At 48.1% G+C, this 72,089-nt stretch overlaps 1 protein-coding gene and 1 pseudogene across 1 annotated transcript; both read left to right on the top strand.

Moving 5' to 3' along the window:
* The first annotated feature begins 16,573 nt into the window (after positions 1-16,573).
* Positions 16,574-23,810, top strand: LOC109736774 (disease resistance protein RGA5). Its single transcript, XM_020295979.4, has 5 exons — positions 16,574-16,740; positions 16,831-16,909; positions 17,145-17,235; positions 17,323-18,246; positions 21,676-23,810. The coding sequence occupies exons 4-5, from the start codon at positions 17,411-17,413 to the stop codon at positions 23,621-23,623; spliced, it is 2,784 nt and encodes a 927-aa protein (XP_020151568.1). The 5' UTR covers positions 16,574-16,740; positions 16,831-16,909; positions 17,145-17,235; positions 17,323-17,410; the 3' UTR covers positions 23,624-23,810.
* An 8,611-nt stretch (positions 23,811-32,421) lies between these two features.
* LOC109736778 (disease resistance protein RGA5-like) lies at positions 32,422-34,064 on the top strand (annotated as a pseudogene).
* Positions 34,065-72,089: the final 38,025 nt, after the last annotated feature.

Raw genomic sequence — 72,089 nt, 5'->3', positions numbered from 1 at the left:
TGTGACAACACTGGAGCTATTGCCCTTGCGAAGGAGCCCAGGTTTCACAGGAAGACCAGGCATATCAAGCGTCGCTTCAACTCCATTCGTGAAAGTGTTCAAAATGGAGACATAGATATTTGTAAAGTACACACGGACCTGAATGTAGCAGATCCGTTGACTAAACCTCTCCCTAGGGCAAAACATGATCAACACCAGGACGCAATGGGTGTTCGATTCATCACAATGTAACTAGATTATTGACTCTAGTGCAAGTGGGAGACTGTTGGAAATATGCCCTAGAGGCAATAATAAATGGTTATTATTATATTTCTTTGTTCATGGTAATTGTCTATTATTCATGCTATAATTGTATTGTCCGGAAATCGTAATACATGTGTGAATACATAGACCATAAAGTGTCCCTAGTAAGCCTCTAGTTGACTAGCTCGTTGATCAACAGATAGTCATGGTTTCCTAACTATGGACATTGGATGTCATTGATAACGGGATCACATCATTAGGAGAATGATGTGATGGACAAGACCCAATCCTAAGCATAGCATAAAAGATCGTGTAGTTTCGTTTGCTAGAGCTTTTCCAATGTCAAGTATCTTTTCCTTAGACCATGAGATCGTGCAACTCCCGGATACCGTAGGAGTGCTTTGGGTGTGCCAAACGTCACAACGTAACTGGGTGACTATAAAGGTGCATTACGGGTATCTCCGAAAGTGTCTGTTGGGTTGGCACGGATCGAGACTGGGATTTGTCACTCCGTGTGACGGAGAGGTATCTCTGGGCCCACTCGGTAATGCATCATCATAATGAGCTCAATGTGACTAAGGCGTTAGTCACGGGATCATGCATTGCGGTACGAGTAAAGAGACTTGCCGGTAACGAGATTGAACAAGGTATTGGGATACCGACGATCGAATCTCGGGCAAGTAACATACCGATTGACAAAGGGAATTGCATACGGATTGATTGAATCCTCGACACCGTGGTTCATCCGATGAGATCATCGTGGAGCATGTGGGAGCCAACATGGGTATCCAGATCCCGCTGTTGGTTATTGACCGGAGAGGCGTCTCGGTCATGTCTGCATGTCTCCCGAACCCGTAGGGTCTACACACTTAAGGTCCGGTGACGCTAGGGTTGTAGAGATATATGTATGCGGAAACCCGAAAGTTGTTCGGAGTCCCGGATGAGATCCCGGACGTCACGAGAGGTTCCGGAATGGTCCGGAGGTGAAGAATTATATATAGGAAGTCAAGTTTCGGCCACCGGGAAAGTTTCGGGGTTACCGGTATTGTACCGGGACCACCGGAAGGGTCCCGGGGGTCCACCGGGTGGGGCCACCTGTCCCGGAGGGCCCCGTGGGCTGAAAGTGGAAGGCAACCAGCCCTTAGTGGGCTGGGGCGCCCCCCTTGGGCCTCCCCCCATGCGCCTAGGGTTGGGAACCCTAGGGGGGGGGGGAGCTTCCCCCTTGCCTTGGGGGGCAAGGCACCCCTTTCCACCCCTTGGCCGCCGCCCCCAACCCTAGATGGGTTTTGGCCGGCCCCCTCTCCCAAGAGGGCCTATATAAAGGGGGGGAGGGAGGGCAGCAAGACACAGCCTTGGGCGCCTCCCTCCTCCCTTGCAACACCTCTCTCTCTCTCTCGCAGAAGCTTGGCGAAGCCCTGCCGGAGACCCGCTACATCCACCACCACGCCGTCGTGCTGCTGGATCTCCATCAACCTCTCCTTCCCCCTTGCTGGATCAAGAAGGAGGAGACGTCGCTGCACCGTACGTGTGTTGAACGCGGAGGTGCCGTCCGTTCGGCACTCGGTCATCGGTGATTTGGATCACGGCGAGTACGACTCCGTCATCCACGTTCATTGGAACGCTTCCGCTCGCGATCTACAAGGGTATGTAGATGCACTCCTTTCCCCTCGTTGCTAGTAGACTCCATAGATGCATCTTGGTGAGCGTAGGAAATTTTTTAAATTATGCTACGATTCCCAACACTTGGAGCCGTTTGCTTCTTGAAGTCGTCGCCTTGGATGCTTTTTGGACTGTGGGCACTGCGGTGCGGTGGTTGTCGGGTGGCGGCGACAGCGTGTCCCTAGTGGTGGCGGCGGTAGCTTTGCAGGTCCGTCAGTGTTCGAGTTTTCTTCTGGTGCTCTCTGTGCATCTCGTGTGAGTTTGGCCCGGCGACTTCTGAACAGGAGGGGATCGGGTTCCCCTCCTCCGGTGGCTACAGCAGTGCGAGTTGTGAGAGACGGAGTGTCATTCCTCGGCCTTTGTCCCGCCTCCTCGTTGCTCCTTCCTCCTGGACACTTTGTTGTTGTCTGACCGGCATCTTTCTCCTCTCTAGAGGAACTTCAGTGGGCAGTGGTGGTGTGGTGTTTCTGGCGAAGGTTCTTAGTCATGTAGGGTGTGCTCTGTTCCTACTCCTTCGTTGCCTTCTGGTTGCATCCTTCGTCCATGTTCTAGGGTGAGCAACCCATATGTCGACGGTTCGGCGCCTTTCGAGCCAGGCGAGGAAGCAAGGGCCTCCTTTGACAGTGGGAATGAATGGTGATGTTGTTCCAGGGCCTTGGTTTTTTTGTGCCGACATATCCTATCCTCGACGGCGGGCGCTTACCGGAGCCCCATTTCTTCTCCCCTGGTGATCCTTGTGTGGACGAGGGCCTCTGCGTGCTTCAGCTTGTGCTTATCATGTGCTATCTTTCTAGCTATAGTGTGTGAGGTTTTGAGAGCTGCCTACCAGCACCCTTGTATCTTGCCGTGTTTCTGTTTTTTTGTTCGAGTTTGTAATGATGTGGTTGTAATCCTGGCCGGTTGTTGGCTTTGTTAATTCAAAGTCGGGCTCTCCTTAAGCCTTCGTTCTAAAAAAAGACAATGATCATATATAGGCATCACGTCCTAGATTAGTAGACCGACTCTTGCCTGCATCTACTACTATTACTCCACACATGGACCGCTATCCAGCATGCATCTAGTGTATTAAGTTCATAGGAAAACAGAGTAATGCAATAAGAACGATGATATAATGTAGACAAAATCTATTCATGTAGGAATAGACCCCATCGTTTTATCCTTAATAGCAACAAGCAATACGTGCCTTGCTGCCCCTTCTGTCACTGGGAAAGGACACCGTAAGATCGAACCAATCACAAAGCACCTCTTCCCATTGCAAGATAATAGATCAAGTTGGCCAAACAAAATCCAAATATCGGAGAAGAAATGCGAGGCTATATTAATCAAGAATGGATATTAAATTAAAGCAAATCTGATCATAAACTCTCACTTCATCGGATCCTAACAAACACACCACAAAAAGTCATTACATCAAATAGATCTCCAAGAGACCACTGTATTGAGATACATAAAGAGAGAGAAAGCCATCTAGCTACTGCCTACCGACCCGTAGGCCTGATATGAACTACTCACGCATTATCGGAGAGGCACCAATGAGGATGATGAACCCCTCCGCGATCGTGTTCCCTCCGGCGGAGTGCCGAAAATGGCTCTAAATTGGATCTGGTGGTTCTGGAACTTGTGGCGCCTGGAACAAAATTTCGTTGACTCCCCTAGGGTTTCTGTAATATTGGGGTATTTATTGAGCGAAGAGGCGGTGCGGGGGACCTCCAAGGAGGGCACCACCCATCAAGGCGCGCTTGGGCCACCTCGGGCCACCTCTCGCGTACTTCTTTGGCCCAGGTTGGCCCTTCTGGTTCATAAAAAATCTCCAAAAAGTTCCGCTGCGTTTGGACTCCGTTTGGTACTGATATTCTGCGAAGTAAAAAACAAGCAAAAGACAGCAACTGGCATTGGGCACTATGTCAATAGGTTAGTCCCAAAAAACGATATAAAGTTGCTATAAAATGATTGCAAAACATCCAACAATGATAATATAATAGCATGGAACAATTAAAAATTATAGATACGTTGGAGACGTATCAGTGGCGCTGGCCATGTGAAGGCGGCGCGCAAAGGAAGCAACCCCGGCCGTTCGTGCCGGCTCACATGGCCGAAGCCCGCAAGCTGTTCGACGATATGCCACCGCCGACGTAGACAGCGACGGTCGAGGAACCTGACTACGCCTCGTTCATGCAGATCGAGGCCACCATTGCCGAGACAAAAGCCAAGGAGGTGGCACTAGCGTTGATGAGCGTCGACAAGAACAACATGTCATCGGAGAGGAAGGCTTGGTTCACGAACCGGCAGAAGGAGATGTTCGCCCGTGACGGCCTACTCTAGGTGAGACCTTGGCCGCGATGGCAGTCCTTTTTGAAGGCTGGCTGCTCCGCTGGCTTTGTTGCTGGCGACAAAACTTGTCCATTTTGAAGGCTGGCTCATGTACCGTCCGCTGGCTTTGTTGTCGGCCCCCAAAACTTGTCCATTTTGAAGGCTGGCGGCTGTGCCGGCCGCTGGCTTTGTTGCCGACGCCAAACTTGAGGTGACCAACCTGTAGGCCGCTGGCTTTGTTGCCGGCCGACATGATCTAGCGTGAACGAGGCAGCTGGCATGAACTTGACCTACGTCTTTTTGTTTGCATGCACAGCAGACGAGATGCGACCGCTTGTTGGGCGCACGACCACCGCATCCATAAATCCGGGCGGACACGGCCACATTGCGACCCCAAAGGATGAAAATCAGACGAAACGGGCGTCCGTTTTGGGTCGTGCGTTGGAGTTGGCCTCACGCCAGCCGTCCGATCCCGCCCACAGGACCGAACAGATGGCCAGATCTGCGTCTCCCCGTGGTCGGCGCCCCGCTAGATCTACCCGGCGCCGCACCACCCGTCTCTCCCTCTCCCCCCGCCCACCGGAAGCAGCGGCCACCAGATTCCCCACCCCCAACCCGGCGACCCACCCACGGTAAGGGAAGGGAAGGGAAGGGAAGAGAGAGTGGAGTGGACGGAGCGGGCTGCGATCTAGGGTTCAACGACCGGAGCCCTTCCCGAGCGCGAGACCTAGGGTTCAAGCCGCCGCCGGCGCGCCCAGCCGGTTGAACTCTCTGCCGCTACAACAATGCCTCCCTCCTGCAGCCGCCCCCGCCCGGAGCAACGCCGCCGCCGGCGACCAGTCCATAGGCAGGTAGCCACCACCCCTCCTTCGTCCTCCCTCCTTCCTATTGCATCATCCCCCTGATTTCTGCATTGGATTATCACGACCACTCTAGCTACGGGATCCAGGGATCGGGGTTGAACTCGAACTAGGGTTTCGATCTAAATCGGAGTATTGGGGAATGTGCTAAGTATATGCCATTTCCAGAGAAAGGCTTAAGTATACATTGTATCTGGATCTTGTTTAATTCGAGATGGCTACTCATTTAAATCCGAGAATAATGGTTGTTCTATTTATTTGAGAGATATGTTTTATGGTCATGCCCCGCTGGTCAATGGTTTATTTTTGATGAATCTCGAACGTGATGTTACACATGTGCATAGTGTGAATACCAAAAGATGTAAAGTTGATAACGATAGTCCCACATACTTGTGGCACTGCCGCCTTGGTCACATTGGTGTCAAGCGCATGAAGAAGCTCCATGCAGATGGACTTTTGGAGTATCTTGATTACGAATCATTTGACACGTGCGAACCATGCCTCATGGGTAAGATGACCAAGACTCCGTTCTCCGGAACAATGGAGCGAGCAACCAACTTATTGGAAATCATACATACCGATGTGTGTGGTCCAATGAGTGTTGAGGCTCGCGGAGGATATCGTTATGTTCTCACTCTCACTGATGATTTAAGTAGATATGGATATGTCTACCTAATGAAACACAAGTCTGAAACCTTTGAAAAGTTCAAGGAATTTCAGAGTGAAGTAGAGAATCAACGTGACAGAAAAATAAAATTCTTACGATCAGATCGTGGTGGAGAATATTTAAGTCACGAATTTGGTACACACTTAAGGAAATGTGGAATAGTTTCACAACTCACGCCGCCTGGAACACCTCAGAGAAATGGTGTGTCCGAACGTCGTAATCGCACTCTATTGGATATGGTGCGATCTATGATGTCTCTTACCGATTTACCGCTCTCATTTTGGGGCTATGCTTTAGAGACTACCGCATTCACTTTAAATAGGGCTCCGTCTAAATCCGTTGAGACGACACCGTATGAATTATGGTTTGGGAAGAAACCTAAGCTGTCGTTTCTAAAAGTTTGGGGATGCGATGCTTATGTCAAGAAACTTCAACCTGAAAAGCTCGAACCCAAATCGGAAAAATGCGTCTTCATAGGATACCCTAAGGAAACTATTGGGTATACCTTCTACCTCAGATCCGAAGGCAAGATCTTCGTTGCCAAGAACGGGTCCTTTCTGGAGAAGGGGTTTCTCTCGAAAGAATTGAGTGGGAGGAAAGTGGAACTTGATGAGGTGATAGTCACCCCTTCCGAACCGGAAAGTAGCGCAGCGCGGGAAAATGTTCCTGTGGTGCCTACACCGACTGGGGAGGAAGTTAATGATGATGATCATGAAGCTTCGGATCAAGTTACTGAACTTCGTAGGTCCACAAGGACACGTTCCGCACCAGAGTGGTACGGCAACCCTGTCCTGGAAATCATGTTGTTAGACAACGGTGAACCTTCGAACTATGAAGAAGCGATGGCATGCCCGGATTCCGACAAATGGCTAGAAGCCATGAAATCCGAGATAGAATCCATGTATGAAAACAAAGTATGGACTTTGACTGACTTGCCCGATGAGCGGCGCGCCATAGAAAACAAATGGATCTTTAAGAAGAAGACGGACGCGGATGGTAATGTGACCATCTACAAAGCTTGACTTGTCGCTAAGGGTTATCGACAAGTTCAAGGGGTTGACTACGATGAGACTTTCTCACCCGTAGCGAAGCTGAAGTCCGTCCGAATCATGTTAGCAATTGCCGCATACTATGATTATGAGATATGGCAGATGGACGTCAAAACGGCATTCCTTAATGGCTTCCTTAAGGAAGAGTTGTATATGATGCAGCCGGAAGGTTTTGTCGATCCTAAGAATGCTAACAAAGTGTGCAAGCTCCAGCGCTCAATCTATGGGCTGGTGCAAGCATCTCGGAGTTGGAACATTCGCTTTGATGAGATGATCAAAGCGTTTGGGTTTACACAGACTTATGGAGAAGCCTGTGTTTACAAGAAAGTGAGTGGGAGCTCTGTAGCATTTCTCATATTATATGTGGATGACATACTATTGATGGGAAATGATATATAATTCTTGGAAAGTATAAAGGCCTATTTGAATAAGTGTTTTTCAATGAAGGACCTTGGAGAAGCTGCTTATATATTAGGCATCAAGATCTATAGAGATAGATCAAGACGCCTCATTGGTCTTTCACAGAGTACATACCTTGACAAGATATTGAAGAAGTTCAGTATGGATCAGTCCAAGAAGGGGTTCTTGCCTGTATTGCAAGGTGTGCAATTGAGCACGGCTCAATGCCCGACCACGGCAGAAGATATAGAAGAGATGAGTGTCATCCCCTATGCCTCGGCCATAGGGTCTATTATGTATGCCATGCTGTGTACCAGACCTGATGTAAACCTTGCCGTAAGTTTGGTAGGAAGGTACCAAAGTAATCCCGGCAAGGAACACTGGACAGCGGTCAAGAATATCCTGAAGTACCTGAAGAGGACTAAGGATATGTTTCTCGTTTATGGAGGTGACGAAGAGCTCGTCGTAAAGGGTTACGTCGACGCTAGCTTCGACACAGATCTGGATGACTCGAAGTCACAGACTGGATACGTGTATATTTTGAATGGAGGAGCAGTAAGCTGGTGCAGTTGCAAGCAAAGCGTCGTGGCGGGATCTACATGTGAAGCGGAGTACATGGCAGCCTCGGAGGCAGCACAGGAAGCAGTCTGGATGAAGGAGTTCATTACCGACCTAGGGGTGATTCCCAATGCGTCGGGCCCAATGACTCTCTTCTGTGACAACACTGGAGCTATTGCCCTTGCGAAGGAGCCCAGGTTTCACAGGAAGACCAGGCATATCAAGCGTCGCTTCAACTCCATTCGTGAAAGTGTTCAAAATGGAGACATAGATATTTGTAAAGTACACACGGACCTGAATGTAGCAGATCCGTTGACTAAACCTCTCCCTAGGGCAAAACATGATCAACACCAGGACGCAATGGGTGTTCGATTCATCACAATGTAACTAGATTATTGACTCTAGTGCAAGTGGGAGACTGTTGGAAATATGCCCTAGAGGCAATAATAAATGGTTATTATTATATTTCTTTGTTCATGGTAATTGTCTATTATTCATGCTATAATTGTATTGTCCGGAAATCGTAATACATGTGTGAATACATAGACCATAAAGTGTCCCTAGTAAGCCTCTAGTTGACTAGCTCGTTGATCAACAGATAGTCATGGTTTCCTAACTATGGACATTGGATGTCATTGATAACGGGATCACATCATTAGGAGAATGATGTGATGGACAAGACCCAATCCTAAGCATAGCATAAAAGATCGTGTAGTTTCGTTTGCTAGAGCTTTTCCAATGTCAAGTATCTTTTCCTTAGACCATGAGATCGTGCAACTCCCGGATACCGTAGGAGTGCTTTGGGTGTGCCAAACGTCACAACGTAACTGGGTGACTATAAAGGTGCATTACGGGTATCTCCGAAAGTGTCTGTTGGGTTGGCACGGATCGAGACTGGGATTTGTCACTCCGTGTGACGGAGAGGTATCTCTGGGCCCACTCGGTAATGCATCATCATAATGAGCTCAATGTGACTAAGGCGTTAGTCACGGGATCATGCATTGCGGTACGAGTAAAGAGACTTGCCGGTAACGAGATTGAACAAGGTATTGGGATACCGACGATCGAATCTCGGGCAAGTAACATACCGATTGACAAAGGGAATTGCATACGGATTGATTGAATCCTCGACACCGTGGTTCATCCGATGAGATCATCGTGGAGCATGTGGGAGCCAACATGGGTATCCAGATCCCGCTGTTGGTTATTGACCGGAGAGGCGTCTCGGTCATGTCTGCATGTCTCCCGAACCCGTAGGGTCTACACACTTAAGGTCCGGTGACGCTAGGGTTGTAGAGATATATGTATGCGGAAACCCGAAAGTTGTTCGGAGTCCCGGATGAGATCCCGGACGTCACGAGAGGTTCCGGAATGGTCCGGAGGTGAAGAATTATATATAGGAAGTCAAGTTTCGGCCACCGGGAAAGTTTCGGGGTTACCGGTATTGTACCGGGACCACCGGAAGGGTCCCGGGGGTCCACCGGGTGGGGCCACCTGTCCCGGAGGGCCCCGTGGGCTGAAAGTGGAAGGCAACCAGCCCTTAGTGGGCTGGGGCGCCCCCCTTGGGCCTCCCCCCATGCGCCTAGGGTTGGGAACCCTAGGGGGGGGGGAGCTTCCCCCTTGCCTTGGGGGGCAAGGCACCCCTTTCCACCCCTTGGCCGCCGCCCCCAACCCTAGATGGGTTTTGGCCGGCCCCCTCTCCCAAGAGGGCCTATATAAAGGGGGGGAGGGAGGGCAGCAAGACACAGCCTTGGGCGCCTCCCTCCTCCCTTGCAACACCTCTCTCTCTCTCTCGCAGAAGCTTGGCGAAGCCCTGCCGGAGACCCGCTACATCCACCACCACGCCGTCGTGCTGCTGGATCTCCATCAACCTCTCCTTCCCCCTTGCTGGATCAAGAAGGAGGAGACGTCGCTGCACCGTACGTGTGTTGAACGCGGAGGTGCCGTCCGTTCGGCACTCGGTCATCGGTGATTTGGATCACGGCGAGTACGACTCCGTCATCCACGTTCATTGGAACGCTTCCGCTCGCGATCTACAAGGGTATGTAGATGCACTCCTTTCCCCTCGTTGCTAGTAGACTCCATAGATGCATCTTGGTGAGCGTAGGAAATTTTTTAAATTATGCTACGATTCCCAACACTTGGAGCCGTTTGCTTCTTGAAGTCGTCGCCTTGGATGCTTTTTGGACTGTGGGCACTGCGGTGCGGTGGTTGTCGGGTGGCGGCGACAGCGTGTCCCTAGTGGTGGCGGCGGTAGCTTTGCAGGTCCGTCAGTGTTCGAGTTTTCTTCTGGTGCTCTCTGTGCATCTCGTGTGAGTTTGGCCCGGCGACTTCTGAACAGGAGGGGATCGGGTTCCCCTCCTCCGGTGGCTACAGCAGTGCGAGTTGTGAGAGACGGAGTGTCATTCCTCGGCCTTTGTCCCGCCTCCTCGTTGCTCCTTCCTCCTGGACACTTTGTTGTTGTCTGACCGGCATCTTTCTCCTCTCTAGAGGAACTTCAGTGGGCAGTGGTGGTGTGGTGTTTCTGGCGAAGGTTCTTAGTCATGTAGGGTGTGCTCTGTTCCTACTCCTTCGTTGCCTTCTGGTTGCATCCTTCGTCCATGTTCTAGGGTGAGCAACCCATATGTCGACGGTTCGGCGCCTTTCGAGCCAGGCGAGGAAGCAAGGGCCTCCTTTGACAGTGGGAATGAATGGTGATGTTGTTCCAGGGCCTTGGTTTTTTTGTGCCGACATATCCTATCCTCGACGGCGGGCGCTTACCGGAGCCCCATTTCTTCTCCCCTGGTGATCCTTGTGTGGACGAGGGCCTCTGCGTGCTTCAGCTTGTGCTTATCATGTGCTATCTTTCTAGCTATAGTGTGTGAGGTTTTGAGAGCTGCCTACCAGCACCCTTGTATCTTGCCGTGTTTCTGTTTTTTTGTTCGAGTTTGTAATGATGTGGTTGTAATCCTGGCCGGTTGTTGGCTTTGTTAATTCAAAGTCGGGCTCTCCTTAAGCCTTCGTTCTAAAAAAAGACAATGATCATATATAGGCATCACGTCCTAGATTAGTAGACCGACTCTTGCCTGCATCTACTACTATTACTCCACACATGGACCGCTATCCAGCATGCATCTAGTGTATTAAGTTCATAGGAAAACAGAGTAATGCAATAAGAACGATGATATAATGTAGACAAAATCTATTCATGTAGGAATAGACCCCATCGTTTTATCCTTAATAGCAACAAGCAATACGTGCCTTGCTGCCCCTTCTGTCACTGGGAAAGGACACCGTAAGATCGAACCAATCACAAAGCACCTCTTCCCATTGCAAGATAATAGATCAAGTTGGCCAAACAAAATCCAAATATCGGAGAAGAAATGCGAGGCTATATTAATCAAGAATGGATATTAAATTAAAGCAAATCTGATCATAAACTCTCACTTCATCGGATCCTAACAAACACACCACAAAAAGTCATTACATCAAATAGATCTCCAAGAGACCACTGTATTGAGATACATAAAGAGAGAGAAAGCCATCTAGCTACTGCCTACCGACCCGTAGGCCTGATATGAACTACTCACGCATTATCGGAGAGGCACCAATGAGGATGATGAACCCCTCCGCGATCGTGTTCCCTCCGGCGGAGTGCCGAAAATGGCTCTAAATTGGATCTGGTGGTTCTGGAACTTGTGGCGCCTGGAACAAAATTTCGTTGACTCCCCTAGGGTTTCTGTAATATTGGGGTATTTATTGAGCGAAGAGGCGGTGCGGGGGACCTCCAAGGAGGGCACCACCCATCAAGGCGCGCTTGGGCCACCTCGGGCCACCTCTCGCGTACTTCTTTGGCCCAGGTTGGCCCTTCTGGTTCATAAAAAATCTCCAAAAAGTTCCGCTGCGTTTGGACTCCGTTTGGTACTGATATTCTGCGAAGTAAAAAACAAGCAAAAGACAGCAACTGGCATTGGGCACTATGTCAATAGGTTAGTCCCAAAAAACGATATAAAGTTGCTATAAAATGATTGCAAAACATCCAACAATGATAATATAATAGCATGGAACAATTAAAAATTATAGATACGTTGGAGACGTATCAGTGGCGCTGGCCATGTGAAGGCGGCGCGCAAAGGAAGCAACCCCGGCCGTTCGTGCCGGCTCACATGGCCGAAGCCCGCAAGCTGTTCGACGATATGCCACCGCCGACGTAGACAGCGACGGTCGAGGAACCTGACTACGCCTCGTTCATGCAGATCGAGGCCACCATTGCCGAGACAAAAGCCAAGGAGGTGGCACTAGCGTTGATGAGCGTCGACAAGAACAACATGTCATCGGAGAGGAAGGCTTGGTTCACGAACCGGCAGAAGGAGATGTTCGCCCGTGACGGCCTACTCTAGGTGAGACCTTGGCCGCGATGGCAGTCCTTTTTGAAGGCTGGCTGCTCCGCTGGCTTTGTTGCTGGCGACAAAACTTGTCCATTTTGAAGGCTGGCTCATGTACCGTCCGCTGGCTTTGTTGTCGGCCCCCAAAACTTGTCCATTTTGAAGGCTGGCGGCTGTGCCGGCCGCTGGCTTTGTTGCCGACGCCAAACTTGAGGTGACCAACCTGTAGGCCGCTGGCTTTGTTGCCGGCCGACATGATCTAGCGTGAACGAGGCAGCTGGCATGAACTTGACCTACGTCTTTTTGTTTGCATGCACAGCAGACGAGATGCGACCGCTTGTTGGGCGCACGACCACCGCATCCATAAATCCGGGCGGACACGGCCACATTGCGACCCCAAAGGATGAAAATCAGACGAAACGGGCGTCCGTTTTGGGTCGTGCGTTGGAGTTGGCCTCACGCCAGCCGTCCGATCCCGCCCACAGGACCGAACAGATGGCCAGATCTGCGTCTCCCCGTGGTCGGCGCCCCGCTAGATCTACCCGGCGCCGCACCACCCGTCTCTCCCTCTCCCCCCGCCCACCGGAAGCAGCGGCCACCAGATTCCCCACCCCCAACCCGGCGACCCACCCACGGTAAGGGAAGGGAAGGGAAGGGAAGAGAGAGTGGAGTGGACGGAGCGGGCTGCGATCTAGGGTTCAACGACCGGAGCCCTTCCCGAGCGCGAGACCTAGGGTTCAAGCCGCCGCCGGCGCGCCCAGCCGGCTGAACTCTCTGCCGCTACAACAATGCCTCCCTCCTGCAGCCGCCCCCGCCCGGAGCAACGCCGCCGCCGGCGACCAGTCCATAGGCAGGTAGCCACCACCCCTCCTTCGTCCTCCCTCCTTCCTATTGCATCATCCCCCTGATTTCTGCATTGGATTATCACGACCACTCTAGCTACGGGATCCAGGGATCGGGGTTGAACTCGAACTAGGGTTTCGATCTAAATCGGAGTATTGGGGAATGTGCTAAGTATATGCCATTTCCAGAGAAAGGCTTAAGTATACATTGTTTGGAGATTAAACTCAGCTGGAAACGAATGGCTTACAAGCGCACGCGCTGGCATATATATATATATAGCCACTACTCTGAAATGGAACAATAACAGAACGACAATCGGAACGGTACAGTGACGGTGAGCGAACGCGAGCCGTTAGATCTTCATAGGTTCAGATAGTTGTAGCCGTCTGATAACTGAACCCGCTCTGTTAACTGAATCATCATCTCTGTTCCTGACAATGCCCCCTCGAAAAAACGAACTTGTCCTCAAGGAGTGCTCAATTCCCTTGGCGCCAGCCTTCCACCGTTTGCTTGAACAAGTTAGGGAAGGTGTGCTTAATGAAGTCTGCATCCTCCCAAGTAGAGTCTTCAGTTGGAAAATTTTCCCACTGTACAAGCCATTGGACCACCGCCAGATTGTTCCTCGGAATTTGGCGCGTTTGTAATACCATCACCGGTTCTTGCTTGATGTGCCCATCAGCAGTGACCAAAGGAAGATCTTCACAAGGAACAACATTGGGGCCAATATGTCGTTTCAGCTCGCTGACATGAAAGACTGGATGTATTTTTGACCCCGATGGAAGTAGCAGATGGTAAGCTACATTTCCCGCTTTATGCATAACTCGAAAAGGACCGTAGAACTTGCTTTGGAGTTTAATATGCGACTTGGCACCAAAAGCATTTAAGCGGTATGGCTGCATTTTGAGATATACCATGTCTCCTTCCTGGAAGGAACGTTCCACACGTTTCTTATCTGCAAACTTCTTCACGCGCTGCTGTGCCACATGTAAATTTTGCTTCAAGGTAGCCAACAGCTGCTGTCTGTTGGTCAACATTTCTCTGGCTTCATTGTCATGGATAATATACTCACTGATTTGTGGAGGAGGATAACCATATAGAGCTTCAAATGGTGTCTTTTGTAGGGAAGAATGAAAACAGCTGTTATACCAGTATTCTGCCATTGGTAAATGGTGAACCCACTGTTTAGGATGTTCTGAAGTTAAACATCTTAAGTAATTTGACCCTTTCTGTCTGGCCATCAGATTGTTGGTGATAAGTAGAACTAAACCTCAACTCAATCTTCATAGCTGTGAAAATATCTTTCCACAATTGGCTAGTGAAAATCCTGTCTCTATCAGACACAATAGCAATAGGAGGACCATGCAGCTTGATTATATTGTCAATAAAGATTTGAGCAACTGTCTTGACAGTAAAAGGGTGTGCCAGGGGCAGGAAATGAGCAAATTTGGCCAATCTGTCCACCACTACCAAAATTACTTCTTTTGCCTCATATTTTGGCAGCCCTTCAATAAAATCCATGCTCAAATGTGTCCAGGCCATATCCGGAATATGCAAAGGATCTAATAATCCAGGATAGTGGCATGTTTCACCTTTATTCTTCTGACAGATAGGACATTCAACCCACCTCTCCACATCTTGGTTATACTGGCCGAGACTGGTTAACAAATTAGTACTAGTGGTATTGTTGGCATGATACATGTCCCAAATCTCATTTACTATTGGGAATACAGTGCTACTGTTGCGCTATGCTGTTGATTTTAACAGGCAGACCTAAAACATCAATACCGCGTAAAGTGATTGCTTCTCCTTTTGCATGTTAGCTGATTGATTGATCTTCAGGTTCCACCTTTCGTGTTACGCCCATGATAGATGTACGGCTAGCTTATGATTTGATTTGCTGCTCCATATTCATTCCTACACTTGCTAAAAGTCTAATTCTACCCCTTTTGAACTTGGGAGTTGGAACAGGGCATCAGCATTGTCAATTGGAGAGGCCTGGAGCTGCTTCGGCACCCACAGCAGAGTGAACAAGAAGGCGTCAGTTCTAGAAGCTTGCACAAGCCTCGCCCGCGCGGATGGAGAACCGAAAGAATACCGGCCTCAGCGTACTGCCACCTAACCCCGTCCCCACTTCTGTACCCTTCCCGTCTCTCCACTCTTTCTGTCTCATTTTTTCTCCCCTTTTGCGCTACTGCGTTGTTGCACACACAAGACGAAGCTTCCAAACGATGCGACGGTGCAGGAGCAGGAGCCTGCTATCAAGGTGATCTACTAAGGTAAAGCTGAGCGAATTCTGTTCTTCTCGGTTGGAGATGGGTGCTTTTTTTTGAAGCGTTTTGTGATTTGAATGATGCAGCCCTGAAGGAGATGGAAAATGAGCTCCAGAACCTCCGGGACGACAACAACCAGCTCCGCGATGAGCTGTAAGATCTAATGCTTGTGTCGTGCTTGCTGATTTGGGCTCGCTTTTATTTTTGGGGACTGACGGCTGAGGCACTGATTCCTCTTCTTTTTGTTGTTTGATTCTTTTATGCCAGCCTTGGCAAAGACCGGCAGCTTGCGGAGACACGGACACTTCTTGTTGACAGGGAGCACAAGCTTTCCAACACTCAGACACTTCTAGTTGACAGGGAGCAGCAGCTTGCGGCCCGGACACTTCTTGTTGACAGCGAGTTTCCTTGTCCAAATTTTGTGTTCCTTCCCCTTTACCATTTGGTCCAAGTTGATGCTTGGAATTTTAGAGAATGGAGATTGGTGTTGTGTCAGCATAAAACATTCACTTATGGGGGATTAATACATGTCTTCTTGAAATAGAGTGCACTAATGTGCCCGACGGAGAGTACTTTACTGTTTAACAGATGTCTATACCTCAAATCAACTTATCTTTGTTATGGTCTGAATTTCAGGCAACTCACATATCTAAGTATTTGAATGTTGTAAGCAACTACTTCTCCAGGCTGACATTTCTATAGATCAAGCTTGATTATTTGAGTAGTTTAAAAAAAAAAATCTGATTACCACAACTTTGATGTTTAGTTTGCAAAGTAAACACCGAAAGCGCTGATTGCCTGAGTTGATCCCCCTTTATATGATATACTTATGCTCAAAGAGAGTTGGAAAATTAGCAACAAACAAGCAATATCACATGATATTAGTCAACAAACTGAACAGTTATTGTGATACTAAACACTATTGTAGTAATCTATTCTAATTGGGCTATTGTTATCAAATTGCAACACACATATAATCGATTATATGAGTGTGTCAACATGTGGCTGCACCCTATTGCAGAAGTACACTTTGTGCAGAAAAAAAAGGTCAAAATATCATAGATGAGCAACATGCTAGTGCACTTGCAGAAAGGCATGCAAAAACATGACCATTTGCAAACAGTTCTCTTGAGTAATACAAAAACGTTGTGCGCATATATGGTTGCTACATCGGTCCTTCATCTCTCTGTCTCTGTCTTTTTTTTTTGTACAATACACAACTTTTCATAATTCTGAACAACTGTTGGGCCACGTGGTTTTGGGCCCACGGAACAGAGAGAGAGAGAGAGAGAGAGAGAGAGAGATGGGCCAGACGACGACGGCGACGACGACTTGGCAAATGGTGCGCCTCGCCGAGCAGATCCATCCCCTTCCCTTCTCCTCTCACTCCCACTTCCTGCTGCGCCTCGCCGTGCACGCGTCGCCGGCGTCGTCCGAGCTTCTCCCCGCCGGGAAAGCCGCCGAGGGTCGCCGCAGGCCGCAATTGAGCGGCAGATCCATCCTGCTAGCGCTAGCTAGGTACGAGTACGAATCCCCACTTGCCCTGCTTCCGTCTCTTTCTAGTATGACGCCGCCTCATTCGTTGCAGCTGTTGCGCTCCTCTTTCAGGTCCACATCGACGACGCTGAGGAAATAGATAATCCACTCTTCACCTGCTGCCACGCCGCGGCCGGATCCATGCTTTGAGGTACGGCCCCGTCCCCTCTCTCCCTGCTTTGATCTCCTCCCATGCCGCCGTCGGCGCCGCGCATTGGACTGACTGCGCCGGCACTGGGGACGCTCTGTCTGTACCTCGTGTGGTGCAGCAATGGGCGGTCGGGCTCACCTCCCTCAATCCAGTCTCTTCCAGGCCCAGATCTACGACGCGGAGAAGAAGAAATAAATATTCCACTGTTCACCTCCCTCAATCCATTCTCTTTCAGGGTTCAGATCCACGACGCGGAGAAGAAGAAACAATCCACTGTTCACCGTCAGTGTACCAAGCGAGCTGCCTCTGAGTTGCACCACATTCAGGTATGAACCAATAAAAACTCAGCTGTTCCATGGGAGCGATCTGTAGCTACATGTTCAGTCTACTAACCATGCTCTCCTCTTTTTCAGCTTGTCGATTTGCAGCTTCCTATTTACTATCAGTGCATTCAGCAAACTGTCCTCCACGCACAGCTGACTGGCCGAGCTCTGAGCTTGCATGGCCATGGAGGCGGCTCTTGTCAGCGTGGCGACGGGGGTCCTCAAACCCGTCATAGGAAAGCTGACCGTTCTGCTCGGCAATGAGTACAAGCGTTTCAAGACAGTTCGCAAGGAGATCAAGTCACTCACTAATGAGCTTGCCGCCATGGAGGCTTTTCTTCTGAAGATGTCAGAGGAGGAGGATCCCGATGTGCAGGATAAAGTTTGGATGAATGAGGTGCGGGAACTGTCCTATGACCTGGAGGACGCCATCGACGACTTCATGCATAGCGTCGGTGACAAAGATGAAAAGCCAGATGGTTTCATTGAAAAGATCAAAAATTCACTAGGGAAGTTGGGGAAGATGAAGGCTCACCATCGGATTGGCAAGGAGATCCAAGATCTGAAGAAACAAATCAAAGAGGTGGGTGACAGGAATGCAAGGTACAAGGGTCGTCAAACCTTCTCTAGCACCAAAAATGAAGTTGTAGACCCTAGAATTCTTGCTAGATTCGAGCATGCATCAAAACTCGTTGGAATTGATGAAACCAAAGCCGAGATAATCAAGCTATTAGGCGAAGAAAATGGACAAGTGCCAAGGCAACAACAACTGAAGATAGTCTCCATTGTTGGATTTGGAGGAATGGGGAAGACAACTCTTGCAAACCAAGTGTATCAAGACCTCAAAGGGGAATTCCAGTATCGAGCTTTCATATCGGTGTCACGAAATCCAGACTTGATGAAAATCCTCAGAACTATCCTTAGTGAAATTACCGGTATAAGCTATCCTGGCACCGAAGCAGGGTGCATAGAACAACTCATCGACAAGATCAAAGATTTCCTAGCAGACAAAAGGTACAATAACTGCATGTGTTTACCTACTCATTGTGCTTTGATGTATAATTTTAGTTATTCATGTTTCACATGAAAACTTGACAAGTAAACTTATCATAAAAATAGTTTTGTTGTTGTTTATGTGCGTGCGTGCATATTGTTTCCACTAGAGGGAAAAAATAAGATATTTTGAGCTCCATGTATATAGAAATACATTGTGCCCCTATGTTTATATAGGAAAAATACCCACATATTATGAACTACCATGTAGTATACAAATTGTGTGGCTGAGCGTGAATAGCTTATATTCCTCAACCCGGTAAAACAATGTACCAATTGTAGTATAATTGTGTTCAAAATGTAGTAATTTTGAAACAATATAGTATACTGGTGACTTAGTGAAAATATGTAGTTCGGAAAATGACTACACATATTATACCAAATTTTACTACTCCCTTTGTTTCATATTACTCGTCGCTGCTTTAGTACAAGGGTAAATTTTCTATCAGTTTTGCTAAAGTACGTCTAGATGTTCCATAAATATTGCACATCTAAGTCCTATGCATTGACCTTGCAAGGAGATTCTTGTCGGCATTTTATTTTTCCCTTTTCTTTTTCTTTTTATACTTGATTAAGTCACTTAGATGTGCAACAACTTGGGCACGTCTAGACACCCCATTTTCTATGCCTTCTACCAGGGCCTTACCCGCAAAAAAAAGGGCCACATATTAGCCTTTCAATGCTTGGGCTTAGAATAGTGCATGTCTAGACATAATCTAGTATGCCATATTTACATTCCCTCCGATCGACCGTGTATTGGATGACAAAATGGGCAAGCGACCGTGTATTGGACGCCGACACGCGGTTCTCCTCACACAGGAACTGCCACGAGCACGCCCATCGCCCGCTCCACCCCCGAATAATGCTATACTTAAAGGGATCTTACATGATCTACGTCTTTTGATTGGATTAAATCAGGGAGATACATCTTCCTCAGGGACGAAGCGGTGTACCTAAGAGCATCTCTAGCGGACACCCTAAATTCGGTCAAAAAATTCGGTTTTACTACTCTAACTGTGATCTAACTGAGAGTGTAAATCCTATAATGGAGTAAATACTTCACTCCACGCCAAGCCGAGCGCTTAAACTTACTCCTCCGCTCGGCCACGGAGTAAAACACAACACGCCTCTCTGCCTCCTTCCCCACCCTATCCCTCACCGGCGACCCCCGCAACGCTCCCGCACCCATGCCATCACGGTCGGATCCCATGGCCGCCGCTCCCCGCAGCCTATCCACAACGCAGGTTGCACCGCCACGAGCGCACCGTCGGTGCATCTGCCTCCCAATGCTGCCACAGACGCTTCCTTGATCGGCGCCCCATATGCTTACCGTAGCTGGCTCTCCGGCTTCCCCGATCTCCCCGCACCACCGTCGCCACAGAGGTCGTACATTTGCATGCAGCAGGGGGGATGGGGGAGTGGGTGGCCGAGATCACCAACCAGCACACCCACATGACACTTTGGCTCAGATCCTTCCAATCTGCCAAGCAGGCCGACCAGGAAGACGACATTTGGTTGTTTGGCTGCACGGCGCCGATGGCCACTGAAACTTTGAGTTTGGTGAGTTGTTGTGGCTAGATGCCGCCGACCCGCGGGTGGTCTCCACATTAGACAGGAGGAAGGACCAAGAGGCGAGGGAAAGGTTGGCGGAGGAGGCCTCCGATGAGGCATACATGGCGGGGCTTCGCCGCCACTACCTAGAGCAGGTGGAGGCGGATCGCCGCCTGTATGAGCAGCTAGCAGCGGGGGGGGGGGGGGATCATCGTGTTGTCAAGCAACGGTGAAGACAATGGCGGAAACGGAGGCAACAGAAGCGGAGGAGAGAACGGAGGCGGAAGCGACGACTGCTTCAGGACCGAATTTACAAGAATCTTTGGCAATGACGATGACTGCACATGGCCTGACCCCATTATCAATAAGCTTTCTCGAGCGCGGTGGAAATCGGTCGCTGAAGATATGACTAGATTTTAGTAAGTTTTAGATTAGGTTAATTTAGTAGAGTTTTTGTTGGTTGATGACAATGTGAAATTTCATAAATGGGTGTCGAATTTTGGTTAGTATATTTGTTTGAATTGGATTTGTGTTCTCATATCCGAATTTGCTTTTTTACTTCGTTAATTTACGAGAACGGCTAGAAACAACCAAAATTTGGAGTACAATTACTCCACTAACATTTGCTCCGCGGTTTAGTCCACTAATTTTTAGGGGGTCGGCAAGAGAAGTTGCATGCGGTCAAGCCTGAAACCTGACCCCTCCCTTCCTTGGAAGAAACGTAAATCTTGTAAACCGCGGTTTATGCCTCTGTCTTAGTGGAGCGCCAAGTGGGCAGGCACAGTAACATTAGTTCATTACTTTTGTTAGATTTTTCTTTTTAGTTTTGTTTATATTTCGAAAATTTTAAATACATATATTCAAAAAAAATCTACATAATTTTTAAAAATGTTCATCGCACGTTAAAAAACTGCCTGTGGAGTGTAAAAAAAATCATCCAACTTTGAAAAATATATTGATACCATTCACAAAAATGTCCGTGATATTTTAAAAATGTTCACACAACCCGTCCCCGTTGCTGCTGCTGCATACTGCACCACTACGTCTTCTCTTCTGTTAAGGGAGATATGACGGCAGTTGGGATGGAGGGGTGCTTCTGCCAGTTGAGGGAGACATCCCTCTTGGGTCCCTGATTGTGTGGAAAACAGGCGAGAAATTTAGCGCCCTTCTATGGGATTGGAGGGAGTAACACATATCTACTATTTATGTTTTTCTAGAGTAATGTGTACTATTTATGTGTAACACATATTTAGGTACACTTTGTTGTTATGGACGAGGCATACGGGGTGTGCCATAGCCCATACCCCATATATATACATCCTTTTATGCAAGACCTAGATGTAAACTTCAACATGGTCACGCTTCGTTCAAGACTACAAAATGTATTAGCTTTGTCCTAAGTCAACCTTTTAAGTTTGGAATAGTTTATAGCAATATTCTATAATAGCAAACAAGTATATTATAAAATATATATTAGTATTACTTAATGAAGTTTGACTCCCTCCAATTTTAGTAATACCAATTTAAAAATATAATAGTTGACATAGAGGATTCAACGAAGGTAACTAGTTGTTGAAGATGTTGGTACACTTTGTATCAATTTGATGAAACTTAATGAAGTTTGACTCATTACAAAGCTAGACCTTCTTATTGTTTGAAACGGGGGAAGAGTTGTACTTAAATTTATGTCATATAAGTTTACTAGTATTACTAATGCATGAATTATTCAAATTTAGGAATCTACTTGCAATGTTTAGTAGTTGGTGTTGAAATGGTTTTCCACATTTCAGTTTAGCACTATTTACTAATGTGTGAAATCTTGCGTTACAATATGGGCAGGTATCTTATTGTCATAGATGACATATGGGACATAAAACATTGGGAAGTGATCCGATGTGCTCTAGCTGATAATCATTATGAGAATAGAGTAATCACAACAACCCGTGATCGCGACGTTGCACGTAAAGTTGGTGGCGCTTATGAGCTTAAACCCCTCCCTGATGAGACATCCAAAATATTATTCTTTGGAAGAATTTTTGGTATTAATAATGACTGTCCAGATGATTTGGTCGAAGTATCTGAAACTCTCCTGAAGAAATGTGGCGGTGTGCCATTGGCTATCATCACCATTGCTGGTTTATTGGCCAGTCGGGAAGGGAATAAAAGGGAGTGGAACAAGTTGTGTGATTCTATCGGTTCTGGACTTGACAACAGTCCTGATGTGAAGAAGATGAGAAAGATATTGGCCCTTAGCTATCACCATCTACCTATCCATCTAAAAACTTGCTTGCTGTATCTGAGTATATTTCCTGAAGACTACATTATTCAAGGAGACAGATTGATATGGAGGTGGATATGTGAAGGTTTTGTTAATGGGGTACAAGATGAGGACTTATTTGAGCTTGGTGAGAGCTACCTCACGGAGCTCATAAACAGAGGATTGATCCAAGCGGTGGACTCCTATATGTATGTCAGGACAATGGATTGCCGTGTGCATGACTTGGTTCTGGAATTTATCAGCTCCATTTCTATTGAAGAAAACTTTTGTACTGTATTGCATGATAAGAAGGGCAAATCAGCTGCGATAACAAGCAAGGTCCGCAGGTTATTTCTGCAGCTCCAGGACGCTGAGATGCCTCAGGGGAGATTGATATTGTCCCACATGAGGTCACTTACTATGTCGGGCTACTGGGCTGATAAAATGCCACCCCTCTCTTTTTTCCCTCGTTTACGTGTACTGGATTTGGAGGGTTGCTATCTTCTGGACCAACGCAATAAATTACTTGAGCATGTCGGGAGTTTATGCCAGTTGAGATATCTCGCGTTGGGACATACATACCTCGGTGAGCTCTTATTGCCGATCCAAATTGGGCAGCTCAAAAATCTGATATGCTTAAGAGGTGGCCATCTCTTCAATACCAAATTCAGACCAGGTGTGGTTAGGGAACTGGAGTGTCTGCAAGAGTTGTCAATGATCAGTTTGTCTAAGTCACCGCACGTTGCCAAAGAGCTAAGGCATTTGACTAAACTGAGGGTTCTTGGTATCTCTTTCGAAGATATGCCTGACGAGAGCTTGAAGGGTTGGCTTTTGGAGTCTCTAGGTCACCTGAAGAATTTGCAGAGCTTAATTGTGAGAGGCAGCTTTGGTTTGGTATCTTGGGATTTCTTAGGGGAAGGCTGGACATCCCCTCCTCGGAACCTCCGTAGATTTGGTTCATCATTTGCATCCTTCTCCTATCTGCCGTCGTGGATCAGCCCGTCAAATCTTCGGGAGCTGTCCATCATAGAGATCAGTCTGGACAACCTGCGGCAGGAGGATCTTGACATACTTGGTTCCTTTCCTTCTTTGCAATCCCTCCGGCTGAGTGGCTACAAGAATATCTGGGATGAAAAAAGGGAACAGTGGCCGGTGATCAGTGCTGGTACTTTCCCGTGCCTGCGGGAGTGTCAGTTGGGGGTACTTCCCACGGGGGGAAATATGTTCGCACCAGGAGCAATGCCCAAGGTACAAAGGCTTACATTTGATTGTTACATCGAGGATGTATTTAGCTTGGGTTTGGCAATCCTCCCATCTCTCCGTGATAGCTTGGGCTTGGAGAATCTCCCTTCTCTCCAGGATCTCCATGTTTTCTTCAGCGAATTCACCGATGGGTCGGTCACCCGAGAAGCAAATGACAAAGCGGAGGCTGCAATTAGGTGTGCAGCAGACAACCATCCCAACCGCCCCACCCTTCAGTTGCGCAGGACGTTCTATCCATCATGGTGGAGCAACTCGGGCTCCCCATAGTTTCCTTGTTGTATGCATGCATGTCTTAGCTCTGAAAGTCTGAAGTGGAAAACTGTGTGTACCTATATATACTCTCTTGATTAAGCACTGTTTTTCTTCTACTGTACTAGCACATTTTTTTTGTACCTATTGTAGTAGAGACCTTTTACAGTATATCAGATTAATATAGGCCGTTTATTTTTGTGTTTGGACGGCTTAGAGCTGCAAATACTACAGCAGATTTTCGGCGGTATATTTTGTGATCAGGGGCAGTTTCGGTAGTACTGTTTAGCAAAAAACATGGACCGTCCGCACGCTCACGGCCCACCCTCTCCACGGATACCTTGAAAAAGAAATACAAGCCCTCGCGGCGCTACGAGACGGCCGCTGGGCTGCTGGGCGGCTGCGTCGCCAGAAGAATGAGGAAATGGCCGGGAACGAGGGGCAAACCTGACGAACAATGAACGAGGGGCACGCTTCCACTTCAGGTACTAATCCCATGAAGTTGTTTGAACAACCGCCGTATAGTCATTGCCTTACAAACAAAATTGTTGGGATTCTTGTCCTCATGCATCTTGTTGTGTGGCAACCTGCCAGAGGTTACAGAGCTGGATGGTATTCAAGCACATATGTTGACGTGTTGTATGTGGAGTAGTACCCTTTTTCTTTTGTTTTGGTGTTATCTTTCGATGAGTCGGTCTGTCACGACCATAAAAATTTGCACTTTGCAAACTGTCTGTTCAGTTAGTTCTCGAAAAATTCGAGACAAACTGGACAAAGCAAGTTTTTTGCGCCACTGTTACAGTTAGACCATAATAATCCAAGTTGTCAGTAATGATCAATTTGCTATATTTTTCTAGTTTTTGCATTGGTTGTTGTTTCTCCTAGAGAGCCTTCTTCTTGGCTTCTTGCTGACGTTTTGGAGACTATCCATATCCTTTGGCTAGAGATGCATCGTGGTGGCTAGAGATGATGCGAAGCGATTTCGTGGAGGCTGCAATCTCAAATGTTTGTTGTTGTTTCGGAGATCGATGGGTCGGTTCATTGTTCTGCAGTGGGTGCTTATTGTTGATGAGATGCAAAAATACCATTGCGAGAAAGCTAATGAACATGTAAACTGTGTAGGCTCAGACCCTCACAGTCCCTCTCGCTCTCTGTTTTGGGTGGACACACTTCAGAGTTTCAGACAAGAAACAGAGTAACTGAAAACAGAGGAGACACTACTAGTACAACGAATGCCTCAACATTTTTACTACAAGATTCAGTTGCAACACAACCATCAGACCAAACACATTCTGTCACGTGTGCAAGTTGCAGGCCGCTCCACTCAATGACACAGAGTTGTACCCTTCACACTTGTGCACTTGTTCAACTCAATGACACAGCCACATGTTTAACTCGAACAAACTGTCATTCGGATTGTTATTTTCTTGCTTCTTTCAGTGATACATCTTATCTCTGTGATGCTTGAATGGAGACGTTGTCTGTTTCCAGGATGAAAATGACGCCGATGGATCTGGGCATCCAACTTGCTACCAGCTGTCCTGAAAGATCGCATCCTCAACACTGTGAATGCTTTGCAGATGATTCTGTAGCAACGCTCTCTTGTTGAATGGGCTCAACAGATGTTGCTGGACTGCATGACGGTATTGGACATGCATGTTTTTTTGAAAAGGGGTACTTTTTTTTCGGAAAGGCGGACTCCCCGGCCTCTGCATCAGAACGATGCATACGGCCACATTTATAGATAAATAAAGAGGTTCAACAAGGTCTTAAAGTCTGAAAACAAAAAAGCGGCTAGCTCACAAAGAGCCACAACGCCAAAAACAAAAGGCCCAAAAGCCACAACCGGCTGGCATAACAAAGATAGGTAAACTAATCGCATATCCTATTACATGACCGCCATCCAAACCGGTTGAAGATATCCCGCGCTACCATCTCCCACCGGACAGATCCAGTAACCAAACGCTCCCTGGCCTCCGTCGGAGTGAGTAAGGACCACATACGGATCAGCGCAGTAGCCCGGAATAAAACCTGCAAAAATGAGTAGTTGTTGTTCTCTTAAAAGCCAAATCATTTCTGCAGTTCCAAATTGCCCATAACAACGCACAAACTCCTACGCGAATGTGTCTAACTGTTTCGGACTCTATCCCAACAAGCCACGTTCCAAATAACGAACTGACCGAATTCGGAGGAGTAATGTTAAAGGCAATTTGCACCGTGTGCCACAAAACTCTCGGCCAAAGGGCAATCAAAGAAGAGGTGCTTGATAGTTTATTCCCGATCACAAAAACTACACCTAGTAGATCCTGTCCAGTTGCGCTTAACCAAGTTATCCTTTGTTAAAATGACTTGTTTATGTACAAACCACATAAACACTTTAATTTTCAAAGGAACTTTGACTTTCCAAACATGTTTGGAACTAGGAATAACACTAGAGTTAATGACATCGATATACATCGACTTGACTGTGAACTCTCCAGACCTAGTAAGCTTCCAACACAACTGATCGGGCTGATGAGCTAGCTGAACCTCCATCAGTCTACTCACCAGATGAAGCCATGCTTCCCACCGGTCGCCAACAAGCACCCTCCTAAACTGAATATTAAGGGGAATGGACTGCATAATCGTTGCAACAAGAGCATCACGTCGCTGAACAATACGATACAGGGACGGATACTGAAGCGCCAACGGCGTTTCACCAAGCCAAGTATCCTCCCAGAAGCGGGTGGTGTTACCATTACCGACAATAAACTTTGTTCTATTAAAGAAGGCAGCTTTGACTCTCATAAGCCCCTTCCAAAACGGCGAGTCAGTCGGTCTCACTGTCGCCTGGGACAAATTCTTGGACTGCAAATACTTGCTATGGAGAATCTGCGCCCAAGTTGCCTCAGTCTCAACTGATAACTTATACAACCACTTACTAAGAAGACATTTGTTCTTGACTTCAAGATTCTCAATACCAAGGCCCCCCTGGTCCTTTGGTCGACAGATGATATCCCATTTGGCGAGTTGGTATTTTCTCTTTAGTTCATCACTCTGCCAGAAGAATCGGGATCGATAGAAGTCCAGCCTTTTCCTAACCCCAACTGGGACTTCAAAGAAAGATAAGAGAAACATAGGCATACTGGTGAGCACCGAATTAATAAGAATCAATCGGCCTCCATATGACATGAGTTTGCCCTTCCAGCAACTCAGTTTCTTCTCGAACCGATCCTCGATGCACTTCCATTCTCTGTTTGTCAGCTTACGATGGTGAATGGGTATACCTAGGTACGTGAAAGGTAATGCCCCCAATTCGCATCCAAACAATTGCCTATAAGCCTCTTGTTCCTCATTGGCTCTACCAAAACAGAACAACTCGCTTCTATGAAAGTTAATCTTCAATCCGGTCAGTTGTTCAAATAAGCATAACACCAGCTTCATATTTCTCGCCTTTGCCAAGTCGTGCTCCATAAAGATGATTTTATCATCAGCGTACTGCAGGATGGACACACCCACCATCAACTAGATGAGGCACCAAGCGACCCACCTGACCGGCCTCCTTTGCCCTACCTATCAAGATTGCCAACATGTCAACGACGATGTTGAACAGAATAGGAGACATTGGATCACCTTGTCTCAGGCCCTTGTGTGTCTGGAAATAATGACCTATGTCGTCATTCACTTTAATTCCAACACTCCCTTTGTGCGTGAAAGATTCTACCTGGCGTCGCCAAGCTTCATCAAAACCCTTCATGCGTAAGGCCTGTTGAAGGAAAGGCCATTTGACTTTATCGTACGCTTTCTCGAAATCCACATTGAAAACAATTCCATCAAGTTTTTTTCGTGTGAATCTCATGGAGCGTTTCATAAGGACCACAACCCCTTCGAGGATGTTCCTGTCCGGCATGAAAGCAGTTTGAGTAGGCTGCACCACAGCATGCGCAATCTGTGTGAGCCTATTCGTCCCGACCTTGGTAAAAAATTTGAAACTAACATTAAGAAGACAGATGGGCCTGAATTGCTCGATTCTCACAGCCTCTGTCTTCTTAGGAAGCAGGGTTATCGTTCCAAAATTCAGCTGAAAAAGATGAAGCTGGCCAGAGAATAAATCATGGAACAACGGCAACAGATCCCCTTTAATAATATGCCAGCACTTCTTATAAAACTCAGCCGGGAATCCATCCGGGCCGGGAGCCTTATTATTTTTCATCTGCGATATGGCCTCAAACACCTCTTTCTCAGAAAAAGGAGCGGCTAAAATATCATTCTCAACAACAGTAAGTTGAGGCACATCCTCAATCCTAGACTCATCCAGCGACACACAGTTATCCTCTGGAGGCCCAAACAACTGCTTGTAATAGTCAGTAATGTATAATTTTAGGTTCTCCTGACCAAGAATCGTTCCTTCATCTTATTCAAGCTGAAAGATCCTCTTCTTTCTGTGCTTGCCATTAGCGAGACGAGCTTCTGCCGGCCAAAACTGGCCTCCATCGGCCCGTCCTTCTGCCGAGCGCGAGACAAGCTTGATCCTGCTGCCGGGCGCGAGACGAGCTCGATCCTGCTGCCGGGCGCGAGACGAGCTCGATCCTGCTACCGGGCGCGACACGAGTCCGATCCTGCTACGGGGAGCGAGACGAGCTTGGTCCTACTGCCGGGAGCGAGACGGGCGATGGACCACAACTGGGAGATGGCCAACCCTTCGATGAAGGTAGCGCCCGAACGACGAGGGGGAGGAATCGAAGGTCGACAAGGCGCTCACCGACCGGCCGACGCCGAAGAAGTCCTGCCGCCGCCGTGACACGACCCAGACCACCGCCATGAGCCACCACCACGCCGTGGCAGTCAACATCCACGCCGGGACCTCGAGGGATAGCCCCGAGCCGCCTTGGAGTGGCTACGACACGCTGCCGAGTTCACATCCCGCCCCCTGCGCCTCCTTCAGGACCACGCCCACGATGATGAGCCACCACAGGATCGCCACCACCATCCTCACCCTGCTCACTGCAAATCTGGCAAGCACGGGCCAAGACCACCACCACCAGCGGCCATCACTGCCGGAAGCAGAGCACCAGCCGCCGGCCCAAGCCGCCGCAGCCCTCGTCGCCAACGGTCGCCGCGCGCATGGGCCGGCCGAAGCCCCCACGGCGGCCAGCGCCACTACCAGCACGAACCACCACCAACGCACCGCCCAACACGCAGCCGCCGCTCTGCAACTGAGCGCACCACCTGAGGGATGCCGCAGCGCCAGAGAGCTATCGCGCCGCCATGCCCGGAGCCCGCGCGACGCCCTGACCCGCCAGAGCCGCCCCGCACCAGCCCCGCATGAGAGGGGAAGAAGCCGCCCCGCCGCCGCCGGCTCCGGCCAAGCTTTGCCCGACCGAGCCCGGCGGCGGCAGCTAGGGTCCCTCCCCGTCGCCGCGCGGGGGCGACGCGGGAGGGGCTGAGGTGGGAAAGGGGGAGGGACTCCTTATTTTATTTTCCCCTTATGTCATTAGAAATATGTCGAAGCTCCTTAGTTTCAGTAGCACAAATACTGTAGTGGTGGAGATTTATGCATACAAAATACCGTTATCCACTAACAAGAGTGAAAGCAGCAAAAATACTGTAAAAATTAACACTGAGCAGGGCCACATTGACCTTTGAACAAAACATAAAATAATAACTCGGGCGAAGAAAACTAATACTGCCACTAGCTAGGTACTCCCTCCGTCAAAAAATACTTGTCGAAGAAATGCATAAAAATGAATGTATGTAGAACTAAAATACGCCTAGATACATTCATTCCTCCGACGAGTATTTCCGGACGGAGGGAGTATATAGCAGCGGCAGGACCCATGCATGCAGAGATCTAGAGGAGAGTTGAAATGGAGACAACCTTGCCTTCCTTAACTAATGAAATGGCACACATGCCAAACGAATCTTTGCTGAAATTAGGGCATATCGTGTCGGCAAAATGGCTTTTGGTCTCTCTACACGGGCAGCTTCACAATTTGATGCCTTCTACCCCTTCTTTGTGGTCAATTAACTGCAATCTCTGATCTAGACAACCATTGCTCGACTGACATGACGGACTTGTTGGAAAGCAGTGCATATTGTTACTACACCCGTCTCAGTGACAGTTGATGTGGTATCTTGTATTCTAGGGATGAAATTTGGCTATCAATTTGATCAATAAAATGTAGATTTTGTGTCACAAAATTTATACTAGAGGATTCATTAAAAAAAAAATCTTAATAAAAGCAGTAACCACAACTGCATAAAGATGAACCAGGAAGGCAAGCAGGGCATCAGTAACAAAGACGACTAATTGGCTGACTGGCTACATGGATCTTCAATAAAACTAGTACGAACGAGCAACTTGGTAAAGCAAAACTAATACGGGAATGCAATGTAGCAGATCTGGAGGAGTTCACGCGGAATCATGGAAACATAAAACTGGTTACTAACAAATGAGAGGGGATACTTCTGCCGACAAATGGTTTCAAATCTCAACTTAAATTAAGAGCGCACGCACTTCAATTGACATGGACCAATGCGTTTTTGTCTTCTCTTTGAGGGTTAGTAGTGGTTAATTAACAATCTCGGGTTAAGAAAACTACTTCCTCCGTCCGAAAATACTTGTTATCAAAATGGACAAAAAAGAATGCATGTATAACTAAAATACATCTAGATACATCCATTTTATTCATTTTGATGACAAATATTTCTAGACGGAGGGAGTACTAAATATGGTTTATGCGATTTTCCAGTGTGTAATCCTCACTAGGGAAGCATTTGTTCCACCTACACTGCCTTTCAAAACTGAATTTTTTTTGGAAAGGAGGTTAAGACCCCCGGTCTCTGCATCAATCGATGCATACAACCATTTTTATTTATTATTCAACGTAGTTCTAGATCTATCCAAATAACGTATTGGAACCAACAGCCGGTGCAGCAGATCTAAAGCGTACACCGGTCATCATCGAACCGCTGACCCGTCTTCAGGAGCGAGATCCGCATCATCCTTGCCAGTCCGTCCATCCGTCGACGCCACCACGGCACCCAACAGCACCATCGCCCCGCGCTCGTCCGTCCAGACGCGAAGATTCTGGAAGATCAGTTGTGCGTAGCACCTGCCGACCAGGCATGACACAACGTAGCACCTGTCGACCAGGCATGACTTGACATCTCCACCGAAGCTCCGTGCAAGACGAAGCCGCTCCACCTCCTGCCTCTGTCTTCTAGCTCTGCTCCACAAACGATGCTCCCTGGAGAGAAACGACACCGCAGTGCCGCCATCGTTCGATCTGGAAGACCAGATCCTAGGGTTTCTCCTAGAGCAATACGAGTGAGTTGACAGTAGTTACGTGACGATGCCTTCATCAAGGTAACGACGCAGAATGCCGCCGTCGGCTCGGTTTTCACCGGCAACTATGTTTCCCCGTCTCGCAGCCGGAACTAGACGATGGATCCCGAGACCCGAACACCCAGTCTCGGGCCGACCACCTCCGACGGAAGAGATGACCACCACCGCCGGCTGCACCAACCAGACCAGATCTGGCCGGAGGTGCCGCCGCCGAGACCACTAGGCCCTCCACGCCGCCGCCACCGATCTGAATGCAGATCGCGCGCCACCGCAGCCAAGTCGGCTGCCGCCGCCGCCCACGCCGCCATCCGTGGCTGGCCCGCCCGCCGCCCTGTAGTCGCCGCCTGAGGCAGGGCCGGCCACAGCCGCCGCCTACCGCAGCCATCTCCGGGCCTCCACAGAAACCTGATCGGCCGCACCACCTCACACCTAGGAGCCCCGCACCACCTCTGAGACACAGGAGTGAGGAAATCCTCCGCCGCCGCCGTCGGCCACCGGGCTTAGCCCGGCGGCGGCGGCGGGCGGGGAGGAGGGAGAGCGTGCCCCCGACAGCTAGATTTTTGGGTGCCACCCGAGTTGCCTAGCGGGGGTGACGCAGGGGCCTGGTAGAGATCGGTTCCACCTTTCAAAACTGATGTTGTTTTGTATTCTGTTAACAGACATAAACTGAGAAGTACCAGTTGTGTACAAAGTTTCCTCTTGTAATTTCTCGAGTCAATATAATTTTAGGTTTAACCAGTCTCACAACAATTTAAAACAACATCAGTTTTGCAGATCAAAGAGGGTATTGATCTAAGAGGGTATTGGAAATTAGGTACTTCCAAATGGAGAGAGTAATAGAGATCTGGTATATCGCAATGAAACTCTTTACAGAAAACAAAACAATGCGTCTTTAGTTGTGATACATAATAGAGGTTTAATGGGATATACCTCTATTGTCCCAGTAAACAAGAAAGACAAGGGCCTGACGAGCGACTTAACTAATCAGATCCAAGACCCAAACTCAGACCTCTCCGGCCCACCAAGGCACTAACTAATTAGATCAGATCCCATTGCCTTCTCACTCCACTGCCCACTACGCTCCCTCCTCTCAGCTGCACGCGAGCTTCCTTCTTTCCTTCCTTCCTTCTTTCCCGCGAGGTATACCCCGTCTCCCATTGCCATGCTTCAATCTACGGGTCGATCAATCCGTATCTCGTTCCATGCACCAATGCTTGGCCTCACCTCCATTTTTAATCCATTCTCTTCCAACAGGGTTGAGATCCACGACGAGCAGAAGAGGAAATAATCAACTGTTTTCGACGTACGTACACCATCACCGAAGAGAAATCCAGCCTCCACGACAGGTACGACCCCATCTCTACTACTCTGCTTCGATCTTATGGCGGCGGTCGGCGGGCGCTGCAGCGATTTGTGCTAGCTTGTTCAGTGTTATAATGCTTGGGCATAGTGGCTTACTTCCATCAATGCTTTTGGTAGGCTATAGATTGAGAACACTGTCGCTGCATTAACTGAGGGAGCTATCGGCTAGCTTAGCCATGGAGGCGGCTCTTGTCAGCGTGGCGACAGGGGTCCTCAAACCTGTCCTAGGGAAGCTGGCTGTTCTGCTCGGCAACGAGTTCAAGCGTTTCAAAGGTGTGCGCAAGGAGATCAAGTCTCTCACTCACGAGCTTGCTGCCATGGAGGCTTTTCTCCTCAAGATGTCTGAGGTGGAGGATCCCGATCCGCAGGACAAAGTGTGGATGAATGAGGTGCGGGAGCTGTCCTATGACATGGAGGATGCCAACGATGACTTCATGTTGTGTGCTGATGATAAAGACGCAATGCCAGATGGTTTCATAGATAAGATCAAGTGCTCACTAGGGAAGTTGGGGAAGATGAAGGCTCGTCATAGAATTGGTAGAGATAAAAGATCTGAAGAAACAGATCATTCAGGTGGGCGATAGGAATGCAAGGTACAAGACTCGCCAGACCTTCACAAACACCAAAAATGCCACCATTGATCCTAGAGCTCTTTCTATCTTTGAGCATGCCTCAAAGCTTGTGGGAATTGATGAACACAAGAATGAGATTATCAAACTGTTGACTGAAGGTGCATCAACGCATGAGCAACCAAAGCTGGTCTCCATTGTAGGAACTGGAGGAATGGGCAAGACCACTCTAGCAAACCAAGTGTATGAAGACCTCCAAGTAAATTTTGATTGTCGAGCCTTCGTATCTGTGTCACGGAATCCGGACATGATGAATATCTTGAGAATTATTCATAGTCGAGTTAGTGGTCTACGTTTTGAGGACACTGAAGCAGGGAGCATACAACAAGTCATCATCAATATCAGCAGTTTCCTAGTAGAAAAAAGGTACACGTTCTATTTCTTATATTCCTTGAATATATAATATGTTTGAGAGTACATATCCGAGGAGTATGGACAATTAGTCACACACACACAATGTTCATATTTTCCTATCCATATTGTTATAAAGAGCATTATGGTTAAATGTACGTAGTGAAGACTATGTCAAGACAACTGCAATAAAACACAGAGAGAAAACCACCTATCCGATGAACATATGCATGGGTGAGTTATTTTTTCTTTTCTTTTGAAGTTTAACATCTAGCCTATCCCAGCTTGTTTGGAACTAAAGGCCTTGTTGATGTTGTTGTTGTTGTTGTTGAGCTTAAAAATTAAAAATAAAATACAAAGGGTAGAAAAAAAAGAGAAAAAATGTTGTTAAAATAATCTAATTTCTAACAAAAATGTGAAGGGTGAACTACATATGTACACACACAAGCCTTAACATGAAAATCTTATGAGTAATTTGCAAAAATATATTGTGTTCATATTTTCCCATCTATATTGTTATAAAGAGAAATATGGTTAACTATATGTAGTGAAGACCGTGTCAATGTCAACTGCAATAGAACATAGAGAGTACCAAAAACTAACTATCCTATGAACATATGTGTGTGTTATTTTATTCTTTTCTTTCGAAGTTGAGCATCTTCAGTGAGTATACAAGATGATGTCACACATATTGCTGCATGAACTTTGCTAAAAGAAATGCATAAAAATTGCTGCAAAAATATCTAACAAAAATGGAAGCAAATGTAAGCTTAAAATTTTAAAATAAAACAGAAAGGGTAAAAAAGAAAAAAATGCTGTTAAAATAATGTCATTTCTAACAAAACTATGAAGGGTTGACTACATATGTATGTTGTAGTCGTCCAAGACATATACCGTCATTTCCTATATCTGGTTCCTGAGGAACTGCACCAATTGGATTGACGTTTCTAAGATGTTTTTTAGAAACTCTGAAAAGGTGTATCACAACTTATAAGATTTGTGTCAAGTCAAACTTTGACCAATTTTATATTAAAGAATAGTGCATCTATAATACCAAATAAATATACTATGAAACTACATTTCATAATGAGTCAAACAATATTGATTCGGCATTGTGAGTATTGATATATTTTTTTCTATCAGTTTGGTCAAATTAGAGATACTTTGAGTTTGGACATAACTTATATCCAGACTAAAAAAGACCGGAGGGAGTATAAGATAGATCACTCCAGATGTTTCACAAATATAAGCTAGCTTAGCTTGGAAGGCGGCCTTTTAGCGTCTTGAGATTGAGGGTCCAAATCCCTCATATGCTTATTTTTCTCACTTTTCTTTTCTTTCCTTTTCTTTGTTTCTTCTATATTCCTTTCTTTCTTCCGAAACCATTATTTTTATTTTTCATCCCTTCCTCATCATTTTCTTTGCCCCTTTTCTCAGCACTAAACCAACCAACAATCATTAGGACTTAGTTCATGCAGTCTCTATCCAAGGGTGCAAGAAAATGAAGGCACTAGGACAAATACTTCATCACACCAATTCCTTATGGACTAGGCAGGTGGCCTGGCGTCGCCTCCTCCCCTCCCCCTCCCCCTCGCGTCGCCTCCCCCTGGGCGGCGCCAGGGGCCCCGAAACCCTAGCGCCGCCAGCACCTTCTAGCCGCCTCCTCCTGCCGCCGGCGTGGGCCGCGGTGGCGGCGGGCCCGGTGCCGAAGGCATCTAGGCGGGTGGATGCGGCGGATCCCATCTGAGGCGGCAGGGGCGGCTCCTCTCGTGCGATCCAGCGGCAGCGGCTGGGACGGGGACTCCAGGCTGTGCGGCGGGGGCCGGAGCACCACAGCCGGCGGAGCGGCGGCCCTGATTGGACAGCGGCGGTGGCAGCGCCCCATCCGGCGGGGTGGGCTGTTCTGGTCGTGATGGTGACGGCGGTCACCGCGGATCCAACGCCCTGTTTGGATCCGTCGCGGGGAGGCCTTCGGCCGACCGGCGGTGCGTGGAGGGACCGGTGAGGAGATGCCGGATCTCCGCCGGAGTACCGACGGCGACATACGTCTTCGTGGCGAGGTTCCGCTCGGTTCCAGCTAGCCGCGAGGTCGGGAAGACGTGGCTTCCGGTGAAAATCGCGCCTGACTGTGGTCTTGGCAGACGATGGCGGCGTCTCAGACGTCGTTCCCTTCTGAAGGCATCGTTGTTGTAGGTCACGTCAACCTGATCGGGAAGTTCCGGGGGAAACCCTAGATCCGGGTCTACCGGATCGGACGGTGACGGTGCCTTCGGTATCGTTCTCCCTCCTGGGGGCATCGTTTTGGAGCAAGTGCTAGTTGGAGGGGACAAGAGGAGGAGCGGTGATTCATCTGGTCCATTGATGACGGCGGATCTCGGCGGCGTGGCGCAGTGGAAACTCGGCGCCTGATGAGTGGAGATGGACTCGCGCAGGATGGTGTCGCTGCCTGGCGTCATGGTGGCGTCGGCGGCAGATAGACTGGGCAAGGTTGATGCAGCAGTACAGCTCTGAAGATGGATTGGTGGCAGGTGGCTGCGACGGCCTCATACCCGGCAGGCGTCCTGGTTGAGGAGCACGTCGGACTGGTGGGTGCCCATATCCGGCAGGCGTCCTGGTTGGGACCTCAAGTCTTAGATGTTAGGTTTGGCTGCGAGGTCTGTTTGATATTAGGCCCAGACTTTCAACACCCCTTCATCAACTGGACAGGGATAGCGACAGGTGTTGCTTAGTTGGTAGCTTTAGTCTTATTGTTATATGACTTTGTAAGGTCTTGTGTCAATAATTAATAAAATGGCCGTATGCATCGTCCAGATGCAAAGGCCGGGGGTCGTCCTCCTTTTCTAAAAAAAACACCAATTCCTTATAATCAGTCCTTACGTGCACTACACCGACCAATGAGCAAAACTCTAATTACACGTATCGCTGGCTGTTGGCCTGGATGAAGAAGCTTAATGGCTGATACTGGGCCCTCGTGAAAGGAAAAGTGACTGATACTCGGGAGATACTCCGTCGTCGAGCTGGATTAGGGATGTAAACTTGGTCGTTTAACCTCACTTATGGTCTAATAGTTTAATATAAAAAATCTTAAAGAAAATGAACTATCGAGCTAGCTAAACTAAGAGCATCCCCAGCCGCTGGCCCCAGGAGGCGCTAAAAATCGCCCCTGGGGGCGCACCGGCGCTAAACCGCGCGCTGGGGACGTGATGCACCCCAGTCGCGGCGCGCACGTTTTTTTTTTAATTTTAATTACGGCACAAACACGGCACAAATTCAACCAAACTTCGGCGAGTTCGTTCATATTTAAACATATTTTAAAAAAATACTAGGCTGCTCCTCGCCGTCTCCCTCGCCGCTCCTCGCCGCCCGCCGCACTTGCAGTTCTACATGCCGAGGAGGCTGTAGAACCGCGTGTAGTCGTTGCCGTCGTCGCCGTCGTCGTCGTCGTTGTCGTCGTCGTTGCCGCCGCCTCCGCCGCGTCCGCCGTCCCTGCTGCAACCCTCCCCCGGTTGGCGCGGCGGGTTGGACGGTCCGGGGGCGTCCTCGTCGTCGTCGCTGTCGAGGATCACGACGCCGTGCTTGTCCTCGCGCCCACGTTTGCGGGCGGCTATCTCCTCCAGGGCCCGGCGCTGCCGGACCATCTCGTCGCGGAGGTAGTCGTCCCGCGCCCACTGTAGGGTCTCCTCGTCGGAGAAGCCGCGCCGGGCTATCTCCTCGTACTCCGCGGGGAGGCCGGGCTTCGGCTTGGGCGCGACGAGGACGAGGCGGCCAGAGGGGGGTGGAGTCGCCGATGTGGACGCCGGAGCTGCGGGTGCGCCCGCTGACAGGCGTGTCCTGGGGCTCCGGCTTGACGGGGCGGAGGCAGGGAGAGCCGGACGAGCGGCCGGACGAGGAGGATGACGCCCCGGGCTGCTCCATGCGCCTCGGCGTCCACGAGCTCCCACGTCGGCGAGAGAAGGACGGGGGAGCGGGGTACTCGAGCCTCGGCGAGTTGCCACCCTCGATGTACTCGAGGACGGCCTCCAGCGTGCGGCCGGGCATGCCCCACCATCGGCGCCGCCTCTCGGAGTTGAGCCTTCCGGAGGGCACGACGCCGTTCATGGCCTCGAGCTGCTGGGCGTGGCGACGGCGGAAGTATGGCTCCCAGAGCGGGCTGTCGGGGACGTACCGCGGTCCTTCCCTCGCCGCCCGCGGCAGGGAGGCGCGGATACGCGTGATCTCCGCACGCCGCGCGGCCCCGGTGGGCGGTGGTGGCACCGGGATGCCGCCGGCGCTGATTCTCCACGCCCCGGGCACCCGCATGTCCGGCGGGACCGGGTACTCGGCCTCGAAGAGGAGCCGAGCTTCGTCCTCGTGAAGGTGGCGGCGGCCGAAGCCATTCGCCGCCGCGCCGTCGCCTGGGAAGCGCTCGGCCATGCTTTGAACTGGAGACGGCGAGAGGAGAGGGAGAAAGGAGGAGAAATGGCGCGTCGGTGGTGGAGGCTCTGTGCGTGTCTCCGGCGCGCTGGGGTCGGCTTATATAGGCGGAGGCGCCGCGTACGCGTGGCCACCGCGTGTACGCGTGGCGGGCGAGGGACGCGCGTCGTTCGGTCTTCACTGCGCCGCCCGTGAGGCATCAGTGGAGGCTGACTGGCGAGGCAGCGCGCGGCAGCTTTGATATTGATTCGCCACGGGAAACGAGGCGATGAGGACGACAAAGCGGCGAGAAGAGAGACGAGTCGCTGGCAAGGAGGGCCCGCGGCTCATCCGCGCCAAAAACGATTCGCCCGGCGCCCCCGAGCGCCCCAGCGCGCCGGGTTCGGGTTGGGTCCGCCGGCGCCAATTTCGGCCCGAGCCGGCGAAAATTGAGCCCTTGGGGACGCGACTGGGCCGATTTTTTGACGCCGGCGACCGAAAAATCGCCTGGGAGGCCTTGTTGGGGACACGACTAGAGATGCTCTAACTAAACAGAACTTAGAGGCATCGTTGAGTGCGCCATTTACATCCTAAGCTAGATCGCTGCACTTTATGCTCCTAGCTGATTATTCTGACGACATGAAGCTGGGGTGACCTCCTTTCTACTATCTGTCCAGATTTATTGGATCGCCTTCTATCTTGTGCCAAACTTTAATTATCTATCTATATCTATATCTATATCTATATTTATACCTACCTATATCTATATCTATCCCTACTAATAAAGCAAGGTGTGTTTCTCAAAAAAATTCATCCGTTCACCACAAAAAAATATTTTTTTCTAAGGTGGTACTAAAATTTTCTGCGTCCATCTGCTAAAAGAACAATTTTATCCAGAATTTCGTACATGGGCTGTGCGTGCTGCGGCCCAGCGAAGCCAGCCCATTTATTTCCTACCCAGGCAGCTGCAAACCCTCATTTGCCGCACCCAGCGACAAATAGTCAGAGTTTGGTAAGGACGCCCAAGATTGGGCCGGCCCGTTCTCGTTCTTCTCTGTGTTCTATATCTATTTTCTATTTCTTTTCCACACTTGAAAACTATCCTCGTACGCCTTCGGATCACGAACGTATGGTACGGACTAGAGGTGGGAATCCCACCAGCCACCTAACCACACTTTTCCTTGATACTTCGCCTTACTTTTTTCCCTTCCAAGTTTATTTTTATTTTTTAAAAAAATTATTTTTTTATTCAGAATTTCCATTTTTATTCAAATTTTCATCAAATCTTCATAATTTCTAAATTTTGTTCCCGTGTTGAAAATGTGGGGATATTTTTATTTTTCTTCTCGTTCCAAAATTTGTCCAAAATTCCAAAAATGATTGCATTTTGTAACAAAATGTTTGAGTTTTCCAAAATTGTTCAAGATTTAAAAAAAAACTGCATTTAAAAACATGATACAAATTAGCAAAATATTCCTGTTTTATTGAATCTATATACATCCATATCTACACATACTCATAAATATTCCTTTTTTCCCTTCCAAGTTTACTTTTGTTTTTTCAAAATTTCATTTTTTTAGAATTTCCATTTTTATTCAAATTTTCATCAAATCTTCATAATTTCAAATTTTTGTTCCCATGTTGAAAATGTGGGGAACTTTTATTTTTCTTCTTGTTCCAAAATTTGTCCAAAATTCAGAAAATGATTGCATTTTGTCACAAAATGTTTGAGTTTTCCCAAATTGTTCAAGATAAAAAAACTGCATTTTAAAACATGATACAAATTAGAAAAATATTCCTATTTTATTGAAATATTCACAATTCAAAATAATGTTTGTGTTAAAAAACAACATATTTTTTTAAAAATTGAATGTTCAAAACATGTTTCAGTTTGAAAAAATTGTTCGTAAATTCAAAAAATGTTCCTTTTTACAAAAGGTTCAGGTTTTCGAAATTCTTTTTTCTGAATTTCAAAAAAATCTTCCCGTTTCAACTTTTGTTCATTTTTTTGCAAAAATTAAAGAAATTATCAAAAAATGCTGAAATTTTTGAAAACAATTGGATTTCAAACTCATGTTTCAAGGAATATTCGGCAATTCATAATTGTTACCTTATTTTTGAAAGTTCAAAAAAGAACAGAAAATTCAAGAAATGTTTTGAACGTGATGTTGTAGTACGTTTTTAAACATTTGCGCTGGCCATTGGTTAGCAGGAGTTGTTTGTTCGAGTGGCTAGCAACACGTGGTCGAGTTTTTGTGATCAGGAGTTTGATCCTTGAACTCACTGTTTTTTTAGATTTTTATCCGTTCCTGACAAAAATAGGTCATTTTGGTGCTTGCGAGTGGCCTAGCCCAGACGGAACTGTTGTGCGTTCCACGTGCTATTTCACGATAAGCAAGAATATGTTGGTTGGCTGTAATTAAAAGTAATTATGGACACATACCAATAAAAGAGAATATGCTGGTTTGGCCCTGACTAAAAAAATGTAGGCAAGTGAGTGCTAAAATAACTAAAGAGAATACACCGTGGTAAAGCAAGGACTACCGGGTTATGCGATGATTATGCCAATGAAATGGGATTCGCTGCAATTAGTAATCTATCCGGTTACGCCATTGCAGGAGAGTGGTTGAAGCAAATACGCCCCGAAGGTCGTCGTGCGGCCACGTAGTGAGGAAGCAAACACAACCTCGACACGAAGGCGGACCTGGAGAAAAAAGAGGCACGAGTTGGGTGGTGGCCGCCAGTCCGACCAACCCCACCACTATCTAAATCTCGCAGGCCAAACAAGACCCGCGACAACACCACAACTCCTCGCTCTGTTGCCCCACCACTGCCGAGACTGTTTTGATGGACACATCAATTATCTTTCCCGATGCTTCTCGCAAAAAAAGTCTCTCCGGTTGCAACGCACGGGCATATGTGCTAGTAATACTAACGAGATATGAATTATTCCCTCCGTCCCAAAATAAGTGTCTCGACCTTAATACAACTTTATAATAAAACTAGTATAAAGTTGAGACACTTATTTTGAGAGAGGGAGTATATGATAAAAAATAACATTATTCAATTTGTAATTGAATAAGTTTTACTATACTATAATTTTTGTGACTTATAATTTACATTTTACTCCTTAAATTTATCATTAGATTTTAGCTAAAAATAAAAGGGGGTCTAATAAATCCGGACAGAGGTGGCATATAGCACCATATCTAGTGACAACGATAGAGGAAACTTTATTCTTTTCCAGCCAAGAACTATAGAATAACTGTTCTACGGTATTTTTTCATTAATATAAAAATTTGTACAAGTCAAAGCCAAGATTGTTTTTTTGGAGTCTTGGTTGTCTTGTTCAAAAAACAACCGCCAATCCCCCCCCCAGAAAGACAGTTGTCTGAACACATCTCCGTCGGTGACAACAAGGTCTGCAACAGCAGCAGCTCGCATGTGGTTGTCATCGCCGACCACACGTGCTTGCTTCCACTACAACGCTTCCCCTCTAATGTCTCTTGCCGTCCCTCTGTCTGGGTTGCTCTTGCCCCCACACTACTAGGAAAAGGCTAATTAGTGGTGTACCTGTTTTGGTCATTAATGGCGCACTACAAATGCGCCACTATCATCACGTCACTAGTAAATAATACTAATGACGCACACCTGGTGCACCATTAGTATATCAGACAATAGTGGCGCACCAGGGAGTGCGTCATTAGTATGCCAAATGGTGCGCCATTACTATGCCTCCAGGGGGGCATATTTACCTTGTGCTCTGGGTTAATAATGGCGCACTCCTATATAATGCGCCACTAGTATGTTTATTGCAGTGCGCCACTAAAGTGCAGTGCGGTGCGCCACTAATATGAATATTAGGATTTTTTTTCTTTTCTGATATTTGCATAGGTTACAAAATATATTACTGCACAGAATATAGACAACACAACATATAAACAGCAGATTTATCGAATACAATAGAAGATTAGTCTCCGAATACAATTCATCATATTAGTCTCCGAATTTAAAATACCGAACAAAGTTAGAACATTACAAGTCTCGAGACCGCGAGTAGCGAGTTTGTCTTCACATTACAAATCGATATCGATCATCTAAACTACCATCACATAGAAGAGAGCTGCGGTCATCACGATGAGCATCATCGCGATGAAACTGGTCTTCATCCGGTTCCTCCAACGCTCCCTCCTCTGTCCCGCTAGATAGCGCGCGTATCTAGCTTCCGTCTCCGCCCTAGTGGTGTACCCTTTGTAACTGTTACCACTGAAACGGTGAACCTGTCTCCGACACTCCTCCCAGTCGTCGTAGACTCCAGGAACCTTACCCTTGTACACGACATACGACGGCATCTCTATGCACTAGCCAAACAAAACGTTAGTAGCAATTCACAGACAATACATAAGCAATATATAAGTATGCAACAAAAGGATCGGAAGAGAAAAGCAACACATTAATAGCACGATTCATGGTCCTACTAATAAATAGCATCGATTACATATAAGTTGAACGACTGTCCAAACCAAAGAGACATACAAGTTCATTAAAGTTTAATTACAACATGAGCTAATCGATATTTCAGAACTACATAGCATCACTACTTTCGACTCGACTCAGGGACCGGAGCGTGGATGAAGCCGCCGTCTTTCGTGATGGTCATGAAATCGCGGGCATTGTCAGCCTGCATTTGTAGCGTTGTTTCTATCTCACTGTTGGACAGTTGATATCTGAGGTAGAACTGCCCCAAGGTATGAAGGACATCTTGATGGATGATTTCCGCAAACTCCGACTGGATGCGAAAGAATTCTTGTCTGATGTTCGCGTCCTGGATTGCCGACAAGCGTGCGGCCCAATCTTTGAGATTATTTGGTAGCAGAAGGTGATTATGGTCCCGTACGATTGCCCGCATATGATGGAGGGCGTAGTAGGCATCCTTCTGACCGCCAGGCGGCTGCTTGACGCAGAGGAACGTCGTATTGTGGGTGAACACGTGCTTGCCGTACCTACGAATTGGCCTCTTGAAGGTGCCTTCAGATATGGCGTAGCCGGGGAGAGCATCATCAAGAACTTTCTTGATATTTGTGTAGTCTTTGTTCGACTGACGGTCCGAGTCGAAATACGTGGCCATGGAATATTTCGGGCTTAAGAGGATGAGTGTGCAATTTGTGTCACTGCACAAAACACGGAATGTTAGAAAAAAAAGAACGATCGAAATCTAAGAAATCATATGTTACGGGGCGGTGAGGGGATGACTTACTCGGAAAAGTAAGGCACGAGGAAGTTATCCTTATCTGGGTTTGCCAGAATGACGCCTTCGAGGTATGAACTCGCGACTTGCGGGTCCCCAGCGCTGCCCAAGATCTTGGCACACATGTAGAAGGGGTCGACTATCACGATGTCCGGGGTCTTGTATCTAATGATCCGCATCTCCATACTCAGCGAAAATAGCCGAACGAAGGTGTAGTGCAGCGGATGAAGGTTAAACATAGCGAAGATGTCATCAAACCGCAGGACGATCATACCCCCGATGGCGCTATATACAAAGCCCTTTCCCTCTGGCACCTTGGCCACGAAAACCGGGTATGCCACATCATTCTCGGAGAGACGCCGCTTCTCCAAAGAAAGAACACTGTCATGCAGACTCTGCATAGCACCGGTTGCAGCATTGAGCAGATTAGTCGGTAGCATCGCCCTACCCGCCACATGCACCCTCCTCGAGATATCCTTAGGTGAAGGTGGCCCGTCCTGAGCACGGATCGTACTCGGTGCCGGCTGGCTCGCACCGCCCTTGTTATTCTTTCTTTTCCGTCCCTTCTTCTTCTGCTATAATGGGATCGAGTTCTGCTCAGAGACCACCTTCTTGAGTGTGTTGGGGCTGATAATATTTCGCACCTCGGCTATCTGAGGCTCGGTGAAGGTGGCAGCTGGAGGCGTCTCCTGAGAACTGAACGCCAGACGACGCCTGTTGCAATTGGGTTTCTCTGCGGTACCAGGTAGATCGCGATCATCTTTTGCAGGGTTGGGTTCTTGAGAAAGAGGCCCCAAGAATTCTTCACCGTACCCATGTTCGTTGAAGTACTTATCGACTTTGGTAAATGTACCGTCGTCGTCGTCGTCCGGATCCTGTGCCATATGCATGTCCGGATCCTGTGCCATATGCATGTCCGGTAGCGTTGCGGCGGTCTTGCCATGGCTTGGCGCCGGCACGACTGGCGGTGTTGTCTGTGGGGTGGTGTCCCCCGCCCCCAAACGAATCTGGCTCTTCGGCCAAAGCAGGGGCCAGCTTAAGCAGGCGCTGAGGGTCATCAGATCATCTTCGGCCCCAGCGGGTCGAATTGGAGGTAACAAGTCGTCGCAGCCTGGCAGCACCCGAACCAGTTGAACCCTATACACGGTGGGTGGCATCGGATTACCGTGAAACATGGGGTTGCCCGGTTGAACGATTCTGCCCTTGGCGACATCGATCAACTCGCCGCCCACGAAGTGCAGGAGAGTGCATGGAACGTCGGCGGCGCCCTGCGAAAACATGTAGGGCGTCAGGGATGCCCAGTCAAAGGCAAGGAGATGAAGTCATCGGCCGAGAGGCTTAGTTACCGTGATGCCGTCGAGCTCGGCTAATGTCGAGGCACCGCCAACGGCGGGCGTGCAAGTGACGGAGGGGCCGCTTGCTGCCGAGGTGCCGGCCGGCGTACACCCGGGTGCATTAAGCTCCAATGCCCGCGCCGGCGCGGGAGACACCAATACCGCCTCCGCCGGAGACACCAATGGCGCCGCCTGCGCGTTGTGCGAGTTGCTGGCCGTGAAGCTGGGAACCGGGGGCGACCCCTGTTGGCCGCCCGCAATCCACTCCTGCAGCCCCTGAATCAAGGTAGGCACAATGGCGGTGAGCGTCGTTCCCAGTTGTTGTTGCACTTGCTCTTGGACCATCTCCGGAATCCGCGCCACTTGTGCCTTGAGTTCTTGAACCTCGCGTGACTGGCTTTCCGAGCTGGTCTTTCTCTCCTTTCGCCCACCAGCGTTATAGTATGATGACCATTTCGTGGACAAGCCTTTGCCGGCGACACGACCAGCTGACGACGGCTTACTGAACTTATCCTTGTTTTTCATTACGTTCAACGCCCTATTTAAAGTGCTGTCCCAAGGGGAGCTCTGAGACGACCCCGCGCTACTGCTTTCAGTCTCCTGCGGAAGGAATGTGAACCATTTAGAAATTTGGCTTCATTAATTAGAATGCAACCATATGGAGCTAATTACGCGGGGGTGTATTCCTTACCGGAACAAGCTCAAGCGCCTTGGTCTTCGGATCCGTGGTAAGCTCCTTTGTTACCGGGTCCACCTTGTACCGGGCCCTGACATAGTTTCCTGGTCTGCTTGTCACGGTACTTCTCGAAGCGGGGCGGTAGGCCTTGCTCGGCACGCTCCGCGTCCTCCTTGTCCCATATAGGTTCCGCCACTCTATAACCGCCGGGACCGAGTTGGTGGACCCCTAAGTTCAAGTCCCGCATATCTTTCCCCCACTGACTTGATTACACGGTTGCGTTGCTCTCACACTTGATCTTGAACTCCTTGTAGTCATCTTCGCTGATCGAAGGATGTTTGCCTGAGAGGCGTGTGTTTGCGACGTCAGGGCCGTGCTCATCTTCGTGAGTGCGGCACTGTTCACTTTATTCCCTGAGAGGCGTGTGTTTGCGACGTCACCGGAGAACTTGTATCGTTCGTGCAGCTTCGTGAAGAGGAGGTTGCGCAAATTCCCTCAGTCACGATCACTAGTAGAAAACAGGGCTTTCGTTCGGGCATGGCAAGCCCATTAGTCCCGGTTCAGTCATGAACCGGGACCCATGGGGGCACTCGTCCCGGTTCGTGAGCCCAGGGGGCCGGCCGGGGCCTCGTGGGCATTGGTCCCGGTTCGTATGGACCCATCTGTCCCGGTTCTAGGCACGAACCGGGACCAATGGTCCTCGCTCCTGGCCCACAACCATTGGTCCCGGTTCGTGGCTCGAACCGGGACAGAAGGCTGAGCTTTAGTCCCTGTTTCTACCACGAACCGGGACAAATGAGTTGCCTATATATACCCCATCGCCACAGCAGAGCACTCCACAGTGCTCTGTTTTTTCTGGCCGGCGAGGGGAGGGCATTTGGGTGCTCTAGCTCACCTCCTATGCACATGAGGTGTTCGATGAAATGTCTGAGCCACACTAGTTAATCTTTCTCCTCTCGAAACTCGACCTCCGAGCTCCATTTTCCCCGAGATTTGTCTAGGTTTAGCGGTCCGTCACGTCCCGTCCCCGTCTTCACCGCCGTCGATCGCCCGCGCCGATCTCATCGCCAGCACCACCGTGGTGAGCCTCTTGTTCTTATATTCTTTCATGACGATCTTCTGTTTCCTTCATTTGATTACTAGCTAGCGTGTCTAGTCCTCTCCATACGTATATAGTACGTAGCGTCGACCAAGCATGGAGATAAGAGAGGACACTTCTCTCTATTAATTAGCTAGCTAACACAATATATGAAACACCTAAATTAACCCCTCAAAACCCCCAACCCCCCCCCCTTTAAAAAAAACAAAAACCCCAGCCACTGAAATGCTGACGCGTGGATGCCTATTGGTCCCGGTTAGTGCCACCAACCGGGACCAAAGGCCCTCCTGCCTGGGCTCGCCGCACCGGCGACGTGGAGGCCCATCTGTCCCGGTTCGTGTAAGAACCGGGACTAAAGGGTTAGGGCATTAGTAACGACCCTTTAGTCCCGGTTCAAAAACCGGGACAAAAGGCCCTTACCAACCGGGACAATAGGCCCTTTTTCTACTAGTGGATGCCTTAGGTTCTCGGTGTTGATCGAGACGGTGCTCCGGAGAATGCACCCGATCTGTCCCGCGTACCCCTTGACTAATTCTTTGGGCGCCGTTGGATGCCCCTCGGAGGACACTTCAGTAAATTCCTCCTTCACGGTGCCGAGCACGTTCGGGCGCCGGTCCTTCCGTTGCCTCTTCGGTTGGCTGCCATCTGTGCGTGCGCTGCCATCATCAGTGGTGGCATCCTCGGCGGCACCATCAGTGGTGTCATCCCCGACGCCACTAGGGGTTGTGTAGTCAGGATCGATGTCTTCCGCGGCGTCCTCATAGCGGTGAGGTTCTTCCTCCATCTCCTGGGACAGCTCCTAGAATGCCTTGCCACCCGAACCGCCGGCCTCATCATTATGGGCCATGTTTTGCTCTAAATAGGAAAAAAGTTTGGTCAAAAAGTTGGTTATTGTCAAGGAACAACATCTCTAAGTTGACCAAATAACCTAATTCTCGAGGAATTCACTGTTAGTGTGTTATTGCTAAGGTCCAAGTCCCTTCCTAACCCCCTTCTTCTGGTCTCCTCTCACTATCTCTCTCACACACATGGCAAGCAAGGGTGTTTGAGTGTGTGAAAAAATACTAAACTAATCCAAGGGCTGAAAATTGATCATCTGTTTCAGATTGCAGTTTTCTTTCTTGGGGCTTCGGTGTCCGGTACAAAACTGAATTTTGGAAATCTACAGAATGAACAAGCTAAGGGCTAAGCTTTCATCATTTAGGTTTTATCGACACCGAGGCACCCTAAAAGCCAAGGTTTTATCATTTAGGGTTTGGATCCAACACACTATCCATTGCTTACCACTTAAGTTGGATCCTTCTTCTTCCTCTATCCATCCAAGAGAGATAGATAGATACTAAGTAGCTAGAGTCAAAAATTGTTGGTGAATTTCTGAAACTCCTTTCAGAATCTTCAGTCAGAAAGAGTTATCATTTAGGGTTTGTCGACGCTGAGGCACCCTAAATGCTAAGTTAAATTTTCATCATTTAGGGTTTATCGATGCCGAGGCACCCTAGGTTGACTGATATATGGGTATCTTCTAATAATATACCCTATCAAGAAAAGGGAAGGAGAATACTAAGTTGGGCCTAATCACTTGGCTCTAAACGACTCATAGATTCGTCTGTCCACACATGAATTCAGCATATGTGTTTAATGCAGCAAGAATAAAGGGGCAGTTGGTCCTACTTAATTAAGTACTAAGATACCCCGGCCCATGCATTAGTCGCAAGTACCCCATATGTCCTATTTTTAGCAAAGTTATGCTAAAATTCACGGAAAATTTCAGCATGACCTTTGCTGAAAGTAGGACATATGGAGTACCCGAATTTGCCGGAACGGAAGTTAATCGACATTCCGGCAAACTCAAGGGCCTCTCGGGGTACCTGCAAAATCGTTACCCAATGAAGGAATTGCGCCACACACTGCTGCCTCACACTGCTGCCAAAATCATTATCGACATGCTGGTACTGCGTTTCTCAAAAAACATCTTGCAAAGAGTTGCGCCGCACACTGCTGCCTAAATAGTTTAAGCAATGATTTTCCAATGAAGGAATTACAGCAAACGATTTGTAATACTTGAAGCTAGGCAAAGAAAAAAAAATCTGGAGGCCTCCTCTTTGCTAGCACAACTGAACTGGTATTTCACTCTGCATAGCTAAACAGTCTAACAACCAAATGATGCCTGAATGCGCGTTGCGGGTGTGTCGGTCTAAGAATGAGACCAGTGTCTACTGCATACCAAGTTAACTCATGCTGACAGCAACAAACTTATAACAACATAAATGAAATTGCAGTTGTACGAAACAGAAAGACCATAGTGCTAGTCACTAGGCTAGATAGCTCTGCTGACTGAACAGACTTGCAGAAATTGGTGCCACTAAACATTTTCATCTAACTCAATCAGTGCATAGACTTGACAAAACAAAAATAAGCTCAGTGTAAGGAATTACGTACAGTCTTCTGGCCAAGAATCACAGTTGATACAGAATTTAAGCTCAGGTGTTTTTCCCTGTCTTTCGAGTACCACACCAGTGTCTTCTCATCCTGCAAAAAGGAAGAAGAATACTTTGGCATGACTGGAAGATGGATTTTAGCTGCATAGCAGTTCACCCTGCTACAGATTTATAGGTCATAGTGATAAATAAACTAAAAGGAACAGACCAAGCTGTATACTTCAGTTTGATTAGACCCATTTACTGTCGAAACTTTAACAGCAGTAGAACATAGTGACATCGGTCGCGGTTGAGCATTTAGGAAAAATAGAAATGCAAAGCACAAGTCCTAAAGCATTAGTGGTAGCTAGTAGGTGCAGATTAGTATATCAACCATAACTTAATTGCCTATGGACTCGGGAAAATCCCCATGACAGTGACAGATTTGTGTACTCCAGACAGTCTGAGCTGCGTAGGCTGTAGTCAAAATGTATATAAAATGCATGACATGCTTGATAAAATGTATAATGATTGCGCTTGACATGCGAATCACTGCAGTGCAGAACTCGAGAGAATGAAGGTATCTACTATGCTATGCAGGCCTGCCATGGGCTCACAAGCTCTGCCCCCTGATTCAAGTCCTCAACAACTTCATACTACATCAATAGAACCCAGAAAAGAGCATGGTGGAGTACTCACAGAAGAGAGCCTGAAGGGGCAGAACTTGGGCTTCTCTCTCTTGCCACACTTGAGGAGATGCGCGCCCTTCTTCAGAGCAACAATGGCCTGGATAATAAGAGGAAGAACCAATCCGTCAGAATCAGATCACATTCTTGGCTCATCCTACCCGGGAAATAATATGGAATCTGCGGACGCCTCTAAATCTGACCAGTTTTGAGGTAAACAGAGAATGGTCAAGCAAAAGTACTGTAAAAAACATTTCAGGCCTTGTAATAATCCATAGTCTAAATCAGCCAAGAAATCTAAGAAATGGTCGCGGGCGCCGGCGGTGAGAAGGTTTGGGGCGGCGGCGGCGGTCTGGTGGAGGGCACGGGTGGATTGGGCGTGATTTCGGGGCGGCGGCGGTCTGGTGGGGGTCGGGGGCGGTGGGGGTCGGCGTCGGGGGCGGTGGGGCGACGGGCAGCGAGGCGCCAGGGCGTTGGGGGCGGTGGTGGTCGGGTGCGGCGGGGGCGGTGGGGGTCGGCGGCGGGGGCAGCGAGCACGGGGACGGCGAGCACGGGGGCGGCGCGGGTTCGGGCACGATGGAGTCGGCGTCCTACGGCATCTAAATCGAAGGGGGTAAGGGGGGCGAGGGAGGAGCTCACCACGGGGCTTGTGGACACCTCGGTTGCCGCAGGGATGGACCGGAGCAGCGGTGGCGACGGCGAGATGGGGTCGGTCGGAGGAAGAAGACGTGCTCGGGCCAACTCTCCTGGTGGACGCGGGCCTCCTCCTCCTAGTGCTCCGGCGGCGACTCCGGCGGCGGAGCGGGCGCGGGGGTCGTCGGGTGCGGGGGAGACGGCGGGGGCGCGGGGGCGGCGGCGGCGCAGTGGGTCGGGGCAGCGGCGACGACGCAGTGGGTCCGGTCGGCGCAGTGGGGGGGCTAAGAGAGATGTGAGATTGGGGCGTAGGGGATTGGGGATTTTAGTGAGGGAAGGGTTAGCAATGGCGCACCTCCTAGCGGTGCGCCATAAGTAACTTTTTTTTGGATAGCAATGGCGCACCACCTAGGGGTGCGCCATTAGTAATTTTTTTTATAGCAATGGCGCACCTCCTACCGGTGCGCCATTAGTAATTTTTTTTTTTGGATTTTTAGTTGCATTCATTTGTGAATTGGTAAAACATTGAGGAAGTATTACACTTATGATTGCTTCTTTAGTATTTGGTTCAGTTGGACTCCCAAATAAAAGAAGGATTAATATTAACTAAATAAATTATTACATTTAAGTACTTATCATTTAAGTAAACTTTCAGGATATAATTTTTATTTTTTCATATGTATCATTCATTTAATAGTTCACATACAAAAAATTTATATTTTTGCTGGATGCAAAGAAACAAGCTAGTGGTCATGAAAAGTATTGTAACCATGAACCTTTTAGCAATGGCGCACCCTTCCTTGGTGCGCCATTACTAACTGTTTTTTTTTGGATTTTTAGTTGCATCTAATAATTTTTGAAAACATTTATGAATGTGGAAAAATATTTATGAAAAATATCATCAGATTTCAAAACATTTATGAAAAAAATATGAATATGAAAACATATCATCAAATTTGTTATTTGATTTTTAGTTGCATCTAATAGTTTTTTAGAAAACATTTATGAATATGAAAAAATATCACGGATTTCAAAATATTCATGAATTCAAAAAGTGCCGCCCATTTCCATATGTCGAAATACAATCGAGAAATGAAGGCTGCAATTTAAATACAATCGATCTTAGCTAGCTATCTGTTCACAATCTTCTTGCCCTTATTTTTTGCAAATGGAGTTCTTCTTTTGAACGGACGTCCTTTTGGTAGGGTGGTCCTGCTTCTTCTTGTGGTGTATGCTAGTACTTCATCGTCGTCGTCATGTTCCATCTTCGGGTCGCCGTACTTGTCGAAGTCTTGCTCATTGGCGACTCCATCCATTCCGATGATCTTCCTTTTGCCTCTCCTCACGACAACACGACTGGGCTTTGACGGGTCGGTAATGAAGAAGCATTGGTCCACTTGGGAAGCCAGTACCCATGGCTCATTTTTCGCGGTGACGTTTGCGCCCGCGGTCTTGGAATTGGTTTCGGGTATAATCATGGTGGTGAAATACCGGTCTTCTTTTAGGACGCTCTTGGCCCATCTAACACGGAACATCGGGACCTTCTCTCCAGCGTAGCTCAGCTCCCAGATCTCCTCGATCCTTCCGTAGTATCTGTCCTTGTCGTTACCGGTGTAGGATTCCATCGTTACCCCGGAGTTCTAATAACCATCGCTCTTCATGTCCTTTCCCTCCACTACTAGAAAAAGGTTTACTAGTGGCGCACCAGTTTTGCCTACTAATGGCGCACTACTGGTGCGCCACTAGCACCACGCCACTAATATTTTTTACTAATGGCGCACCACTAGTGCGCCATTAGTATCTGGTATACTAATGGCGCACCAGGCAGTGCACCATTAGTATAGGCCACGGTGCGCCATTAGTAAGCCTCCCAGGGGGCCATATTTACCCATGTGCCAGCCATACTAATGGCGCACCGCATGGTGATGCGCCATTAGTATCCTTGGGCATACTAATGGCGCACTGCGTGATGATGCGCCATTAGTATCCTTTGGCATACTAATGGCGCACTGCTGTGTGATGCGCCATTAGTATGTATATTAGGGATTATTTTTTTCTTTTCTGATTTTTGCACAGATTACAAAATATATTATTGGACAGAATATAAGCAGCACCACACAGCAACAGTAGATTCATCGAATACAATAGAAGATTAGTCTCCGAATACAATTCATCATATTAGTCTCCGAATTCAAAAGACCGAACAAAGATAGAACATTACAAGTCTCGAGACCGCGAGTAGCGAGTTTGTCTTCACATTACAAGTCGATATCGATCATCTAAACTACCATCACATAGAAGAGAGCTGCGGTCATCACGATGAGCATCATCGCGATGAAACTGGTCTTCATCCGGTTCCTCCAACGCTCCCTCCTCTCTCCCGCTAGATAGCGCGCGTATCTAGATTCCGCCTCCGCCCTAGTGGTGTACCCTTTGTAACTGTTACCGCTGAAACGGTGAACCTGTCTCCGACACTCCTCCAAGTCGTCGTAGACTCCGGGAACCTTACCCTTATACACGACATACGACGGCATCTCTATGCACTAGCCAAACAACAGACAATACATAAGCAATATATAAATATGCAACAAAAGGATCGGAAGCGAAAAGCAAGCCATTAATAGCACGATTCATGGTCCTACTAATAAATAGCATCGATTACATCTAAGTTGAACAACTGTCCAAACCAAAGAGACATACAAGTTCATTAAAGTTTAATTACAACAAGAGCTAATCAATGTTTCAGAACTACACATAGCATCACTACTTTCGACTCGACTCATGGGACCGGAGCGTGGATGAAGCCGCCGTCTGTCGTGATGGTCATGAAGTCGCGGGCGTTGTCAGCCTGCATTTGTAGCGTTGTGTCTATCTCGCTGTTGGACGGTTGAAATTTGAGGTAGAACTGCCCCGAGGTACGAAGGACATCTTGATGGATGATTTCTGCAAACTCCGACTGGATGCGAAAGAATTCTTGTCGGATGTCCGCGTCCTGGATTGCCGCCAAGCTTGCGGCCCAATCTTTGAGATTATTTGGTAGCAGAAGGTGATTATGGTCCCGTACGATCGCCCGCATGTGATGGAGGGCGTAGTAGGCATCCTTCTGACCGCCAGGCGGCTGCTTGACGCAGGGGAACGTCGTATTGTGGGTGAACACGTGCCTCCCGTACCTACGAGATGGCCTCTTAAAGGTGCCTCCAGATGCAGCGTAGCCGGGGAGAGCATCATCAAGAACTTTCTTGATATTTGTGTAGTCTATCTTGGAGTCACGGTCAGGGTCGAAATACGTGGCCATGGAATATTTCGGGCTTAAGAGGGTGAGTGTGCAATGTGTGTCACTGCACAGAACACAGAATGTAGAAAAAAAAGAACGATCGAAATCTAAGAAATCATATGTTACGGGGCGGTTAGGAGATGACTTACTCGGGAAAGTAAGGCACGAGGAACTTATCCTTATCTGGGTTTGCCAGAATGACGCCTTCGAGGTGTGAACTCGCGACTTGCCGGTCCCTAGCGCTGCCCAAGATCTTGGCACGCATGAAGAAGGGGTCGACTATCACAATGTCCGGGGTCTTGTCTCTAATGATCCGCATCTCCATACTCAGCGAGAACAGCCGAACGAAGGTGTAGTGCAGCGGATGAAGGTTAAGCATAGCAAAGATGTCATCAAACCGCAGGACGATCGTACCCCCGACGGCGCTATCCACAAAGCCCTTGCCCTCTGGCACCTTGGCCACGAAAACCGGGTATGCCACATCATTCTCTCTGAGACGCCGCTTCTCCAAAGAAAGAACACTGTCATGGAGACTCCGCATAGCACCGGTTGCAGCATTGAGCATATTTGTCGGTAGCATCGGCCTACCCGCCACATGCACCCTCCTCGAGATATCCTTAGGTGAAGGTGGCCCGTCCTGAGCACGGATCGTACTCGGTGCCGGCTGGCTCGCACTGGCGCCCTTGTTAGTCTTTCGTTTCCGTCCCTTCTTCCTGATCTGCTGTAATGGGATCGAGTTCTGCTCACAGACCGCCTTCTTGAGCGTGTTGGGGCTGATAACATTTGGCACCTTAGCTATCTGAGGCTCGGTGAAGGTGGCAGCTGGAGGCGTCTCCTGAGAACTGAACGCTAGACGACGCCTGTTGCAATTGGGTTTCTCCGCCGTACCAGCTAGATCGCGGTCGTCTTTTTCAGGGTTGGGTTCTTGAGAAGGAGGCCCGCAAAACTCGTCGCCGTACCCATGTTCGGCAAAGTACTTATCGACGTTGGAAAATGTACCGCCGTCGTTGTCGTCGTCGTCGTCGTTCGGATCCTGTGCCATATGCATGTCCGGCATGTCCGGCAGCGTTGCGGCGCTCTTGCCATGGCTTGGCGCTGGCACGACTGGCGGTCTTGTCTATGGGGTGGTGTCCCCCGCCCCAAACGAATCTGGCTCTTCGGCCAAAGCAGGGGCCAGCTTACACAGGCGCTGAGGGTCATCACATCATCTTCGTCGGCCCCAGCGGGTCGAATCGGAGGTAACAACTTGTCGCAGCCTGGCAGCACCCGAACCAGTTCAACCCTATACAAGGTGGGTGGCATCGGATTACCGTGGAACACGCGGTTTCCCGGTTGAACGATTCTGCCCTTGGCGACATCGACCAACTCGCCGCCCACGAAGTGCAGGAGAGTGTAAGGAACATCGGTGGCGCCCCGCGAAAACATGTAGGGCATCAGGGATGCCCAGTCAAAGGCAAGGAGATGAAGTCATCGGCCGAGAGGCTTAGTTACCGTGATGCCGTCGAGCTCGGCTAATGTCGAGGCACCGCCAACGGCGGGCGTGCGCGTGCAACTGACGGAGGGGCCGCTTGCTGGCGAGATGCCGGCCGGCGTACACCCGGGTGCATTAAGGTCCAATGCCCGTGCCGGCGCCGGAGACACGAATACCGCCTCCGCCGGAGGCACCAATGGCGTCGCCTGCGCGTTGTGCGAGTTGCTGGCCGTGAAGCTGGGAACCGGGGGAGGCCCCTGTTGGCCGCCCGCAATCCACGTCGTCAGCCCCCCTGAATCAAGGTAGGCACAATGGCGGTGAGCGTCGTTCCCAGTTGTTGTTGCACTGCTCTTGGACAATCTCTGGAATCCGCGCCACTTGTTCCTTGAGTTCTTGAACCTCGCGCGACTGGCTTTCCGAGCTGGTCTTTTTCTCCTTTCGCCCACCAGCGGTATAGTATGACGACCATTTTGTGGACAAGCCTTTGCCGGCCACACGACCAGCTGACGACGGCTTACTGAGCTTATCCTTGTTTTTCATTACGTTCAACGCCCTATTTAAAGGGGTGTCAAAAGGGGAGCTCTGAGACGACCCCGCGCTACTGCTTTCAGCCTCCTGCGGAAGGAATGTGAACCATTTAGAAATTTGGCTTCATTAATTAGAATGCAACCATATGGAGCTAATTACGCGGGGGTGTATTCCTTACCAGAACAAGCTCAAGCGCCCTGGTCTTCGGATCCATGGTAAGCTCTTTTGTTACCAGGTCCTCCTTGTACCGGGCCCTGACAAAGTTCCTGGTCTGCTTGTCACGTAATTTCTCGAAGCGGGGCGGTAGGCCTTGCTCGGCATGCTCCGCGTCCTCCTTGTCCCATATAGGCTCCGCCACTCTGTAACCGCCGGGACCGAGTTGGTGGACCCCTAAGTTCAACTCCCGCATTTCTTTCCCCCACTGACTTGATTCGGAGGTTGCGCTGCTCTCGCACTTGATCTTGAACTCCTTGTAGTCATCTTCGCTCATCAAAGGATATTTCGCCTTGATCTTCTCATAACTATCACCTTTTTCAATCATTGCCTTCACCGTGCTTCTCCATGTAGACAGGGCCGTGCTCATCCTCGTGAGGGCGACACTGTTCACTTTATTCCCTGAGAGGCGTGTGTTTGCAAACTCAGCGGGGAACTTGTATCGTTCGTGCAGCTTCGTGAAGAGGAGGCTGCGCAAATTCCCTCGGTCCTTATGCCTTAGGTTCTCGGTGTTGATCGAGACGGTGCTCCAGAGAATGCACCCGAGCTGAACCGAGTACCCCTTGACTACATGTTTGGGCGTCGTTGGATGCCCGTCGGAGTTCACTTCAGTAAATTCCTCCTTGACGGTGCCGAGCACGTTCGGGCGCCAGTCCTTCCGTTGCCTCTTCGGTTGGCTGCCATCTGTGCGTGCGCCGCCATCATCAGTGGTGGCATCCTCGGCGGCACCATCAGTGGTGTCATCCCCGACGCCACTAGGGGTTGTGTAGTCAGGATCGGTGTCTTCCGCGGCGGCGTCCTAATAGCGGTGAGGTTCTTCCTCCATCTCCTGGGACAACTCCCAGAATTGCTTGCTGCCCGAACCGCCGGCCTCATCGTTGTGGGCCATGTTTCGCTCTAAATAGGAAAAAAGTTTGGTCAAAAAGTTGGTTATTGTCAAGGAACAAGATCACGGTCTCATCATTTAGGGTTTGTCGACACCGAGGCATCCTAAAAGCTAAGCTTTTATCATTTAGGGTTTGTCGACGCCGAGGCACCCTAAAAGCCTAAGCGTACATCATTTAGGTTCTCATCGACACCGAGGCACCCTAAAAGCCAAGGTTTTATCATTTAGGGTTTGTCGACGCCGAGGCACCCTAAATGCTAAGTTAAGTTTTCATCATTTAGGGTTTATCGATGCCGAGGCACCCTAGGTTGACTGATATATATGGGTATCTTCTAATAATATACCCTACTTAATTAAGGACAAACACCAAGAACAGAAGGTGGAGACAGAGAAGAGAGGGGATCGAGCAGAGAGGGAGAGGGCAAGGAGGAAGGAGCAGAGAGGGAGAGGGAGAGGGCAGGGCGTGGTGGCTCACCGGTGACGTCGGAGGAGAGGCCCCGACGAGCATGTCTACAGTGGCGAGCATGTCTACTAGGGGCGGGCGAGCACGTCTATATCGGCGAGTTCGGCTCTGCTTCCCCGAGGAAGAAGAGGCGGAGATGGTGGGGGCGGAAGGGCTCGTCGCCGCCGGTGAAGACTGAAGACTACGGCTGGAGCGCGAGGGTCGGAGCGGGGGAGGCGGCGGCGCAGTACAGGTCGGGGCAGTGGGCGGGTGAGAGAGATGGGGAAGATAGAAAGGACTGGGGATTTTAGTGGGGGGAAGGGTTAGCAATGGCGCACCCCCGAGCGGTGCGCCATTAGAATTTTTTTTGTATAGCAATGGCGCATCCCGGAGAGGTGCGCCATTAGTAATCTTTTTTTGTGAATAGCAATGGCGCACCCCAGAGAGGTGCGCCATTAGTAATCTTTTTTTTGAATAGCAATGGCGCACCCCAGAGAGGTGCGCCATTAGTAATCTTTTATTATTATTATTTTTTGTGAATATGAAACAGTAATAATTTTTTATAAAAACAGTAATAATATTTATGAATATGAAAAAAACCATCAAATTTATTATTTGAAAATATAATCAAATATTTGGGGAGGGTGCGGGGGGTCGTCAGCGGCGGTGGAGCGGGGGGGAGGGTGCGGGGGCTCGGCGACGGCGGCCGGTGGAGCGGGGTAGAGGGTGCGGGGGGTGCTCGGCGGCGAGGGGGACCGGATCTGGCGAGGTGGGATAGCGATCGAGATGGAGGGGGATCGAGATCGAGTGTCCATGAAATTTAAAAATATTCATGAGTTCAAAAAGTGCCCATGAAATACAATCGAGAAATGAAGGCTACAATTTAAATACAATCGATCTTAGCTAGCTATCTGTTCACAATCTTCTTGCCCTTATTTTTCGTAACGCGTGAAACATGAGTTGTACTCTTTGATTATATCTCCGTCCGTCCTCTGTTGGCCTCGGTCATTGTACATCTTCTCAATAAACGTTTTGTGCTCTACCACCCAAGGATCGACCACGTCTATGTGTTGTAGCGCGACTAGGTTTGCTCTTTCAAAGTCGGCGAGTCGACCATCGAAGTCGACATGCATTTCGCGGCGACCCTCACGGTGACCCCATCCAGCGAGCCTGCCGAGGTGCCTGTTGACGGGCAGACCAACGGGGTTCTCGATGCCTAGATAATTCGTGCAGTCGGAGATGCACTCTGCGGTCAGAAAGCCCCTGGCTATGCTTCCCTCTGGACGTGACATGTTGCGAACGTATCCTTTGATGACACCATTCATCCTTTCGAACGGCATCATGCTGTGCAAGAACGTCGGCCCGAGTTGGATGATATCCTCCACGATATGGACCAGCAGATGCACCATAACGTCGAAGAATGCGGGCGGGAAGTACATCTCAAGCTCGCATAGTATCACCACGATCTCTTCCTGTAGCCTTCTAAGTTGCCTCACGCCAACCGACTTCCGAGAGATGACGTCGAAAAAGTTGCATAGGCCAAATAGCGTTTCACGGACGTGCGCGTCCATGATCCCACGGATCGCAACTGGAAGTATCTGCATCATCAGCACGTGACAGTCGTGAGACTTCATCCCGCTGAACTTCTGCTTCGCTGAGTCTAGGTATCTGCTTATCTTCCCCGCGTAACCGTAAGGAAGTTTTACTCCTGCGAGGCAGGTGAAAAACTGATCGATCTCCTCCTGACTTAGAGTGAAGCACGCGGGAGGGAAGTCATTTCCGGTCTTCTTCGCCTTTTTGCCTTTGCGACGACTTTCCATGTCCTGCTTCACCTCATCATCATCATCATCATCATTAGCGTGAAGCTCCTCCCTGATGCCCATTGATTTCAAGTCTGCCCTTGCTTTCGGCCCATCTTTGGTCCTCTCTGGCATGTTGAGCAGGGTACCAAGCAGACTCTCGCACACGTTCTTCGTGATATGCATGACATCAAGGCTGTGAGGCACACGGTGGATCTTCCAATACGGCAAGTCCCAGAAAACAGACCTCGTTTTCCATACCTTCAGCAGGGGCTCTGGCGCCTTAAGCTTTCGCTTCTTTCCCGGCTCTGGCGCCTTTTGCTTCTTTCCCGGCAGTGGGCAATCTTTCCAATTTTTCAACAGCTCGTCTATTTCCTCGCCGCTCCTCGTACGAGGGCGTCTTCGGGGTTCGGTTTCACCATCGAACAGATCCTTGCATTTCCTCCACGGGTCATCGTCGCGAAGCCACCTTCGATGTCCCATGAACACGGTTTTCGAAGACCCGGGATCTCTATCTAGCTGGAGATACGTTGTGTCATCCATGCACCTGACGCATCCAGAAAATCCGTGGACCACCTGCCCCGCGAGATATCCGTAACCGAGATAGTCGTGCACCGTCGTGAGCAGTGCGGCTCTCATAGGGAAATATTCTTTCTCTGCGGCGTCCCACGTATTGGCTGGCGTTTTCCACAGCGTGTCTAGCTCCTCTTTCAGCAGCCCCAGATACAGATTGATGTCGTTCCCTGGTTGTTTCAGCCCTTCAATTAGCATACTCATGTGAATGTACTTCTTCTTCATGCACAACCAGGGGGGAAGGTTGTACATCCACACAAACACAGGCCAGGTGCTATGTGTGCTTCTCTGGCTGCCAAACGGATTGACTCCATCGGTGCTCGCGCCCAGCACGATGTCCTTGGATCGTCCCCAAATTCTGGGTATTCGAAGTTCAACGCTTGCCACTGGCTCGCATCCTTAGGGTGACTCAGCATCTTGTCTTTTTTATTTATCTCCGGATCATTTTCGTCATCTTCTCGCTTCTTCTCCTCCCTATCCGCGTGCCAACGCAGGAGCTTTGCTACCTTAGGGTCCGCGAAATACTGCTGCAGACGAGGAGTGATCGGAAAGTACCACACCACTTTTCGAGGAGCTTTCTTCCTCTTCTTGTATCGAGTGACGCCGCACACCGGACATATGGTAGACTCCGCGTGCTCGTCCCGATAAATGATGCAATTGTTCATGCACACATGGTATTTCACGTGCGGTAAATCCAGAGGACACACGATTTTCTTAGCCTCCTCGAAACTGGTCGGGCACTTGTTCCCCTTGGGAAGACGTTCGTGCCAGAATGACATGTTCTCGTCGAAGCATGCGTCGGTCATTTTGTGTTTTACCTTCATCTCCAGAGCCATGAGCGTTACTTTCAGGCGGGTATCCTCGGGCCTGCATCCTTCATACAATGGAGTAACCGCGTCTATCTCCAGTTGATCCAGCTTGGCTTTCTCTCGGGCGGCAGCTCTTGCGTTATCCGTCTGCTTGAGAAGCAGCTCTTGAATATGAGGGTCCTGCACCCAGCCCATCGATGGTCCAGCGTCGTCTGCTCCGCCGGCATCATCATCTTCATGATCATGCCCGTCGTCTGCTCCGGCATCTTCCTCATCATCATGTCCTGCATCTTCTACATGATGACTGTGTACAGCATCACCGTCGTGATCATCTCCTGGGGATTCTTCGTCTTCTCGCCCGCCCGAGCCGCGGTGGTTGTCTTGCTGCCCTTCCTCATTTCTTGCCCGGCCCCCATGGACGACTTCGTAGTCATCTTCATCACCTTGCCGCCGATAGCCATCCATGAAACCACGCAAGAGCAGGTGGTCCTGCACCTGTACGGAATCCGGGTCCATAAGGCTCCTCAGCTTGCATCTTCGACACGGACATCTTATCTCCGTCTCGTTCTTTTGAAGCATCTCGGCCTTCGCGGAGCTCAAAAACCTATTCACGATGCCTTCGGTCATCGTGCGGACCATGGTCGCCTGCGGGGTAGAGCAAAACGATATTTTAGAACCAAGAAATTTTTTGGCATGACTTTGTCTAAAAATAGGACAAAAAAGAATGCATAATGCCAAATTCTCGCCGAAACGGAAATGAATCAACATTCCGGCAAAATATTGGCAACTATCGCATTTCAAATACCGGTACCTGCAAACACAAACATATATGCAACACCACAAACATACGTAGATCTAGCTAGGCCATAAAAAGTGCATGTCCACGTTGTTGGAGGAAGAAAAAAGTAGATCTACAACATAAAGAAAGCTTTCCTCTTACTTACCTATCAAAAAGAGGTAATGTAACCACTTAATTTGGGTGAATCTATGGTGCAAATGAGGTGAGGAGGAGGAGGTAGCCGAGGCAAGCTTGGAGGAGGAGGTGGAGAGAATGAAGTGGGGAAAGTGAGTGTGGTAGGTGGCTATCCAAAATATCTAGCTGGTCTCAGGTTACTAATGGCGCACCACCTATGAATGCGCCATTAGTAACCCTGGTTATTAATGGCGCACCTGTTACGTGGTGCGCCATTACTAGTTTTGAAAAAAAAAATGTTAGTAGTAGCGCACTACACTCTGGTGCGCCATTACTAGTTTTGAAAAAAAAGTAAAAAAATTTTTGTTAGTAGTGGCGCACGGAGTGTGTGATGCGCCATTACTAGTTTTCAACTAGTAATGGCGCACTGTGCCCTGGTGCGCCATTACTAGTTTTGGGAAAAAATTGTTAGTAGTGGCGCACCGTGGGTGTGGTGCGCCATTAGTGTGATGGACACTAATGACGTACCAACACATGGTAGCAGTGGCGCACCACATGTATGGTTATCTATAACCCTTTTCCTAGTAGTGCCATCAACATCTAGCTAACCCCTTCCTCGCGGGATCAATGTTTCTCGGTGTCTTGTGTTGGTCTATTGTTGTCATTTCTCTCCTGTGCTCCACCGGAATGCATCTTCATAGAATGTGTGGGTGATTTCATTTCCGATGCCAAGGTCGCTTCCCCCAACATCACTCTCTTCCTCGTGTTACCGCGGCGACCATATACGCAAGACCAAGCTTGTCCTGCACCTTTTCATGGAAGATGACACACTGGCAGCATCACCGCTTGAGGCTAGCTCGATTCAAACGACTGGCTCTTCCCCCCACCTAACATAGTTAAGGGTTTTCATGGGGCTAGCTAGGGTAGTCTTTCGGTGAGGACGTGCCATTAGGATCAATCGCATAACTCCTAGGTTGCTTCCTATGCCCGCTATCGACTACGTGCCTCCAATTGCTCTTTCAAACTCTATTATCCATTGCGACATCAGCAACTCGGTCTCCTAGAATACAGAAAACCCTTCGCATTTTCTTCACCGAATCTCATCCCCCTCGAGCCTAGCACACCCATGCTCTCTCGCCAACCATGAACGCGGTTCAATCCCAATTCACTTTCCCCTATACATGCTCAATTACCTGCTCGTACCTAGAAGTGCTTAGCGCAACACCTACTTTTCCCCCTTCTCTCCTCCTCCTCCAAGACCTCCTCTTCACTCTCTCTACACATTCGTTTCGGTACCTCTCCTGTCACCACACTATGAAGGACTGTCGGGACACGGTTTGCTGTCCCAAGTGCGGTGTCTCAGGCCACAAGCTGAAAGAGTGCACGGGTATGCCTCCCCACCATGCCTCCCAGGCCATGGGCCCCGCTCGCCCCTCCTCCTCTCCGCCCGCTCACTAGCCTCATGACGTTTTGCACCTTCACTGCCTTCCCCCTCTACCCTACCTAGTGGCTCACCGCATGCCCCCCTCTCATCTATAAGCCTCACAACGCGCCATGATTTTTTTTGAAGGGTGATCATCGATATTTGAGCTATGCCACAACTCCTAGATTGTTTGGATAGGGGTTAAAACACTCCAATCACTCCACACACACACACACACACACACACACACACACACACACACACACACACACACACGTGAAGAAAGGATTTACACAGGTTCTCAGGCCACCGACGAGGTGTAACACCCTACTCCTGCATATGTGTTGTTTGTATATATGAATCTCATAGAGCTAGCCCCTCTCTAGTCATGTCATTCCTTTGTCCTCGAGTGCAATTGGACGATGGGTGGGGGAGCACTTTTTCCCGAGAAGGGGAAATAGCCAAACAACTGTTCCCCTAGAACCTTCCGTGGCCAGCTGGGTACGATTTTTTTATGAAAGGGTCATGATAGCTCCCTGGGGTGGACCTCGGGGAATCCCATCTTGGACACCAACAACAACATTGGTCTCTCCCCTATATGCTTGTTCGCTGAAGGGGCTTCCTCCTCTGCTTTGGTGCCTTCCCCATCCGTGGCCCAGTGTTTCAGCTTCCCTCCTTGCTCGCATGAGACCCACAACATTTTCTCCACCTCCCCGCCTAGGCAGTGCTCGGATGCCGCAGACTCTACTTGCAGATCCCTATCTCTCCCTCCATGCCTGTGAAACCAGCATCTCCACCTTTTCGTGTCGACGCCTCGCCTCCCTTCCACCCAAATACCTCGTCTGCCACCTCCTACCCCGGCTTCTCTTTGGGGAAGGAAATATCCTCCACCTTGTTCTCTATCTCGGAGGAGGACGTCCACCATGATTTATCGAGGTGTTCATGCCTCCTGGTGACACAGACGCATAATTTTGTCTCATCTTGTCTACTTGGAGCCGCTCAACGCCTTCTTCGCACCTGCCCTCAAGGTCAAATGGGCACTCCTTGCGCAGCTGTCATGTGTCCCCTTTGTTATAGTCAACTCCTCCATCAGAGTTATGTAGGTACACTTTACCTCCCGTGAGGCTAGGGAGATAGCTATGTGGGTCGATCCTTTCCCCAATGAGGATGTCGTCATCTCCTTTGCTTGGGAGGAGGAAGTTGAGCACGTTCCACCTCACCTGCATGTCATGGTGTGCCTGACAGCTGCTTATTTCATGGTGTGCCTGACATCAACTATGCGGTGATCCCTACCATCTTCAAGGGTTTTGGCGACATTGTCGATATCGAGCCGTCTCCTCAAGTCGGCACATACAATCCATCTAGAGCAATCTTGGCAAGATCAGATCTACCATCATAGTCCTCCAAATATGTCCATAGCGTCTAAAGATGCAAGGGCCTCCATGACCTACTTTTTTCCAATCCCAAAACAAAATATCCAAAAAAGCGAATAAATTCTTATTGGATTCTCTGAATTTTGGTGTACACGAAAATCCCTATGAATACTTAATTGTTAACATTGACGTAGAAATGGAGGGGGAGCAGTTTTAAGCATTCTCACCGTCAACCATAGAGTTTCTGCCTCTATCCGCTTCACCTCCGCTTTCGCAAGAACCACATCATCAGTTCATCATCCTAAAGATCCATATGCTTCATCACGTCCTCAATGTTATCCTCCTACCCTGAGGACTTTGGTGCAACCATACCGATCACCAATCAGCCCCTCCCCCGACGCACAACATTCACCGACAATGGGGTGGCGAATGTATGGTGTACTCGATGGTGCAGATGCAACATTCCCGTCGGAGTCGCAAAACCCTAATAGAGAGGGTACGTAAGTCAGTTACACTGGATTCATCGTTCCTCTCTTGTACATGATCACGAGCGGCGAGGCTTCATGGGAACTGCTGTCTCATTTCGTGATGCACACTGAGAAGCGAGATGGAAAAGCGGCAGGGGCACAAGCCGAGTAATTGTCTGGTTTTATTTTCCATTTTTACAATTCATTTCAACCAATGGGGATTGGCTCGACTCATCTCAATCACGAAACACGACGTGTGTGCGAGACGAGGTGGACGCCGGAGGAGTATGCGTGAAAGTTTTGTTCAGGTTTAAGAAAATGTTTATGTTTCAAAATGTGTTCTCTTTTTGAAAGTTGTTGGTTTTTTAAAGGTATTCAAAATTTTGAAAAATGCACTTTATAATGTTCGAAGATTTCAGAAATAAATACGTGTTCAATACTTGTTTGCCCCTAAAAAAGTTTTCAAAGTTTGACACTTTGGTTTCTAATTAAATATTTTCGGCCTCTTATTATGTAAGTCATAGTCGTCTGCTGTAGTGGCTAGCGAAATGAGGTCAACCCTGCCAGGTCCAAAGTTCGACTCCACGGCATGTTTTTCTCTTTCGGATTTATTACGTCGCGCGTTAAGAAAAATAAAGAAGGAATTTTTATGGCACATAAGAAAAAAAACTCACTTTATGTCTGGTGGGCCGGCCCAATCGAGTCCGCAGCCAACAATCCGAAATATTTTACAAAAACATTATTGACGAGATAATTTATGAGATTCCAAAAAGAATATTCAACAAATGCGACACAATTCTGAAAATCCAGAAGAAAATTCATAGCATGTGAAAAACTGTTGTAATTCTGAACATTTTTTGACAAATGTGATTTTTTAAAATCACGAACTGTTTTTTTAAATGCAAACAGAATTTCAGAATTCCAAATAGTTTTTAGAAAACACAAAATGAATTTAATTTGTGCCAAAAATATATAACAGGATTTGTTTTAACTTCTGAACAATTTTAGAAATGTGCGAACATTTTTTAAACTTCATGAATTCTTGTTGTGTTATAATGGGCCGGCCCAAATTCTTGTCCCTGAGAATAGCTGGTCATCCCGGCCGGGATTGTTGTATTCCGGGTGTGCCAAATAGGTCTAGGGTCTAAAATAGACCGGGATTACATGTTCAGAGTGTCAATTTTCGGGATTCAAAGTTGAGGGTTTGATTTAGTTTTTGTCTACAACTTCAAGGTTTATTTTGGACTTTTTCCCAAAAAAATAATGAGAAAACAATGAAAAGAAAAAAAATAGTTTGAGAAGAAAGAAAATAATATCAAAGAACAAAGGGATTCAAAGTTGAGGGTTTGATTTAGTTTTTGTCTACAACTTCAAGGTTTATTTTGGACTTTTTCCCAAAAAAATAATGAGAAAACAATGAAAAGAAAAAAAATAGTTTGAGAAGAAAGAAAATAATATCAAAGAACAAAGGGATTCAAAGTTGAGGGTTTGATTTAGTTTTTGTCTACAACTTCAAGGTTTATTTTGGACTTTTTCCCAAAAAAATAATGAGAAAACAATGAAAAGAAAAAAAATAGTTTGAGAAGAAAGAAAATAATATCAAAGAACAAAAAAGGAAAAAGAGTTGAATAAAGTAAGCTTAGGAGGGATTCGTACCCCCAAACCTCTTGCATGCCCAATGGATGCGTTACCAGCTGAGCTATCAAAGAACTGTAACACCTGGAGTGATATAGTGATCTAAACTATCTTATATTTTTCTCACAAAAAGAAACTATCTTATATTTCTTTGCAGAGGAAGTAGCTTACACGCTACAGTGCAGCACCAATTGTTTAGCAACCTAAAACGAAGAAACTAACCGTGTGTGCATGATGCACCATGCATAGAGAATGGCGCTGTTGTAGAAACACGAATATATGGCATGTATAAGGCGTTTGAATTAGGCGAGAGGTATTTTAATGAGCTCGTCAATCGGAGTTTGATCCAACCTGTGAAGCTGGGATTATATGGCCAAGTGCTTTCTTGTTGAGTTCATGACACAATTCTTGATTTCATAGTATCCAAATCCATTGAAGAGAACTTTGTTACTTTCATTGGTGTGCCAAGTTTATCTATCGGGACACAAGGAAGAGTCCGCCGCCTCTCCATGCAAGTTGAAGGGGAAGGAAATTCTGTCATGCCAATGACCCAGGAATTATCTCATGTCCGATCACTTAATGTATTTGGGAATACAGTCGAAATCCCTTCAATGGTGGAGTTCAGGCATTTGCACAGTATGGACTTTGGAGGATGTGATCCATTCGAAATTTGGGGATGCAGACAATTAAAAAAAACACCATCTTGCAAATGTAGGGAGGCTGTTTCAGCTAAAGTACCTCAACATTGCCATGACAAGAGTAAGTCAGCTCCCTGAAGAAATTGGACATCTACAGTGCTTAGAGATGTTGGACGCAAGGGAGTCAAACATATGCAATTTACCGGCAGCAATTGTCAATCTTGGAAAATTGAAACACTTATTAGTTGACTGTGGTACAAGGTTACCCGATGAAATCGCTAAGATGCAAGCACTCGAAATTCTGAAGTGTGTGGATGTCGAAAGCCAGTCATATAAATTTCTGGAAGGGCTTGGGAAGTTAAGGAATCTGAGGAAGTTGCACCTTCATTTTGAGGGTGCTGTGCATGATCAGCAAATAGAAGTTACTGCTTCCTCTATTTGTAGCCTATTGGCACATAACCTTACTTCTTTAAGAATGCAGTATGTTGACGACAACACCTTCCTGGGTACAGCATGGAGCACTTCCCCACTGCATAACCTCCAAAAACTTGTGGCTGATTATTGTCTCTTCTCAAAGGTTCCGGATTGGGTAAAATCACTAGCCAACCTGCAGAAGTTATGCTTGGAAGTGGAGAAAATCGGGAAAGAAGGTATCTGCATCCTTGGAGCCTTACCCGCTCTGCTCACTCTGGATCTCGATGGAACGGCAGATGAGTCTCCATTTGAAGATCGAAGGCTAACAGTCAGTGATAAAGCTGGGTTCAAACGCCTGAACATGTTTATTTACTGCGCGAGGAGGGATGGAATGGATCTCCTGTTTGCGGCAGGATGTATGCCCAGGCTAGAGAAACTGGTGATTCTGTTTTTCGACTGGTCTAAAGATGAGTGTCTCTTCAGCACTGCTGGTGCTTTGGATTTCGGATTGGAAAATCTGCCAAGGCTCGTTACTTTGGAATGTCAATTACAGCTCAGTGATATGGAGAGTAGCGCTATTGAGGTCGTAAAGGCTTCTCTGGAGAGAGCAGTCAGCGCACATCCCAACAACGACCTTACTCTATTCTTCCATGATTACGATCCACGCGTTTGAATTAAGATCGACCAGGCGTAAATGTACATGTACGTATACATTACTTCTCCTTCTCTAGATTTATCATAAAAATAGCTTACTAATGTTAGTTAATTATGGAAGCCGAGCATCGGTAGTAATCACTCTTTCCTAGGGCTGCACTGAAGTCTTGTCATTTTCTCAACAGTTTGGGTTCTACTCCATGCTATGCTTACGGTTTTTGACAATGTAATATCTCACTGTTAAATTCTGACTTTTCCCAACCGTTTGCAGTGCTTCCATCCGTAGAGGATTGGGTATTTGAGTGTCAACAGAAGACTGGTGTTGGGCAGACACATGATGATGGCATTCTGCTGGACATTACCGGAGAGTCTTCTGTTGCTGGCATCAATAATTAATCCCAGTACATGCATGGAATGACCAGTAATCTACCTCAGCAAAGTTGCATGTTGGGTGCTAACTAGCTAGGTCGAGGCCACTTAACGTATACTACTAATTCGTAGGATTTCCTGTCTCTCTCGTCTGCAGTTACTTGTAGACATGTTGTAGTCTTGGCCTTACAAAGGAAATCGTGGAGATTTCTGTGTATGCCAGTCAGGCTTTTTCTTTTGTGCGGCAACCTATCAGAGCTTAGAGAACTCATGGTCTGGAGAGGAACGTACGTTGGGTCGCCCGTACGGAGTTTCATTTCATCCTTTTGAGTTTACTGTTATGTGTAGTTGTGTGCCTGCCCTTCGATGTGCCGATTTGCCTTGGTGTTGTCTTTGGTTATGTCGGTCTGTTCCGGCCATCTTAATTTGTGCTTTGCAAACTCTGTAATCAGCTGTGCACTAGATATCTGTATGAGATGTGCTTTCCCAGCCATTTTTGTGGCACGAATCTATAAGCACCAATGCTTGGTTATATACTACACCCTGATTGGTCCAAGACATGTATGTATGTGTAAGAAATCGACGCGGCCCATTATATACTACACCCTGAACCTGTAATCATGTACTATTCGTTTGCGGTTCAGAGAGTACATTAACCGAATATAGAGCACGACACCATCACTCTGAACCAATCCATACAACGCGACACCACAGCACACGCACACAAAGCTAGATGCATGTTTCTGAGGTGCTTATGAGTTATCCCTACCTAACTCTATCTAGAATGGCTAATGCCAATGCCTCTTTGCTTTCCGGGCCCAGGTTTGTTGATAGCGACCTGCACTGCACCACTTCAACCACTAGTAGAAGACAGGGCATTGGTTCGGCCCTCGTAATACCATTAATCCCGGTTCGCTCACCCAGGGGGCCGGCCGGGCCACGTGGGCCACTAGTCCCGGTTCGTCTGGACCTTTTGGTCCCGGTTTCACGCACGAACCGGGACCAATGCGCCTCGCCCCTGGCCCATGACCATTAGTCCTGGTTTGTGCCACAAACCGGGACTAAAGGGTTGGTCCTCGTTGCGGTCAGAGTTTAGTCCCACCTCGCCAACCGAAGGGCGCTCACACCGGTTTATAAGTCCGTCCCTCTCTGCCTTGTTGAGCTCCTCTTAAAATGAAAATAGATGCCCTTATACAGGGAATTTGACCTAAATTCAGAGTGAATTTCTCTGAAATTCATAGAAATTTATTATGAATTTAGGTTGAATTCTCTCTATAGGCGCATCTATGCTCATTTTTTTATGTTGGGTTGGCCATCTTTACAGACTTTTTGTGTGTTGAATATGCACCTTTCAAAATCAGTCTCTGCTTTGAATGTTTTATTTTGAACACACAAAAAGTCTGGAGTTCAAATAAGTTCAAGAAAATGAAATCCCTTTATAACAGATGAGTTTTCGTCCGAAACCCTGATACTTCGAAAGAGATTGTCCATTTTGTTCACGAAGTGCATCCAGCTTTTGCCATAACCCTCTCAACTTTTTAGCACATGCTATGTGGGTGAAATGATGATACCATGCCAACTTTCAACCTTTTCAGAGCTCATTTGTAGGGCTTTTCAATTTCAGAGTCATTTAGCTCAAAACAATCTATCACTGCATGAAAAATAACAAATGAAGTCAGGAAGGGTTGAAAATTGATGGTGTGGCTTTCAATGGTGCATTTTTACCACACAAAAGTCTGGAGTTCAAATAAGTTCAAGAAAATGAAATCCCTTTGTAACAGATGAGTTTTCCTCCGAAATCCTGATACTTCGAAAGAGATTGTCCATTTTGTTCACGAAGTGCATCCAGCTTTTGCCGGGACCCTCTCAACTTTTTAGCACATGCTATGTGGGTGAAATGATGATACCATGCCAACTTTCAACCTATTCAGAGTTCATTTGTAGGGTTTCTCAATTTCAGGTTCATTTGAAATGTTTTTCAATTTTAGGATCTTATAGCTCAAAATAATTAGTAAATGCATGAAAAATAACAAATGAAGTCAGAAAGGATTGAAAATTGATGATGTGGCTTTGAATGGTGCATTTTGAACACACAAAAAGTCAGGAGTTCAAATAAGTTTAAAAAATGAAATCCCTTTGTAACAGACGAGTTTCCGTATGAAATCCTGATACTTTAAAAGAGATTGTCCATTTTGTACACGAAGTGTATCCAGTTTTTGCCGTAACCCTCTCAACTTTCTTGCACATGCTATGTGGATGAAATGATGATACCATGCTAATTTTCAACCTTTTCAGAGTTCATTTGAAATGCTTTTTAATTTTAGGGTCTTATAGCTCAAAATAATGAGTAAATGCATGAAAAATGATGCATGAAAAATAACAAATAAAATAAATAAGTAATTAGAAACAAAATAATATAAACTTTATTAAAATATATAAGTAGAAACAAAATAAAATAAACTTTAATAAAATTTATGAAACTAAAATTAACAAAGTATTTTTCTGTTCAAAACATTATAAGAAACCTCTAGTATTATTGAAACTAAAATTATATAAAATTGATGCAACTAAAATTATCAAAGTATTTTCTGTTCAAAATCATTAAAAGCAAAAAGAATTTTCATAAAGAACTTTTTTGTTAGAAACTTTAATAGCAAAAAGCATTATCATAAAGTAAAATAAATTAGTAATTAGAAACAAAATAAATAAGTTTTTTGTTGTGAGTAGAAACAAAACAAAATAAATAAAGCAAAAAAGAAAACAAAAAAAACAGGCAAAAAAAATATGCCACCTACTGGGCCACGACGGCCTGAATACGACTACAAACCCATCGATGGGCCAGGATTCAGGCCCGCAGAAGGCCCAGTAAGCCCATCAGGCATAGAAGTGACAATTAGGCGCGTAAGCCTGCAATGGAGAGGAGCTCGAGAGGGGTGCGGCAGTGGGGCTTATAAACCACTGCGCGCCCCTCTCAACTAGCGAGGTGGGACTAAACTTTCGACGCGGGCGCAGCAGCACAAGGCCTTTGGTCCCGGTTGGTGGCACCAACCGAGACTAAAGGTGTGCATTGGTACCGGTTCGTGCCACGAACCGGTACCAATGCACACCTTTAGTCTCGGTTGGTGCCACCAACCGGGACCAAAGGCCGCCGCTTCTCGCCCTTTGGGCTGCTGAAAAGAGGCCTTTGGTCCCAGTTGGTGGCACCAACCGGGACTAAAGGTCGCATTCGTCCCGGTTGCTGTCATGAACCGGGACCAATGCTTCGTCTATATAACTAGCACTTGTGAAATTTTTCATTCAGTTCGTCTTCCCCGCCCCGACGACACCGCCAGGCTGCCCCTCTGCGCCTCGCCGTCGCTGTCGTCGCCCTGCCTCCGACGCCGTCCTGCGCCGCCCAGACGCCGTCGCCGCCCCGCGCCCCCTGCCTCCTCGTCGCCCGTCGCCGCGCCCCTCACCTCCGCCCCCTGCCTCCTCGTCGCCCGTCGCCGCGCCCCTCACCGTCGCCGTCGCCGCCCCCTCCCTCCTCGTCGCCCGTGGCCGCGCCCCTCACCGTCACCCCGTGCCCTGCCTCCTCGTCGATCGCCGCCCCCTTAGTGAGCTCATATGAATTTTCCTAATTTAGATGTGTAGTTAATTTAGATGTGTAGTTTAGATGTGTAGTTAATTGAGTTGTTGTAATTTGTTCATAAATGAATATGCAAAAGTTAGAATTTTTTTCTGTTCATAGATTTTTTTTGTGATATTATTGTTGAATATGCAAATGTTTGTGTGTTCATATATATGCAAAGAATATGTCAATTTCTTTCATAGAATTTTTATAATTTTTTTCTATTGTAATTTTGTTCATAGAATTTTTATCTTGTTCATAGAATTTTTATGATTTTTTTTTCTGTTGTAATTTTGTTCATAGAATAAGAAGAGAAAGTGTTTAATAGAATTAGTTAGAAAAATGATAGAACTAGTTAAACTAGTTTATTTTTAGTAAGTACTACTTTATTCTATTTATAGTAAGTGCTTAGTAGTTGAACTAGTTGATTTAATAAAACTAGTTTATTTTACTATAGAAGTAGTTTATTTTTAGCAAGAAAATTAATAGAACTAGTTTATTTTTTTAGTTAAAGCAATTATTCCCGCATCGACGTCGACGACTCCAATCCCGCATCCTCGTCGTCGACTCGGCGGAGGAGGCCGGCTTGATCAGAGGGGCCATGTCCGGGACTGGGCTCCGCCAGGCTGGTTTTGGGAGGTGCTACCTTCCGGGGGGCGTAGGTTGGTGAGGAGCCAGCCCGTCATTGACCCGATCCTTGTTTGGTGGCGGTCGCGTGGGCCAGTGATGGTGCCGAGGCTTCCGGACACCGCGGAGGTGGTACGTCACCGTGTCAGCGAGGAGGACGAGCACGTCCGTCGCTACATGGTTGCGTTGGAGTGTAGGTTCGACAATACCTGGCA

The sequence above is a fragment of the Aegilops tauschii genome, chromosome 6, assembly GCF_002575655.3.
Source record: "Aegilops tauschii subsp. strangulata cultivar AL8/78 chromosome 6, Aet v6.0, whole genome shotgun sequence".
In the NCBI taxonomy this organism is placed as follows: Eukaryota; Viridiplantae; Streptophyta; class Magnoliopsida; order Poales; family Poaceae; genus Aegilops; species Aegilops tauschii.
The sequence above is the reverse complement of the archived record's forward strand: the minus strand, read 5'-3'. Positions and strand labels throughout refer to the sequence as shown.

Excerpts from the sequence above, each read along its gene's own strand:
- LOC109736774 (XM_020295979.4), top strand. The coding sequence starts at position 17,411 with ATGGCCATGGAGGCGGCTCTTGTCAGCGTGGCGACGGGGGTCCTCAAA. Across the intron at positions 18,247-21,675 it reads GATTTCCTAGCAGACAAAAG|GTATCTTATTGTCATAGATG; the intron begins GTACAATAACTG and ends CAATATGGGCAG.